We start from the raw sequence: 70,360 nt of genomic DNA, 5'->3' as shown, positions 1-70,360 counted from the left end.
CTCCCATAATCCTTCAGTTCCTCCTTCCAGCTTGAAACAATCACATACTTCCCATCAGCCCCTTTGCTGATAAGAGGCTACTTGTAGATGAGGAAAGTAAAGATCAGAGGGATGAAATGACTCATAAGATCATAGATTTAAAACTGGAAGGGAGCTTTGACGTCTTCTACTCATTTTATAAAAGTCCTAGAGAAGGTAAGCCATTTGCACAATATCCCATAGGTCATATGTCAGAAGTGGGATTTGAACCCATGTTTTACCGACTCCAGGGTCAGATAGGTGGCTCAGTGGATACAGCATCAAGCCTGCAGTCAAGAAGACTCATCTTCCTGAGTTCAAATCTGGCCTCTGACACTTCCTAGCTGTGTGACCCTGGGCAAGTCACTTCACCCTATGTACCTCAGTTTCCTCATCTGTAAAATGAACTGAAGAAGGAAATGGCAAAGCACTCTGGTATCTTTGCCAAGAAAACCCCAAATGGGGTCATGAAGAGTCAGACATAACTAAAAAAGTCAACAACAACAAAATTTACTGACTCCAGGTCTAGCACTCTAAATCACTAGACTGTAACTTAATTTTAATTACCACCTTTAGTGCTGAGCCCAAGGCATAGTAGGTACCTAATAAATGTGTGCTGAATTAAAGGCACATGTCCGTCCTATTCAACGGCAGGGCAGCTCAGGTTGCAACTCCTGGGTCCCCCTTCTCACCTCTGCCATAACTGTCTTCCTTTGATCTCAAACCTTCCCACCATTCTTGGACCCTGGATCTTCTCTGCTTTCGTAGGGTGTTATCACATCTGCCTCAGCAGGTGCCCGCTTTTCCTGAGTTAGATGTTCCCTTCCCACCCCACCAAGTCTTGAATGTTCAAAAAGAAACCCTGACCCTTCTTTGTGGCACATAGCACCGCATACTCAGGTCTCTGGAAGAATGTAGGGGGTGTCAAGGATCTTAAGATGGTTGGGGAGATCATTCCTTGCTTAGAGTGTGCATTTTCACCTGAGCTTGGGGAATACGTTCTATCCCATTCTTGACAAGTTGGATTTGGCTGATAGGATTCAAAGCGGGGCAGCTGGGTGGCACAGTGGTAGAGCATCAGGCCTGCAATCAAGAAGACTTTTATCTTCCTGAGTTCAAATCTAGCCTCAGAAACTTTCTGGTTGTGTGACTCTGGGCAAGTCACTTCACCCTGTTTGCCTTAGTTTCTTCCTCTGTGAAATGAACTGGAGAAGGAAATGGCAAACTGCTCCACTATCTTTGCCAAGAAAATACCAAAATGGGGTCACCAAGAGTCAGAGAGGACAGAAACAACAACACATTCAAAGAAGGGGGCAACACAGTTCGGTAGAAAGCATGCTAGCTCAGGAGTCGGAGGACCTGTTTCAAATCTTCCCTCTCTTCTTATCTGGGTAACCTTGGGCACATCACTTACTCTCTCTGGGTTGACAGCTTCCTCACCTGCAAAACTAAGGGATTGAGTTAGACAGCTCCTGAGGTCCTTTCCAGCCCTAGATCTACGAATCTGAGCTGAGAGGAGCTTATTGTTTTACAGACAGGGAAACTGAGGCAAGGAGGTTAAGGTCATGATGTGCTGGACAGAGAGCTCTATTGCTCTATTTGGAGTCAGAAGATCTGGGCTGGAGTCTGGCTGCCTAGATTTACAAGCTGCGTGACCTTTGCTGAGTCACTTTCTCTGGGCATCAGTTTCCTCATCTATAAAATAACAATAACACCCTCTTCACAAGGTCATTGGTAGGAACGTGGCGAAAGTAAGAGTTGTTATAATAAGTGGTCCTTCCAGGTAACAAGTAGCAGAGTCAGGATTTGATCCCAAGTCCCCCCCCCCCGCCACTGGCCACTACACCATCCATCATTCCCAATCTTCACCTTGTTTTGTAGAGTGTTTGATGCTCTCCCATGATCTCTGAATCCTAGTGGAAGGCGAGTTCTCCCCATGGCACATTTCTCCTGTAGTGACACCCCTCCCCAGAAGTAGCTGCATCAGTATCCCACTCCTGGGGTCCTTGGGTGGTTTCTGATGCCCTCCACCCATTCGACATGGATTCTTTGGTCCTCTGGACTCAGGGGAGGAAAAGGGAGCCCTTGGTACCACCTAGGAGATGACCTAGTCCTGGCTCCCATCACCTTTCATCCTAGACAGACTAATGAGTCCAGGCAGTCTCTCCCCTGAGAAACCCATCTTGCCCAATTCCATCTTCCTAAAGCGCAAGTCTAGCTAGGGTCCTTTCCTGCCCCAGAACTGTGAGAGGCATCCCAATTCCCCTTTGGGATAAAATACCAACCCTTTGTTGGGCATGTGAGGTCCTTCGCAAGATGGCTCTTTACCACTTTCCCACCCCTACATAGCTCACCGTCATTTCTGATCTCCCTGGCTCTATACAGGCTGGCCCGGTGCCTCTCACCTCCACCTCAACCAATCCTTAGCTTCCTTCAAGGCTCAGCTTGGGAGCCTCATCTTTTGTGAAGCCTTTCCTGATGCCTCCACTGCTGCCACAGCACACCCCCTCCCCACAAGCTCTCTTTACTTGGAATCTATTTGTATAAGCTTACTTGTGGACTTGTTAATTTTTCCTGATAGGATGGAAACTCCACAAGTGAAAGGAATGTCTCATTTTTGTATCCTCAGAGCCCAGCACAAATCCTGATGCATAAGCACATGATAAATGCTTTTGTTGAGTGATTTGAACAAATGAACGGGCTAGTGACGTCCCTAAGGCCAGGTCATAACTGGCATCTCCCCCTGAGCTCCACTAATATTCTAGTGATGCCAGATTAATAATAATAGCTAGCATTTACATAGTGCTTAAAGGTTAGCAAAATGCTTTACAAATAATCTCCTCTTATGCTATCATCCCCATTTTACAGAAGGGGGAACTGAGGCAGAGAAAGGATAAGTATATATCTATATCTATATCTATATCTATATCTATATCTATATCTATATCTATATCTATATCTATATCTATATCTATATCTATATCTATATCTCTCTTCTCCCCAGATAGAATGTAAACCTCTTGAGGGCAAGGGAGTGGCCTGGAACCATAGTCCAAAAAAGCTCCCAATCAGCTTGGCCTTGGGGCTGAACTAGACTGACCAATGAATGAACACAGACTCACTAAAAGGTCTATTACATTGATATCAAATTCATATAGAAACTGGGGCCACTAAATTGTACACAAGGGGGCGTATTGACTTAGAAAACCATACGTTAACATTATCTATGTTCTATTGTGTGTTTGTTTTTCTGTTAACTATTTCCTAATTACATTTTAATCTGGTTGGGGTCCACTCTGGAGTGTGTCCAGTCACATGTGTTTGACACCTCTGGTCTACACAACCTTTAACTGACCTTGTTTGATGTCCTTCCAGCCCAGGCATCTAGGGACCTCTCTCCATCTGTCCTACCCAACTCCCATCTCATTCAGAGAAGATGAGTCAAACAAATCAGCACTACCATTGCCTCTGGAAAAGGCAAGTGAAGCAAGAAAACAGACAGTTCTCACTTTATGGAAGTGGACCACTGTATCGTAAAGGGACTTCAACATAATGTGAATTTGCCCACCGACCTGGGGAATGGAGAAAGGGAGGCAGGGAGGGAGCCCTGGAGGGAGGGGTCCAACACAAGGTTCAAAGACATGTGGAAGCAGGAGGAAGAATACTGCAGGTGTGGGGGTGGCTGGAACTGGAAGAAAACCAGGCAGACCCATGGAGGCTGGACATGATCACAGAACAGGAGAGGATGGGTGACACACGTAGGATCTGGACAGACTCACAGAGGTCCAGACATTCGGGCAGGTGGACAGAGAGGTGCAAAGTCTCTTCTTTCCGAGCCCTGAGCCCCAGCTTCTGCTTTGAGTTAGAGAAATTTTTGTTTGTCTGTTTGTTTTGGTGGAGGTCGGTGGGAGGTGGGAGGAGGGGCAGGAGCAGAGAGAGAGAGAGCACAATACTGTACAGTAAAGTTAACATAGGTGCGGATTCCTTTTAGAATTCTTTACCTAAAGTCACAAAGTTGAATTTGCATAAAGTGATAACTGTCTGTATAATGATGAGGGCCCTGCACTTGGGGTCAGAAAGATCTACATTTGTATCTAGTCTCAGATACTTGCTGGCTGGGTAGTCCTGGGAAAATCACATAACTTCTCTGCCTCAGTTTCCTCAGCTGTCAAAAGAGGAGGGCTGGATTTGAGGACCTCAAATGTCCCTTCAGACTTGAAATCTATGATCTTATGACAAAAGACTGCCCTTCAGCTTCACTGGGCCTTCCAGTAATTTCTTCGTTCCCTGGACTCTACTTCCCTTTATGAGATGTCTGCCCCATTCAAGTGTAAGCTCTTAGAAGGCAAGGTCTGTCTCACTTTTGTCTTCCTACCTCCAGTGCCTAACATAGTATTTGGCACATCTTCGGAGTTTGGCAAATGCTTTTTCATCCATCCATCCATCCATCCATCCATCCATCCATCCATCCATCCATCCATCCATTCACCCATTCATCCATCCATTCATTCATTACCTTTTGAGATTTGGCCCTCAATTCTCTAGCTTTGGAGATTGTGTAGGAGGGAAGGAAGAAATCTTGGACCACACCATTCTTCAGAGCCTTTGGGGTGGGGGGGGAAGCAAGAGGTAATATTAGCATTTGACTAAGCCATTAAGGGGAGGGGTTGGGGGGGATTAATCACTTTCCAAACAGGCCTCCCTACGGCTTTGAAGACAGATTGTTCCCCATAGAGATGGCCTAGGGGCCAGGGAGGGAGAGTAGAGAGGACGGGGGTCGAGGAAAGCCTGCTGTGGGGGCAGGGCAGGGGCCTGATTGGCCCACAGAAAAGAGAACAATGGAACTTTTTTTCCAGAGGAAATGGGGGGGTGTTTTGGGGGTGGAAGATAATCTCTCCATCCAGCTGGAGCCCCTCCCCCACTCCCCTGGCCCAAAGGGAGTTTTCCTTCCTTTCTTTCTTTCCGCTCTGACAGACTTCACCGTCTCCCAATCCTTTGACACTTAGGGTGAGAGGACTTTACAGTTAGAAGCAAATTTAGGGCAAAGGATGTTGGGGCTGAAAGGGACAGCTAAATGACTTTAGAGATCGTAGATCAGTCAATCTATCAACAATTATTTATTAGGCATCTGCTATGTGACCGGCACTTGGGATATAAAAGCGAAAATTAATTGTTCTTACCCTCACCGAGCTTACATTCTTACATTCTAAATGCATTCTTAATGCACCTTGTGTCCTCTGGGGAGTGGCGGAGGGGAAGAAGAGACAACATTTACAACCCCTTATTTTATGGATGAGGGAAATAAGGCTTAGAGGAAGGGAAGTGACTTGTCTAAGATGACACAGCCAGCCCTTGCCTCCCTCCCTCATTATCAGTTCCCCAAAGCTTCCTGAGGCTTAATCACAGAATCTCAGAGATGGAGGAAACCTGGGAGGCCATTTAGGCCTGTACCTGACCGAGAATCTAGTCTCCAACATACCAGGGAGTTCTCATCTGGCCTTCGATCAAAGCCCTGCCAGAGCAGGGAGCCCTGTGTCCTCTGGCAGTGGACTCCACTTTAGGGCAGCTCTAATGGTTCAAACCCAAATCCTTCCCTTTACAGCTTCCTCCCACCATCCCCAGTTCTGCCAGCAATGTAATTCCTCTGCCGAGTGACAGACCTTCACATCTTTGAACAAAGCTATCATGTCCCTCTTGAGTCTTCCCTCTCCATCTTAAACCTGCCCAGGTCCTAATCAGCTCCCATGCCCCGCTCCTGATCCTCACGTGGCATGATCCCAGGACCCTCGCCGGCCCTCCCCTGAATGAGAACCGAACATAAGGTTGCAGAGAAGGTCTGACCAGGGCAAAGGACAATGGGACAGCCGAGGGGCCTTGTTCTGGGCATGTATCTTCTCCAAAAACAGCCTAAGGTCCCACTACAAAGTTGGCATTGGAACTCAAGGGTTCACACTGCAAATCCAACTCAACTCACATTGAGGAAACCCTTCCTATTAGCCAGGGACAGGAGGGACAGGGAAAAAACTGACTGTCAGAGGATCCGGCTCTGTGGCTAGAAGGTACCCTGAGGCCATCTAATCCAACCCCCCTCATTTTGCCAAGGAAACTGAACCAGAGGAGTTATGGGACGTACACAGGGTTATGTGGCTGGTAAGCAAGGGAGGCAGGATTTCAACCTGGGTCAAGAAGACCCAGGTTATAAGTCCAGGACACTATCCAATGTGACATACTGCTATGACTCCCATATGGATAGGGTGTGTGTGTGTGTGTGTGTGTGTGCAGGCACAGAGTGTGGAGATGGGGTGTCAAGTGTGAGCTTGGGAAAGGTAGGAAGGTTAGTAAGGTCTCTAAAAGCCAAACAGAGGGTTTTATATTTGATTTTGGAGGAAATAACCAACCACTGGAGTTTACTGAGTAGGGATGATGACATGATATCCGTGTGAAGGATGGCGTGGAGCAGGAGAGACTTGAGGAGGGCACACTGATTATAAGGCTATTGCAAAAGACAGAAAGGTAAAAAGGAAGCCAAGTGGTACAGTGGAGAGAGTGCCAGGCTTGGACTCTGGGAAGACCTGGGTTCAGATTCAGACATTTGCTAGCTGTGTGACCTTGGGCAAGTCACTTAACCTCAGTTTCCTCATCTATAAAATGGGCATAATAATAGCACCTCCCTCCCAGGGCTGTTGTGAGGATCAAATGAGATATCTTTTTTTTTTTAGGCAATTGGGGTTAAGTGACTTGCCTAGGGTCACACAGCTAGTAAGTGTCAAGTGTTTGGTCTGAGGCTGGATGTGAACTCAGGTCCTCCTGACTTCAGGGCCAGTGCTCTATACACTTTACCACCTAGCTGCACCAAGATAACATTTTTGAAGTGCTTAGCATGTTGTCCATCACATAGTAGGTACTCTATATAAATGCTGGCTATTATTATTATTAGGAGCAGCTAGGTGGTGCAGTGGATAGAGTACCAGGCCTGGAGTCAGGAAGAATCAACTTTGTTAGTTCAAATCTGGCCTCAGACTGTGTAATAGCAATGTGACCCTGGGCAAGTTATTTCACCCTGCTTGCCTCAGTTTCCACATCTGTAAAATGAACTGGAAAAGGAAATGGCAAACCACCCACAGTATCCTTGCCAAGAAAACCCCAAATGGGGTCATGAAGAATTGGACATAACTCAAAATGACTGAACAACAACAACAATTATTATTATTATTATTGTTGTTGTTGTCCAGAGTCAGGAAGACCTAAATTCAAATTCCCCAGAGATCATTATTCTCTGTGTAATCTTGGGAAGTCACTTTACCAATCTGGGCCTCAGCCTCTTCATATGTAAAATGAGGGGACTGGACTTCCCGGCCCCTAAATTCCTGTCCAGCTTTAAACAGATGATCCTATGAAGTAACCTTAGCACCTAGTTATCAAGAATAATTCATTCAAACAGGGAGCTACTGTAGCCTGCTCTCTCTGGGGAGTGGGTTGGAGAGGTGGGTGAGCAGCCTTCAGGGTCTCAGTCTCCCCCCAAGTGGTGGTATCCAGCCGTCCACCCTCATTAAAGGGTGCTTTTCCGGCCACTTGCCCTGGGGAGGTTTAGGATGTTTCCTAATGAGCATGAATTCCCATTTATGGCTCCAATCCCTAGAAAGTCAGCTCAGGAGCCAATAGGACTGCAGTCAATCTAAGGAAGCTAAGATATGGGGCATATGGTTCCACTATCCTCTACCCTTTTGACACCGCATTGGGAAGTGCTCTGTTCAGCTCCAGGCACCAGATTTTTTTCGGAAGGACATTGTCCAGACAGGGAAGACTGAGGTCATGAAGCTCCTTAAGGCCATGGTTGAAGGAACTGGGCAGGTTTAGACTTGGGAAGGGGGAGATATGGAAGCTGTCTTCCGATATTTGAAGGGCTGTCATGGGGAAGAGAGATTATTAGCCTTGATTGGCTCGGCCCCAGAGGATAACACCAAGAGTGATAGGAGGAAGTTGTAAATTAGGCATGATGTCAGAGAAAACTTCCTAACGATTAGAGCGCCCCACAGTGCAATGGGGCTGCCTCAAGATGCCATAGGATCAGAGATTTAGAAACTAGAAGGGATCTTCTACAGCTTACTGAGTCTTCAAATTCATTTTTTTAATTAAGTAGAACGGATTTTCTCTCCCTCTCACTGATCCCATTGGGGGGCAAAAAAAAGAAAAATCCAGTAACATATTCACATTTTGTTCTTCTTTGTTTCTGTCCTCTCCAACTCTTTGTAGCCCTATCTGAGATTTTCTTCACAGAGATACTGGAGTGGTTTCCTTTTCCAGCTCATTTTACAGATGAGGAAACTGAGGCCAACAGGATTTAGTGACTTGGCCAGAGTCACCAGCTAGTAAGTGTCTGAAGCTGGATTTGAACTCAGGTCTTCCTGATTCCAGACCCGGCACTTTGTCCACTGCCTCTGGGAAGGTAAAAAGCCTGCTAAGGTGAGAAGAAGTGGAGTATAGTGGGAAACATGCCTGACTTTGAACCACAAGACCTGGGTTTGAATCGACACTCTTATTAGCTGTATGACCTTGGGTAAGTCACAGTCTCTCAGACCTTCAATTTTCCTTATTGGCAACATGATTATTTTTAATGTGATTTTACCAGCATTTATTTTCAACAAGCAATTATTTAGTGCCTACTATTTAAGGTAGTAGATGCTAGGGATGCAAAGATGAAAAAACTAAGGCAGTCTTTACCCATGAAGAACCTACAGGAGAAAAAAATGGTAGAGCTCTGGACTTGGAGTCAGGAAGACCAAGTGTCTCAGACACTTAGTAGCTCTGTGACCTTGGACAAGCCACTTGACATCTGTTTGCCTCAGTTTCCTCATCTGTAAAATAAGAGGGTTTGACTAGATGTCTCTAAGGTTCCTTCTAGTTTTCAACTATGATCTCCCATGATTTATTATATACTACTGTCAATCAATTAATAAGCATTTATTAAACGCTTACAGTATGCCGGCACTCTGCTAAGTATGGACGAGAAAGAGGCAAAAGACAGTCTCTGTTCTCAAGGAGCTCAGAATCTAATGGCAGAGATGGGCAAGCAAATATATACAAACAAACTATATACAAGATAAAGATATACAATATATAAGAGTAATATTTAAGAGAGGAAAGGCACTAGAATTTAGAGGGGTTGGGAAGGCTTCTTGCAGAAGATGGAAGGGGCAGGAAACAACAGATAAATAGATTAATAAATATGAAATATATACCTTTGTGTATTTGTATACATATATATGTATGCATAAATGTGTATTATAAATGTATATAATACCATATAATATATAATATCTACATAAATACTTTTATATTTGCCAGGGTTAGGGACGGGAAATTGCCAACATTGAGAAGAATGGATTTAAGAGTGGAGAGAAGTCAAAAAACGGCATTGGAACCCAAGTCAGCAGGGCTGGCCCTTGCCCACAGCACCCAACGATGCCACGCTCTTGGGCTCTTTCCCTGAGCACTTGTGCCTAGAGAGCTTACTCTAGCTGTAAAGAGACAGAATTCTGCTGGAAAGTGCCAAGAAAACTTTTAACCCCTTGGCTCACCCACCACTCAGAGCTCTCCCAGTGGGTGACTCTGGGTGTTAGCCCTTGACGATGTCTGGGCATGAGGGGGTTCTGACCTGGTGGGGAGCCTCGCCTTCCTTGGGTGCTGGGGCTTGTAGCATCTGCTTAGGAGTGTATTGAAGGTGAATCTTCGGGGTCATCTAGGCTAGGCCTAACGTACCCCCTCAGATTTACAAAGGGGGATATTGAGGCTCAGAGAGATCGAATCATGAATTTAGAGCTGAAAGAGACCTAGAGATCACAGGCTAACCCTGACAGATGAAATCACTTGCCCAAGGTCACAAAGGTAGGAGGATTTGAACCCAGGTCCTCAGACTCTGAAGTCAATACTCTTTCCATTGTACTTGTAGTATCTCTGCCTTCCCTGTGGGTCCTCAAGGATTGCTTGACAGGCAGCTCCAGGCATGTAGGGAGTTATTATTATCAGGCTCAAATTGTCCTCCTGAAAAGAAATGCCCCTAGTCTAAAAGGCTTTCTGGGGCCAGGCCTGGGGATTAATAGTGGCAGGGCCGGTGTGGTAGGTCAAGAGACAGTCTCACTTGGAGCCTTTTCATCTAAACCTTACTTACTCCCCAGGCTTGCAATGTCACTTTAAATACATGTTGGGTAACATCAGCTGTTCCATTTTTCTTTTTAATTATACAAAGTGAGATCTGAGAACAGCTCTGCGCCTGGAAAGGGGGTGGCAGGAGCGGGAGGGGGAGGATACTGCCTGGCAGAGGTTTCTGGCAACAGGCTCGCAAGGCAATTAAGACCTACTCGCTGCTTCTGACGGGGCCCGAAAGGAGAGGATCCCCCTGGCCAGAAAGAATCGCCAGAACCTGGGAGTTTGGCGTTCGGAAGGGTTCTCCATCTGAGAGAGGGTCAGCCCTGACTCAGCACGACTAAAAGGGGGCAGGAGGAGTCACCAGCCCAGAATGGAGCACTTGGTCAAATGGTGATGGCAGGGGGATAAAAATATCCCCCATACCAGGGCAGCTACTCACACCTTGAATCCATCCCAGTATCTTCAGTCTGCTGCAACAAATGGCAATTCAAGACTTCAGCAGCTTTGGGGGAATGCAAAGATAATTACAGTATAGCACCTACTCCCAAAGAGTTTGCAGTCTGATCTTCTCCCACCAGGTCACGCCCCTACCCTGTGAGAATCTCTCAGGTCACCTCTATCACCTTGAATTCTGTGCTTCTTTAAAAGCTTGATATAGGGGGCAGCTAGGTGGTACAATGGATAGAGCATTGGCCCTGGAGTCAGGGGGACCTGAGTTCAAATCTGGCCTCAGACATATAACACTTACTAGCTGTGTGACCCTGGGCAAGTCACTTAACCCCATTGCCTAGCCAGAGAGAGAGAGAGAGAGAGAGAGAGAAGTCACCTGGTATGAAAGCTTGGTTTACGATCTATCTTGGGATCCTGTAGTGAAGAGAGTCCTGGGCCCAGGGTCAAGAAGTTATTGTTTTTCAGTCCTGTCCCACCCTTTGTGACCCCATTTGGGGTTTTCTTGGCAGAGATACTGGAGTGGTTTGCCATTTCCTTCTCCAGCTCATTTTACAGATGAGGAAACTGAGGCAAACAGTGTTGAGTCACTCAGCTAGTAAGCGTCTGAGGCTGGATTTGAACACAGTTCTTCCTGCCTGGTGCTCTGTCTGAATCGACACCTAGCTGACCCTGGAGTCAGGAAGACTTAACTTCAAATCCTGCTTACTGGCCATGTGACCCTGAGCAAGTCATGTAACCTTTTCAGACTCAGTTTCTGAATTTGTAAAAAGAAGTGGTTGGACATGGTGGCCTTCCAGGCTCTATCCCCTAGATTATTTTACATGTACTGTTCATTGACCTATCTGTGTTCATGTGGTTTCTGTCTAGTAGAATGTAAGCTCGTTGAGGGCAAGAACTATCTCCTTTTGTTCTGTCTTTCTTAGTACAGTGCCTGGTAGGTATATAATAGGTGCTTAATAAATGCCTGTTGAATGAATGAATCAGTAATCACTCACATTCAACCCTGTGAGGTAGCTAGTGACAATAGAATTATTTCCATTTTACAGATGAAGAAAGTAAGACTCAGTGAGTATAAAGTGACTCGCCCATGTTAATATTAAAGTTACATATAAATTACATATATTTATATGTGTGTATTTATATATGTGTGTATATATTTATACATATATATTTATATGCATATATTTATATATATGTGTGTGTGTATGTGTGCATATAGATACAGTTTCAATAAAACTCTCGCCCCCTTTTCCAGAGCAAGGCAGGCTACAGCTCCCCCTTAGTGATTGTCCCAGGGATACCATTATCTCTCTTCTCCACTGTCTGCAGCTCCTGCAACCTCTGGCTGCATTCCTCTACCTTTAAGGTGCCAATGACTAACACCTCAGTTCTGTTTAACCACTTAAAGTTGATTGTTAATTAGCTTTTACTGTGAGATAACTCTGTTTGCCTCAGTTTCCTCTTCTGTCAAATGAGCTGGAGAAGGAAATGTCAAACCGTTCCAGTATCTCTGACAAGAAAACCTCAAATGGGGCCGTGAAGACTTGAAGGTGACTGAAACAACAACAAAAATTTACTTTGAAAGAACAAAGCACAAATATTTTCCCCAAAATATTTCGGGGGCGTACTCCTGCCCATACCAGCTAGGTCTCAGTTTAGCTCGGTTCCTATACAGCAATTGGTCCTACCAAGTTCACATTCAGTAGGTCAGTCAATTAGCATTTTATTAAGTACTTACTGTATCCCAGGCGCTAGGCTAAGCACATATACTAAGCACATGGGGATTCAAAGAGAGGCAAAAGACAATCCCTGCTGAACTGGAGCTCACAGTCTAATGGAGACACGTACAAAAAACTTTGTACAAACAAGCTGAATACAGGATAAAAAAATTGTAATCAACAGACGGAAGGCACTAGGATTAAGAGGGACTGGGAACAGCTTCTTGTAGAAAGTGGGATTTTAGGTTCGACTTGAAGGGAGACACTGATCTTTTCCCCCTAAAATGGAAAAGAGCTAATGCAGAGGCCAGGGCCAAAGCCAATTCTTGGAGCTCTCCCCTTATGGAATTCTCTCTCCTGGGAGTGGAGTGAAACCGATGGAGCAGAAGAGCAGAAAGAATTGAGGCAAGAGAGATGGCAGAAGCTGGTGGAATGCATCCACATCCAATCAAAGAACGTCCCATTCACCACGTGGTCAGTGGACCAGAACCAGTTACAGAATGCCTGTACATGCCCCCTAAGGGTCCCTCCAAGAGACTTCCCTTGCACAGCATCATAACTGTCCTCCCAGAAGCTGCTTCTCCATATAGGGGAGACATCCCAGGTATCTGCTCATGTACCAGACCCCATTACAGTAACAACTGACATGTGTATAGTGATTTAAGGTTTGCAAAGTGCTTAAATGGAGAACTTCATTTAATACTCACGTAACCCTGTGAAGTAGGTATTATGGCCAAAATAATACCCATTTTACAGATGAGAAAACTGAGACTAGGAGAGTTAAGAGTGGCTGGCTTACCCAGGGCCACATAGCTAGTATGTATTCACTGTGAGATCCGAACCCAGGTCTAGTGTCTACTATACACATTATGTCTCAAGGCAAAAATACAAATCAGTATTATACATGACTGATGTGGAAATACATTTAACATGATTGTACATGCATAACCCCTATCAGATTGTTTGCTGTCTTGGGAAAAGGAGAGGGAGAGAGGGAAGGAGAAAAACTTGGAACTCAAAATCTTATAAAAATGAATGCTGAAAACTATCATTATATGTAATTGGAAAAAATAAAATACTATTAAGTGGGAAAACAATAAACCACCTGATGATAGGAAACTTTTTTTTTAAATCACTGTTACAAGGGGAGGGGATATAGCTAGGTGAAGCAATGGTTCAAATTTTAGATTTGGATCAGGAAGGCCTGAGTTAAAATTCAGCCTCAGATACTTACTAGCTGTGTGACCCTGGGCAAATTACTTAATCCCTATTTGCCTCATATGTAAAATGGGCAAAATAATAACATACCCTTCCCAGGGTTGTTGTAAGGAGAAAATGAGATAATATTTGTAAAGCACTTTGTAAACCTTAGAGGGATATATAAATGCTAGCTAGTATTATTAAATTCAAAGGAGAGATCCAGGCAAAGTACTAGGAGACATTTGAGCAGGGAGAGAAGCGGAAAACCCTTTGGAGGAGAGGCCACTGGACTTAAACCTTTAAGAAGGTATGGATTTCAGTTTCTGGAGGAAGTGGGAGAACCCATTTGAGACCTGAGGGACAGTTGGGAATAAAGGGGCTGGCAGAGGGGTGAGACCAAGATGGAGGGCAGAAAGCAGTCTAATCGGAACACACGAAAGGGAGGAAACAGGTCTGTGGAAGACCTTGAATGCCAGAGTCAGGAGCCTATGCTTTATTTAGTGGGCAAGTGGGAGCCTGTTTTTGAGTAAGAGAATGATGTGATCACAACTGTGGGCTTCAGGGATTACTTAAGCAGAGATGAAATGGAAGGATTAGAACTAGGACAGGCAGGGAGAATTTCTAACCAATTTTTTTGTGGGGGAAAGGGGAGAGAGGTAGTTGAGGGGTGGGGATAAGTGACTAGCCCAGGGTCACACAGCCAATAAGTGTCTGAGGCTGAATTTGAACTCAGGTCCTTCTGACTCCAGGCCTGGTGCTCTATCCATTGTGCCACCTAGCTGCCCCCAGCTCCCATTATTTTAAACATTTCTTGTTGCTGAGTTGTTTCAGTTCTTTGTGACCCTGTGGTTTTTTGTTTGTTTTGTTTTGTTTTGTTTGTTTTTGGCAAGGATACTGGAGTGGTTTGTCATTTCCTTCTCCAGCACATTTGACAGACAAGTAAACTGAAGTAAACAGGGTGAAGTGACTTGCCCATGGTCACACATCTAGGAAATGTCTGAGGCCACATTTGAACTCAGGAAGATGAGTCTTCCTGATTCCAGGCCTGGCACTCTCTCCACTATGACACCACCTAGCTACCTCTATTTGAAACTAAAGAGGAATAGGGAAGCTAGAAAATTATTCTTTGGAGGAAATGAAAAGTAGCCCAACAGGGCATATTTTCCTGCTTTTCAGAATAAGAACGCGAGTATGAGAATGCATCTCTTTTCACAGAAGTGGGGGACTATGGGAGTGAAACATTGCATATACTGTCCAAGTGTTAGTTTCTTTTAACTGTTTTTTTCTCTTTTTATTCTTTGTTACAAGGGATGACTCTCTGGGTTGGGAAGGGGTATACTGGGAAACAAAGGGGATGTAAAAACAGAAGACATCCATAAAAAACCTTGAAGTACAAGCTGGCCAGACTTGGAAAGAAGGCAGTGGAAAGAAGGGCCTCTGGCGTGCCATGGTCCCCGAGATCATGAAGAATCAGGCTCGACGAAACAACAAAAAGTTGTTTATTTTACAAAGTCTTTTCCTCACAACATCCATGTGAAATAGCTAGTGCAATTAACATCCTCATTTTAGAGATGAGAAAACTGAGTCTCTCAGGAAGAGGGGCCTGGCTGCCCGGCATAAACAAGGAGTTCAGTCAAACGCCAGCAGAGCGTGATTCTCATGGATTCCACAGGCTGGGCTCAACATGTCCCAACCTGAACGCCTCCCCCTCCTAGGAGAGCACCTTGTCCTGCAAACCTGCTTCTCCTCCTCCTAACTTCCCTGCTTCCACGGCTGGCATTGCCATCATCTGTTGCCCACATGCCAAGCTAGGGAGTGATCTCTCACTCCTCCCTTACTGTCACCCTCTCCCCATGAGTTACCAAGAAGCTTTGTTGATTACAGTGACCTCCAATATGGCTCTTACATCTGCTCTCCTAATTCAACCAAACAAACGAAGCATCTGGTATGTTTGGATGAAATACCAGGTGTAGACCCTCTCCCCCCCACAAACCCCCCCCCCACAAAATAAATTTAAAAAACTGGAGGGTATGTTGGGATGGTTAATACAAAAATGCTGCTGCTGATTTTATAGGATCATAAATGTAGAGACTGAAAGGACCTGAGGCCTTGGAGTCCAGCCTCCTCATTTTACACACTGGGAAACTGAGGCTCAGAGAAATGAAGTGTGATTGGATAGCGGATAGCATCATAGATGTAGTGCAGGAGGGGACCTCTAGGGCTACCGAGTCCAGCGCTCTCTGCTTTTCTCTTTGATGATGTGATAGAACAGATGGCTGTGCTCTGAAGTCTTCAAAAAGTGCTTTAGGACAATAGCTGCTGATTTGTTCCTCATACAATAACCCAGAGGAGAGTCAGCCTGACACAGCAGTTGGAGAGTTAGCCTTGGATTCAGGAAGATTCTGTTCAAATACTGCCAGTAAGACCTGCTGACTGTGTGATCCAGGGCAAATCACTCAATCTCTCTGTGCCCTTGGCAAGTCCAAAAGACTAGAAGTAATAGGGGCAGCTAGGTGGTGCAGTGGATAGGGCACTGGCCCTGGATTCAGGAGGACCTGAGTTCAAATCCAGCCCCAGACACATAACACTTACTAGCTGTGTGACCCTGGGCAAGTCAATTAACCCCATTGTCTAGCCAAAAAAAAAAAGACTAGAAGTAGGAGGTCCTTCCTCATTGGGAAGTTCTCTGTGTTAATGAAATCACAGGCCCAGTCCCTAGCCCTACCAAACCTGAGAGGTAACTTCCACAGGCATTATTATTCCCATTTTGCAGATGAGGAAGCTGAGGCTCAAGAGAGGTTAAGTGATTCTCCTATGGTCACCCAGCTAGTACAGTTTAGAGTTGGGATTTAAACTCGGTTCTTCTTGATTCCAAGTCAAGCCCTTCACTCCCTATATCACGCTTCCTAATTAAGACGCTAACCTTTAATTAAATTAATTTTTTTTTTGGCAAGGAAATGGGGTGAAGTGACTTGCCCAGGGTCACACAGCTAGCAAGTGTCAAGTGTCTGAGGCCAGATTTGAACTCAGGTCTCCCTGAATCCAGGGCTGGTCCTCTATCCACTGTGCTACCTACCTGCCCTGAAGACACTGACCTTTAAATGTAAAGTGTGGATTGGAATTATAACTCATTTACAAACCACAATATTTCAAATCAGAGTCATAGAATTTTAATGAGAAGATAACTCATATGTCATCTAATTCAACCAGTACTTAAACATGTGGTCATCTGGCCTCTTCCTGAAAGGCGTCTAGTAAGGGGAGACCTACTGCCCCTCCAGGCAGCTCATTTTACTGTGGGACCACCCCAATTTTTTTTTCTTTTTTTTTGGTGAGGCAATTGGGGGTTAGTGACTTGCCCACGGTCACACAGCTGGTGAGTGTTATGTGTCAGAGGCCAGATCTGAACTCAGGTCCTCCTGACTCCAGGACCAGTGCTCTATCCACTGCGCTACCTAGCTGCCCCTGACCGCCCTAATTTTTAGGAAAGGTTTTCTGATTTCAAACAAAAACTCAGTTGGCTTCGCTGAAATGCCCATCCGCTGTTCCTAGCTTGTCCTTTGGAGCCAAGCTTTGTTGTTCAGTCATATACTGGAGTGATTTGCCATTTCCTTCTCCAGCTCATTTTACAGATGGAGAAACTGAGGCAAAAAGGGGGAAGTGACTTGCCCAGGGTCACATAGCTACTGTCTGAGGCCCGATTTGAACTCAGGTCCTAGTGACTCTAGGGCTGGTGCTCTACCCACTGAGATGCCTACCTGTCCAGTTTTCCTCTTCCCCCACCCCCCAAGTCTTTTCAGAGCAAAATATTCCCAATTCCTCTAACTGGTCTGTGAAAGGCTGATTTACCAGTTAGCTCCCCAGTCTGGTCACTGGCTAGAACACAATTGGTTTTCAATATCCCTCTGAACCTGAGACTCGTAAACTTGAAAAAAATATTTTGAGAACTACATTTCAATAGGTATGGTTTCCTTTGTAATCCTATGTCTTGTGCAGCTAGGTGGCACGATGGATGGAGCTCCAGCCCTGGAATCAGGAGGACCTGAGTTCAGACACTTACTAGCTGTGTGGCCTTGAGCAAGTCATTTAACCTCAATGATTGCATTTAAAAACATGATCCTGAAACTGTCCATAGGCTTCATCAGACAGCCAAGGAGGTCCAGGATACAAAAAGGTTCTGAATCTCTGTGCTAAAATATGGTGCCCAGACCTGGTTTAATACTCCAGAGGTGGTTTGAGGAGGGCCTGTCACAGCAGGACTACCATTCTCTTTTTTCTAAACAATATGTGTCTAGTGTGGCCTCTGAAGTCAGAGGACTTGAGTTCAGATCTCATCTCTGATGCTCACTACCTTTCAGACTTGAGATGAATCACTTTATCACTGAGGGGGCAGGGTGGTGGGGAAGCGGATAGAGTATTGGGCCTGGAGTCAAGAAGACCTGAGTTCAACTCTGCCTGTAGACACTTACTGCTTGCACGCTCCAGGTAAATCACTTAATCTCTCTTTGCCTCAGTTTCCTTAACTGTATGCAACCCTATACCAAAGCTCATTGGTATGGGACTCTCTCTTTACTGGTGGAGATGAATGCCCGGTCCTTTTTGAGGGGGCGGGGCAGAATTTGAGTGTTTGGTTCATTCTCCTGGTGTCTCTGAGTTTTCTTCAAGCTCTGTAGTTGATACAGGCATTTCTGGCTTTCAGCTCCCAGAGAAGAGCTGGAAAAGGCCAACCCTGATTCAGGTTGGTGAAGGTAAAGACTCTGGGAAAAGGCTCTTTTATAAATATGTATAAGAGGAGCTACCAGTCTCTATCATTTCACTGTTCCCATCTTGTTTTGCTAGAGACTTCCCCCTTGGATGAGGAATCTCCCTCTCCTCCCCCCCCCTTCTCTCTTATTCTCTGTCTCTTATTCTCTGTCTCTATCTGTCTCTGCCTTTGTTTCTCTGTCTCTCTCCTCTCTCTCCTCTCTCTCTAAATGAATTCTCTCACTCCCAATGGGAGAGCGCTTTCACTCTGTATGGTCTGCCGTATGTCCTGTTATGTATGTATACCTTCTCGGTTTTCTGTTTTGCTGCTGATTTGGATAAATGGGTCTTTTCTTGGCTAGGTGCTATATATGTTCACTGTGCAAATGGTATTTGGTGGGAAAGGGATCAAGCCTTGGATATAAAATTTGGGGTCCTCCTTTCCCCCATTAATGAAAGAAGCCATCTTGAACCTGATCACATCCCCTAGGCTCACAATATTTAAGGGAGCAGATAGCTATACTTCTAGCCTGGTATCCCCTCTCTCTCTAAAGAGAGCAGAGAAGCCTCTGGCCTCAACTTCCTGCTTCCCCTCTTGGCAGGAAGTAAAGTCTACCTTGCCAGAAAAGCGGGGCGGGGGGGGGGAAGGTTTGGGGAGAAGCAGGATGGCTAGCCTGCCTTCTTTCTCGCCACACCATGACTCTCCCTGCTTCTTGTACCAGACAGGCCTCTCACATGTAAATGGGAGCAACTACCCCACGGGGTTATTATGAGGATAAAAATGAGATAATCTGTAAAATTTGTAAAAGTACTTGGCACAATGTCAAGCACGTAATAGGCACTTTATAAATATTATTCCCTTCCCACTGCTTTACATTTTTTGGGAGGAAGCAATCAGGGTTAAATGACTTGCGCAGGGTCACACAGCCAGTAAGTGTCTGAGGCTGGATTTGAACTGAGGTCCTCCTGACTCCAGGGCCAATGCTCTATCCACTGTGCCACCTAACTGCCACCTAGCTGCAGCCCCCCCACTTTACTTCCTTAGACCTCAGTTTCCTCATCTGTAAAATGAGGGGGGTTAGACCTAAGGTCTGATTAGGTTCTTCTGGCTGCAATACATGGTTGACTCGTATCCCTAAAAAAACCCAGGTCTTTTTTCACATCAGTTTCTGAAGGTTTGTTTTTTTTTTTCAGCTGAATTACTTCTTAATAATTAGCCACATCTCTTCCATCCTATACTTTCTGTGGACTTCTCAAACCACATTGGAGGACTTTCTGTTTCTTCCTCTTAGAGCATAAGTAAACATAAAAGCTCTGAACAAACATCTCCTCTTACCCACGCGCTCTCTATCTCTTCTTGAATGATTTTAGAAGCTGCTAAGTGCATTTCCTCCCTCTAGTCTCTCTCCTCCCTGATTCACTATATCTACACATGCTTGCCAGACTAGTAGTGTTCCTAGAGCACGCCTCTGATCATGTCATTCCCCAGCACCAAGGCAAATTTATTTATTCATTTTTAAACAGTATTTTATTTTTCCCAATTACATGTAGAGATAATTTTAAACATTCATTTTTAGAAAGTTTTGAGTTTCAAATTTTTTCCTTCCTTCCCTTTCCTCCCCCTCCCTGAAAAGGTAAGAATCTTAAATAGATTATATACATATGTAATCATGTAAAATGTATTTCTGTATTAGTCATGTTGTGAAAGAAGAAACAGACCAAAAGGAAAAAAACCCCTACAAAAAAGATAAAGAAAGTGAAAATAGTCTGCTTCCATCTGTATTCAGACTCCATCAGTTCTTTCTCTGGAGGTGGACAGCATTTTCCATCCTGAGTCCTGTGGAATTGTCTTAGATCGCTGTAATGCTGAGAAGGGATAAGTTGTTAATAGTTGATTATCATACAATGTTGCTGTTACTGTGTGTGATTGTTCTGGTTCTTCTCACTTCACTTTGTATCAGTTCATGTAAGTCAATTCCATGTAAGTTTTTCTGAAATCTACCTGCTCCTCATTTCTTACAGAACAATAATATTCCGTCACAATCATATAGCACAACTTGTTCAGCCATTCCCCGATGGATGGGCATCCTCTTAATTTCCAATTCTTTGCCACCACAAAAAGAGCTGCTATGAATATTTTTGTACATGTAGGTTCTTTTCCCTTTTCTATGATGTCTTTGGCATATGGATCTAATAGTGGTCTTGCTGGATCAAAGGGTATGCACATTTGATTGCAATTCGGGCATAGTTCCAAACCAAGACAAATTTATTAACTCTGTATCTATGCTGAATATATATTTTACATGTCCCTCCATTGAAATGCAACCTCTTTTCAAGCAGGGATTGTTTTATTCTTTGTATTTGTATGCCCTATGCCTAGCACAATGCTTGGCACATAGTAAGAAGTCAATGGATAATATGCTAATTTATTGATTCTATATTTCCAGGGCTTGGCAATGCCCAGATGCCTGAGGTGACACGTCTCTTCCACCAGAGGGAGCCATGAGGGCAGTCAATGGCTGTACCTTTGGGTGCTGAGGGTGGAGGTGGGGGACCTTGACAGCTCAGGTGTGTAAGTCAATCTACTAAGTTCCTATTATGTGTGAGGGAACAGAATGGTCCCTGCCCTCAAGAAGCGTTTGTTTTTCTGGGAAAGACAATACAACTTGTGAACAGCTTAGGAAATACAAATTAATTTGAGGAGAGAGTAAGTATTGATAAATAGGAGTGGAAGAAAAGGCTTCATGGAAGAAGTGACTGCTGACCTGGACCAACTGGCATTCTAGAAATGGGCAGAGCCTTATGCAAAGACTCAGAGGCAAGAAATGGTATGCTGAGTTTGCAGAACAGGAAGAAGGTCACTTTGACTGGAACCTAGAATGTGTGAAGGGGAGTGAGATGAAATGTCTGGAAGAAGGACCAAGATCATATATGGAAGGCTTAATGCGGAAGGTTAAGTAATTTGGAACACCTAATCATGGCAAGTCACTACCATCTTCCCAGCAAACTCCTACATTTGAAAAAGATCCGGGGGTCTAAGTGGTCACTGTGAGCCAAAAGTTCACAGAAATGAAATCTTGGGCTGCATTTAGAGAGTCCGGGTGTTGGAGAGTAAATTGTTTTAGGGAATGTTCCCTTCTTTACTTACCTGGGAGTCTGTACCCATTTTTAATATTTTTAATATGACAATGAATCTATTACTTGGTTTTCCCCTTTGCTACCGACCTTGTTTTTGTGTTACATAAAATGCTTTGCTATTGCATGTATGTAAAGAAGCAGACAGACAGAGACAGAGATAGAGACAGAGTATATAGGGCTATGTACTCTGCATTCTGTGTCTTCCTTCTGGGCATTGAAAGGCTAATCTTGGGTCTGATGATCTCTGGAGATGGGATTAATTTTTTTTCCATTTTAAAAATGTATTACATCAAAAACAAATAAATAGGGGCAGCTAGGTGGCGCAGTGGATAGAGTGCCAGCCCTGAAGTCAGGAGGACCTGAGTTCAAATCCAGCCTCAGACCAAACACTTGACACTTACTAGCTGTGTGACCCTGGGCAAGTCACTTAACCCCAATTGCCTAAAACCAAAAAACAAACAAATGAAAAAACAAATAAACAAATACAACCAAACCTAAAACCTAAACCAACCCAAAGATACAAGGAGATCATAATTGAGGCTTTCTTGTCTAACCCAGAAAAACAAAATCTGAAAACATTTAAAAAAACAAAAGAAATAGAAATGCCAACTTCAAAAATATTTATCCAAAAAGCACAACATCCACTCTACAGAAAAACTGACATACAAGTAGAGGAACAGGTTGAAGGGGATGAGAAAGAAGGGTCTCTGCACCTTGGATGCTTGCTCTTAACAAAACCTGAGCCTTGATTAATTACTCATATGAAGCAGTGGGGTAGAGATGGTAATCTAATACAGGCTAGAGGTTAAAGGTAGGGGGGAGGAGAAACAGGAGCTGTCTTTGGAATTCTAGTCCCTAGAATGAATTGAGGAGATTTGAAAAACGGTACCAGAAGGGATAGTGGGAGAAGGAAGATTCCTTAGCTCCAGATCTATGTGGGGATGAGTGGTAAGGGACAAAGTCTGGAGAGCAAGGAAGGAATGAACAGATCTCAGAAAGCTAAATGGGGATACAATTTCCATGGACCCACCATCTCTAACCCCACAGGTCAACCTGAAGAGGTTAAAAATTAGCCTTATAACAAAGGACCAATATCACATTTCTTCAAAACCCATGGAAAACCAATTAAGAGACATTCAGGTATCTGTCTCAAGACATAGTGAGGCACTTAATTTCCAACATCTTGGGTAGCCAGCCAAAGGGACTCCTTTCTTCCGCAGTGAGGGAGAAGAAACTAGATGCAGAGTTATTACACAGGCTTTTCAGACATATCTCTCTAAGCTAGCTTCCATCCTCCCTCAGAAAAGTCCTGTTTGTCTCTACATTAGTGTGGTATGTCTATCTTTGGAAATAAGTGATGGGATTAATTTTAATAACAACAAGTTTCCATAGAGCATAAAGCATTCTTTCCTCCCAAGAGCTTTACTTTGTGGGAACAGTCTTGTCCTCACCATTTAGAGGTTAAGTGACTCTTTTCAAGATGTCACTTTCTCTTGTCCCTCCAGAACCATCCACCCCTCTTCTTCCAGTAGCAGATGTGGAGTGGAGCAGCGAAGGACAGCTAGGCCATAATGCACAAAGCACTGGGCCCAGAGTCAGGAAGGCTCCTCTCTCTGAGTTCAAATCCAACCTCAGACACTTACTAGCTGTGTGACCCTGGGCAAGTCACTTAACCCTATTTGCCTCAGTTTCCTCATCTGTAAAAGAGGGAGGAGGTTTGGAGAATAGTTCTCTTCTAATTCTAATTAAGATCCCTAGATTCTATATACTTGTACTCTTGAGGGACTTTAGGGCAAATCCCTGCCTTGGGTCTCAACTTCCCCATTAGTAAAATAAGGAAATTGGATTAGATTATGTGTCTCTTAAGATCTCTTCCATCTTGGAGTCCTATTATTTCAATTTCATTACATTGTGGGTTCCCATCTGTACTTGCTGTCTGCTTGACTCAGGGTTGTTTTTCATGGGGGGGGTGACTTCCAGTGAGCAAACTCCCTCCACCCATGCAGACACGCACACGCTCAGCCATGTCTTCCACTCTGGGCTCTACCCCTTTCCCAAGAAGTGCTTCGATGAAAGACCCGTAAAAGCGTAGAAAAGACTGTTTGGAGAGGAGGGAGGAGGATAAGGACCCGACGTTGCCCTCTACCCAGAGAAAGCTCTGCTAAGAGTGCTGCCGAATAGAGTTCCAGGCTGCCCCGCCTTCAAGCATCCTCTGAGGGGCTGCAGCAGTTTTATTCCATTGTTTTTCCTAAGCCAGGTTGGGAAGGTAATCGCAGAGCCCCCAGCCTGCACATCCTTTTCTCTGACCTCCCCACGAGACTTCCTCTCGGCCCCAAACTCACTCCTATTTCGGCTCTGTCCTGCTAACCTTCGCCCCCTACTGGGGAGGGAGCTCTCTGCAGGCACTCGGTTTTCTCAAAGCTATCGATGCTCCATAAAGTATTTGGGACAGGAAGAGTGAATAGGACCATGAGATCTTTTTTTTAAAATTAAATTTAAAAAAACGATCAATTATTTTTTATATCTCCCAAGTCACTTCATCAAAAAAGAAAAACGCAACCGTTGTGAAAAATATGCATAGTCAAGCAAAAGAAATTCTATGGAGGGCTGGTCACACTCAGGAAACTCATAAAACTGTAAGAGCTCTTGTTAGTTGAGTCTGACTCTTCGACTCCGTGGACTATATAGCGCGCCAATACTCTCCGTGGGGTTTTCATGGCAAACAGACCGGAGTGGTTTGCCATTTCCTTCTCCAGCTCATTTGACAGATGAGGAAACTGAGGCAAACAGAGGTGAAGTGACTTGTCCAGGGTCCCACAGCTAGAAGTCGTCCTGACTCCAGACCCAGCCATCCATCCACAGCCGCATACATGCTATATGACCTCATTCCTATGACAGTTTCCTAAGCCTGGAGTCCACCACCCCAGGAGCCTGAGCGTGTGAGAAGCTGTCAAAAGAAGTGGCTGAGGGGGCGGGTTGGGGTGAGCAGTCAGCCGGAGGTGGGCGCACTGCTGGGAGCAGGGCAGCCCGGGCTGGTTGGAAACTGGGAGCGGGGGGGGGGGGGGGGGGGGGGGGGGGGGTGTTGGAGACAGAGGGGCAGAGCAGGAGGAGGTGGGTTGTGGGAGGAGCCGGGTCACACGTTCTCCAATCCCCGCCCACTCTCCCTCCGCCCCCGCCCCGGCGGGCCTCAGATGGGGTGCCCAGCGTGGGCGGAGCCCTGGGGGCTTATGTAAATGAAGCTGGCGGTCTGAGGCCAATAGGCGGGTGCGCCCGGGGTCCGGGCGGCGGGAGGCGGTGGCCTGGGCTCAGCTCGCCAGTGCGGTCCGTGCTCTTCGGCCGCTCGGACTGCTCGGGGCTAGCTGCGCGGCGGAGGCGAGGCCGAGGCGCGGGAGCGCCGAGCCGCGCGGGCCCCTCCCGTTCGCCAGCCGCCGCCCGGGCGGGCCTTCGCAGCGTGCTCCATGCATCCGGAGCCCGCCCCGCCCCCGCCCAGCAGCAGCAGCCCCGAGCTTCCCCTCGCCAGCGGCGGCCGCGGCAGCTCCCCCCCGACCAGCGGCAGCCGCCGGAGCCGCCGCCGTAGCGGGGACGCCGCCGAGCCGCCGGGGGCCGCCCCGCCGCCGCCCCCGCCGCCGCTGCCCGGGGCTGCCGTCTCGTACCCGGAGTGGGTGGGCCACAGCTACCAGGAGGTGATGAGCCTCAACGAGCACTCCATGCAGGCGCTGTCCTGGCGCAAGCTCTACCTGAGCCGGGCCAAGCTCAAAGCCTCCAGCCGGACGTCGGCGCTGCTCTCGGGCTTCGCCATGGTGAGCCCGCCTGGCCGGGCCCGAGGGGAAGGGGGGTCTGCAGGGGGCCAGCTGTGCCCTGCGGGGAGGAGACCAGGGGGCCACCAGCTGGGTCCTGGGGGGAGTCTGCAGGGGGCCACCAGCTGGGTCCTGGGGGGAGTCTGCAGGGGGCCACCAGCTGTGTCCTGGGGGGAGGAGACCAGGGGGCCACCAGCTGTGCCATCACGGGAGGGGGGGAGAGAACAGGGGGGCCAGCTGTGCCACCGCGGGAGGTGGAACAGGAGCCAGCTGTACGGGCTAGGGTTAGATGGGGGGAGGGGAGAGGCGGGGTTGCCGGTCCGGAATAGACAGGGTTTAGGGGCAAAGGGGGAATGGGCCAGATGTACGTGGCTGGTGTAGAGATAAACAAGCAATTAGTGTTTGTGCTGAAGTGGAGGGGGGAGTAGGATAGATGAGTGGTCTGTATATGTGTAGTTAGTGGGCTGTGGATTTTTTTGATAGGGGAGTAGGGGGAGACAGGTGGCTTGAACGTCTGTGGCTGGCTGGGCAGTAAGAGTCCACAAGTGGTCTGCCTGGATGTGTCCTGGGAGAGGTAATGGATCGGATATCTAGGGAGGGTTCCTGGCCTTCTTTTGTTTCCCCTTAAGCCCCAATGTATATATGCTAGCAGGTGGGAGCCGGTGAAATTGAGCAGCTTTTGCAGACCAGAGGAGAGACCCGTCTTCCTTCTCCCCCCCCTCCCCTTAAGAGTTAGTGTCCCCTCCATTTGTTATCACTGCCGGGAACTGAAGCCGGGAAGAGTTACAGCCCCCTGCTTAACCCCTTAGCTTTGAAAGTTACTCTCTCATCCCCACTATCTCTTCTTACCCTCATGCTAAAAGCTCAGCCCCAAGCCTGGGGCCAGCCAGCTGGAGAGTGGGAAGTGGGCCCAGCCTTGAATCTTGAACAAGTGAAATAGTCAGATGAAGAGCTGCCTGCTGGCAGGCGGAACACTCTCTGCTTGGTTAGGGTGGGGGGAGGGGAGGTAGAGTAAAGCAAAGTCCCGGGGCAGCCTCCCCAGGGGCAACAGAGGCCCGAACAGAAAACACTAAATTTGGAACCAGATGGTTGTTTCTCTTCAGCAGAGCTCTTTGGGCAGGTCACTTAATCTCTCCCTTGGAGCCTCAGTTTCCCCTAGTAGGGATAGGAATCTGTACCCTTCTACTTTATAGGGTAACAGTGAGAATGGGGTGAACTCGATTGGACCTTTCACAATTGCCTTACACAGTTAGGCCTTTAATAAATGGTTGTTGGACAAACCTGTGATTTCATTCTCCAGGAAACTTCTGGTATGGAAACTGCCTTCCACTGACGCAAATACATAACTTCATAATCTTAGAGAGCTGCCTTGACCACTAAGAGGCTGAGTGAGGAGCCCGGGGTTGTAGGGCTAGTTTGTGTCAGAGGAGGACTTGAATCCAGGGCTTCCTGACTATCACCTTCCAGCATCTTATCTCTTCTCTAATTATTCATTGAGTTGCATCGAAATCAAAGAATGGCTGGGCAAGCAGGTGAGACTTGGCAGAATTGTTGCTCCCTTGTCCCTGGCAGATAACCCAGAGGTAGGGGGCTTCCTATGGGCCTGTGTGTCTTCGGATCAGTGATTTTGCTGGAATGATGAGACATGGGAAATCTTTCCCCAGCTCTCAGCCCGGAAGCATCCCTGGTGCAGGGCAGAGATCTGGATGCCCGAGCACCAGCTCTGTGACTTACTAGCTATGTGACCTTGGCCAGGTCAGTCAGTCTCAGGAATTTACTTTGCTCATTAAATGAGATAAGGTTGCCATAGATGATTAAGGAGGCAGTGTGATGTACTAGAAAGTTTGGAGTCTAGAGACTCTGGGGCCGGAAGAATCCAAGAGTTCAAATTTGACCTCTGAAATAGACTACCTGTGACTTTTGCAAATCATTTAATCTCCATGGGCGACAGTTTCAGCTCTGAAATGGGTGTGGTTTGAGCTCAACTCTGCAGCCTGGGAGGTTCTGGGTCTCCCATCCAGTGACCTGTGTTCAGATGCTGACAGGGCTGCTTTCTAACGATACAGGCTTCATCTTTCCTTCTCTTGTAAAATGAGAGGGTTTGACCCAACAGCTTCTGAGTTCCCTCCAGCTCCTAACCTCCGCCTGTTCCACTGAGGAGAGGCTCTCAGGACTGAGCTGCCTGCCGCTTGGAGTTGGGGTAGGGTTGGTGTGAGGTAAGCCTTGGAGGAGCCCTGGAAAAGGAGGGCCCCTCCCCAGCCTTCCCTCCTTGGGGTGGGGGTGCACCCTCGGTGCATTTCAGCCTGGGTCTCTAGCCTTTTCCTTTGCAGCAAGTGAGAGGAGCGGTTTTGGTGGTGAGGAGGTTAAGCTTGCTCATTTCATCAGTCGGATTAAAAAAAAAACCACCCAACGCACAAAAACACTTTCCAGGCAGTGACTGAGCTGGAGGAATGAGAGATTAGGGGATGGGGTGGGGGGGTGGGGGGGAGAGAAGAGTTGGGAACTCAGGGCCCAGGGCGAGAGGGGACCTGAGCAGGGGTCAGTCTGGGGGCAACTGGAGCCTGTCTCCTTCCTGCTCCTTCTCTGGGGCTCCTGGTTCCTGCTTCAGGATGGGGGTGGGGGGCTCCCCACATCCTGTCCTTGTCGTGTTATTGAAACTGTTTCCCTTCATGCTTAGAGACCTATTTGCTTTGCTGCCAGGTTGTTAGGATGTGATTAAAAGGAAGAAAAGCTTATTCACCCTGTTTGGTATGAGCCAAGAGGTAGTTTTTTTTTGTTTTTTGGGCTTTTTTGGCCTCCTAAGCCAGCACAATTCATTGAAAATAATTTGTGAAACCCTTTCCCATCCTTCTTGTCATTTTCTTCTCTGCCCTATGGGACAGGCAGGACAGGAATGATTCCCATTTTACAGGTTAGGAGACCGAGGCCCAAGGAGATGTGGTGGACTGCCATAGGTCACTCGTTTAGAATCTGAGTCTCCTGGTCTCTTTCATCCATTCAGTTCAATTCCACAAGCATTGAAAATTTTAAAAATAAGTTTCTATTGGTACTTAAAAAAAATCACCTATTTAATATATCCTCATGCAGCTTTACTCGGTGGTTAAATGGAATTGCTTCCCTCTGGATAAGAACAACATTCACTTAACTTCACTGAGCCTCAGTTTACTCATGTGTAAAATGGAGATAAATCCCATAGTATTACCAGACCTGCCCCCCCCCATACACACTGCCCTGCTCGGCATTCTCCCTGTAGGACAGTCCATCTCCTGTATCCCAAGCCTCTGCTCAGGCCTTTTCCCATGCCTGGAAGGCTCTTCCTTCTCATCACCTTCTCTTGAAACCCCTAATTCACTTCAAGGCTCAACTGAAGAGCCATCTACTTCAGGAGGCCTCTCCTCATTCCCCCAGTTAGTGATGCTACTGCCCTATCACCTTTTTTTTTTTTTTGGCTAGGCAGTGGGGTTAAGTGACTTGCCCAGGGTCACACAGCTAGTAAGTGTCAAGTATCTGAGGCCGGTTTTGAACTCTGGTCTTCCTGACTCCAGGGGTGGTACTCTATCCACTGCACCACCTAACTGCCCCTCACCCTTCTTTCTTCCCTTTCTTCCTTCTTCCTTCTTTTCTCCTTCCCTCCCTCCCCCCTGTATTGTGTTGTTTCTCTTTAGTGGAATGGGAGCTGGGCCTTAGTTTCCTCATCTATAAGATGATCTGTCTGGTTGCTTCCAGCTCAAGACCTCTCCTTTGTGAGGTCCAAGACTGGCTCCCTTGCCTGTATTCTCAAGGGCCTCACCTAGAGCCTGACACCTGAGGGGTCAGGGGACCCAGTGCTCTGTCCAGTTTGGGTGATTGTGACCTCAGGGAAGTATATATGATATATTTTATCTCTAAAAAGTATCTATGATCTATTTTTTATTTGTAAGTAAATCGCTTTGCTAACTTTAAGGTCAGTCCAGTGGTTATCATTGTTAGCATCGAAAAGCATAAAGTGCCAGAGTACCTACTTAAAAACATGGATGTGTTATCTCCTCATTTGGAAGGAAGTACTTTGAAAGTTCATTGGAAGCAATGTTTTTTCTTTCGATCCTCAGCACAATGCCTGTCATATAGTAAGGGCTTCATAAATGCTTGCTGGCTTGATTATGATGAAGGGGGTCAAGGTCAGAGTTAGGCAATGAGTATTGCCCCATTCCGCTTCTCTGCCTGCACGTCCCAAGAGCAGGTCATGGTACGATACCGGCCAGCTTTTCTTTCTGCCCTGGTTACTCAGATCCCTAATTTCCACCAGTGGGATGCTGGGCCAGGGTTGGGGGGACATGGAGAAAGTCCTCTCCTTATCCTGCCTTACTGGATGGTTAAATGAATGTCACCTCCCCCTTCCTTTGGCTAAAAACAGCAGGCAGGGAGCAGGGGGCCCCGGAGAGTGACAGGCAGCTGTTCCGGCCTCTGCCGGCCCTAGTATGACAAACAGATGGTCTGTCACCAGGGGAAGTTGTCCCTTTTGGACTCTGCCCTGAGCTCAGAGTGGGGAAGGGTTCTTGGCTTCAGTAATATCGAGTATGTTGTAGAAAGGATTTTGGTTTAGGGACACAGTTCGAATTAGACGGGGCCAGACCAGCTAATGGGACTGGAAATGTTTTAGCTTGGATATGAGAAGATTCAGGCTGGGAGAGACAGGATAGCCATATTTAGCTTGTTAGCACCCACGTACCTTAGTGTCTCAAGAGGTGGATTTGGAGGTAGAAGAACTGAATTTGAACCCTGCCCAGAGTACTCCCTGTGTGACCCTGGGCAAATCTAACCTCTCAGCCTCCGGCTCCTCATCTGTAAACTGAGGGTGATGATAATATCCCAATAGTGCTGGGATGAGGATCAAAAGAGGTGATGTTTGTAAAGCGCTTTGTAGACCTTAAGGGGTTATAAAAATGTGAGTTATTATTTGAAGGACTGGAGAAGGACTAGCTTTGTTCTTCAGACCGAGGGGCAGGAAGGGAAGGTTTTGAAGAGACTTGACATCAGGAAAAACTTCCTAACCATTAGAGTAATCCCTAGATGCCTCAGGGGGCCTGGGCAGCTAAAGAGCTCCTTCTAACAGGAAGTCTTCAAGCAGAGGTCAGGGGACCACTTGTCACATGTGGAGAGAGGGTGCCTGATGAAGTATGTGCTTGGGTTAGACGGTCTCTGAGGGTCTTTCTGACTGAGGTTTTGTGATTCTGTCTCCTCTAGCTCTGAGATTCTGTGACTGTGTAATGGAATGAAACCCCTGGGTGGGGGGGGAAGGGGTGTGTGTGTCTGTGCGTGTCTGTGTCTGTGGTGATGATGATGGGGTAAGACTTTGCTGACTCCACGTGTCTAGGGAGTACAGTAATGAAAGGGTGTCTGAAGGGAGATGTTATGATGGGAGGAGGTGTGGTGCTGCTCCCCTTGTCTACCTTCAACCCGCCTTCCTTGTGGTTAAAATCCCTCTTAAGAACAAGGCTGTGGTGGGGGCCAGGGATGATTGTCCTTTGGCCCAGCTTGAGATAGCCATAGTAACAAGCACTAGCTAGTTAGTTTCCAGGGCCCATCTCCTCTTGCCCATCCATGAGTCAGCAGAGCTGACTTCCCTGAAGGGAGTTCTTCCTAATTCCTCACCCTTCCCAGGCCTTGAATCTGGGGGGAAGAGGGGAGGAAAGCAGGTCACATGAACAACCCCACCCTACCCCTAAAACCCATGCACTCCTGAGGCATAGGATTTGGAAAGAGCCTTTAGAGATCATTTAATCAAATGAGATAATAATTATAAGTGCTTCGCCTGGTGCCAGGCCCTATCTAAATGTTAGTTATTATTAATCCTGTCACTCCCCTGCTCAAGAAGTTACAATGGCTCCCCTTTGCCTCCAGGATAAAATCCAAACACTGTAGCCTGGTGTTTAGAACCCTTCCCAGTCCGGCTCAGGGCTGACTTTTCTACACTCCTTCCGTATTACTCTCCTTCCCAAGCTCAGTCTTGAGCCTACGTGGCCTGCTGGCCATTGCCCTCGTGCCTTTGCACAGGCGTGTACACCTCTCCTCACCTCTCTCTCCTTCCTGGAATCCTTACTTCCTTCGGGGAAGTAGTAAATGAGGCCTTTTCTAGTATCTTTGTCTGAGCCCTCCCTTCTCCAGTTAGCTTTACACGCTAATCTCCTTCTTCCCTTCCCCCCAGTAGACTATAAGCTGCAGGAGGGCAGGGACTATTCCTTTTTTGTCATGGTATCCCAGAGCCCAGCACAGTAAGTAGCTGACACAAAGTATTGCTGTTGTTTGTTTGTTTCAGTCGAGTCTGACTCTCCCTGACCCCATTTGGGGTTTTCTTGGCCGAGATACTGGAGCGGTTTGCCATTTCCTTCTCCAGTTCATTTGACAGATGGGGAAACTGAGGCAAACAGGGTGAGGTGACTTGCCCAGGGTCACCCAGCTAGCAGGTGTCTGAGGTCAAATTTGAACTTGTCTTCCTGACTCCGGGCCTGGCACTCTATGCACTTTGCCATTTAGCTTACCCTGGCACAAAGGAGGCACTTAATAAATGCATGTTAGGTGAATGAATGTTCAGAGTGACTTGTCCTAGGGCCCACCATGTGACTTTTCTCCTTTCTGCCTTTTGAAATCCTTCAAGTCCTTGATCAGATGCCCCCTCCTCTCTGAAGCCTTGCCCAGGCCCGACCACTAAAAAACGTCCACCCTGCAGAGCTGGAAGGGCTTTCGGTGATCGCCTAGTCTAGCTTGCTTCTTTGCCCCAAAGATGGGAAATGACTGGCCCAAAGTCACGCAGATAGTAATTAGCAGACCTGGGGTTCCAAACTAGATCCCTTGTCTAGACCAGGGGTGGGGAACCTGTAGCCTGAAGGCCACATGTGGCCCTCTAGGTCCTCAAGTGCAGCACTTTGACGGAAATTTGGATTGTGGTTTGGGTTCGGTTAAAGGGCCACACTTGAGGACCTAGAGGGCCACGTGTGGCCTGAAGGCCCTACGTTCCCCACCCCTGGGCTAAGACCATGTCTCATCCCATCCTCAGCTTCCCCTTCCATAGATAAAATGGTCTAGTACTTGTAAATTGCAAGTTTCTCTGTTTGCCAGGGTTGTAGGAGAGCTCCTTTCCTCCCTAGACTTGGGGGATGCTTGATGGGTTTGAAGGGTGTAGGGGTTTCAGTTGAGGAGGGAGAGAGTCAACCTACATGTGGGAAGGGCTAATGGCGTGGTGTTTCTCTGGCCTGCCATATGCCCTCTGGCTGCCCCGTCTTAGGTTTCTGCTTTCTGTCTAGGATGGGCTGGTCAGTAGACAAAATTCCTGTTCTGTGCAGGGCCTGGGGGAAGGAGCTGCTCAGGTCCTGCCTTTGGGAGTGAAGGGTCAGGATGTCCTGGCAAGGACTCTGGCATCCTGCCCTCGATGGAGGCCCTCAGAATCAGCACAAATGAAAACAGGCATCCTGGTGCTGACCTGGAAGGCAGCCAGGAACCAAACCCTTGCTCGGGCCCTGAGCTTTGGCTCTGCAAAGTGGCACACCATGGGTAGCTGGTGGAATGACATCCTTGACATGTGGGCATCCCTCACCCCCCTCTACCAGTATAGGTGGGCAACTACCCCTAGCCTTAGAGATAGGAGAAGGGGCTTACTCAGGGTCATAGCCAGAATGGGTCAGTCCCCTTATCTGACTGCCTCAGAGGTGGGCTGTCAGTCAATCAAAGCTATTGCTAAGGGCCTTACAAGAGGGTCAGACAGGATGGTGTAGTGGTTAGGGCACTGACCTTGGAATCACCAAAGTCTGGCTTCGAATCCTGCCCTTAGACTCCTCCTGGCTGCTTACTTCTGGGCAGGTCCCTTAATCACGCTTGACCTCAGTTTCTCATCCGTAAAATGAGGACTGAATGGCCTCTCGGGTCCCCTCTGAATCTATGAGCCTGTGAAAGGCCCCCCTCTGCCTGTGATCCTGAGGCAAGCCAGGACCTCTCTGTCTCATCCTTAAAATTAGGACAGTAAGACAGGTATTATCTCCCTCCCGAGCTTGTTGTGAGGATTAAATGAAATCATGTCTGTAAAATGCTTTGCAGACTTGGAAGAGGTTCAGATGATTCCAGCCTGTGTGAGCGTCATGTCTCTGGGCCTCGTTGCTGGTCAGTCTGCACCACCCTGGGCATTCTTGCCTCGGAAGGTACCAGAGATGCTGCTCAGGTGGTTTGTCTGGGATGGCAGAAAGAGCATCAACGTTGGGGTTAAAGGCCCTGTGTTCGAATCATAGGCCTTGGATGCTTGTCCTTCATAGGCCTTGGTTTTTGTCTGAAAAATGAGAGGGTTGAACTAGATCCCATCCGAGGCCCCTTGCAGCACTTAGTGTGCGAGCTTACGTTGCGATGATGGAAACAGTCCAGTAGTTGGCTGAGCCTGGAGAGTTAGCCCGGGTTGGGGGTTGAGTTTTTGTATCTCTGTGTTTTCTCCTTGCCTCTCACTCCCTTTGGAAGAAAACACTTGAGGAGTCCAGAACCCGTGGGTTACAGAGCAGCCTCTACTGACTCCAGCCTGTGGCAGCTCTTCACTCTGGGCCTCCATTTACCCAACTGTAGAAGGGGGAGAACAATGCCTCCTCCCCTGTCCCCACCTCTTGGTGAGGGCAGATTTGACTGACGGCCGCCCGGCAGTCAGTGGGTGAGGGCCAAGGCAGCGTAAAGGTAGTCTAAGCCGAACAAAATTAGGAAGCGATGTGTGCACATTCCAAACCCCAAACATAAATTACTTTTGGATTATTCCCTCCCTCCCCCCATGGACTCCTTTCATTCCCAGGGCCAGGTGGGGAGTTGCGTAGAATAGCTTTGAAAAAAGATTTGTAAGTAAATATAAGATGGGAGAGAATGGAAAGAATGCTGAACGTGGGAGGCCTGGGACCCTAGTTCAAATCCTATTTCCCTTGTGACCTTGATCAAGTCACTCATCTCAAGGCCTCTGTTTCTTCATCTGTGAAATGACAGAGGGGTTGGCTTAAGATCACAGATCTGATGACCAAAGATCCTTTTCTCGCTCTTAATCTATGGTCCTGTGATGGAAGGGGGAGAGGAAGCTAATTAGGTCACACGTGATGCTTTTTGCACGGGTGAGGTCAGGCCTGGGGAGTGTTTAAGAGTAATAATCCAAGGAACTTCAGAGATTAGGTAGTCTACTGCATGCCTGAACAAAAAGTCCCCTACAACACCCTCAGCAAATGGTCAGTCCTCCAAGCTGGGCTTCTGCAAAGAGGACCTGCCCATTCCACTAGGGGCCAGCCAGCAGTCAGGACCATGTTTCTTCTCACAAGGGGCAGAAAGCTGCCTCTTGGCATCTTCCATCTATCACTCCAAGTTCTGTTCTCTGGGGCCGAGCAGATGGGCCTCTGGCCACATGACCGCTTCTGAAATGGCTGAAGAGAGCTCTCCTTCCTTCCTCAGACTTCTCTGCCTTTAACATCCCCGGTTCCTTTAGCCGATCTCACAAGACATGGTTTTGAAACCTTCTGCCCTCCTGGTCACCCTCCTTTGGACATGTCAGCTTAAGTATCCTTCCTCAGCCTGGGTCCCCAGAACTGAACATGTCTCCCAGTGCAGCCTGAGGTCGAACTGTGCTTCTTGGCTTCCATATGACTCTGGTGACTCGTAGTGAGTTCATATTGTTGAATTCTTATTGACAGCTCACGTTTCTATAGTACGGTAGGGTTTAAAAAGCACTTCCCTCACCCTTTCGCCCTGTCCCCCATGAGATAGGCAGTGTAAATGTTGTTGTCCCCATCTGACAGATGAGGAAGCTGAGGCATCTGGTCAGAGGTTGGGTAGGTGTTTGAATCAGGCTAAGCTTGGAATGTCTAAGGTTAAAAGATCTTAGATCTGAGAGGCCCTCAAGGCTAACCCCTTGCATACCTAGCACAATGCCTGGCACATAGGTGCTAAATAAATACTTGTCAGCTGATTAAATTTCCTGAACAACAGACATTCCTAATAAGCACCGTCCCATCCAGTGTTTGGGGGGCAGAGGGTTCTGGAACAATTTCCTGAGTTGGGACAGAGTAGGTTCCCTCTTACTGGAGGTTCTTCAATCTGAGGATGAATGAGAACTGGTCAGGTATGTGGTAGAGGCCAAGGACAGCCAAGATGGCCTAGGTAACTTTTTAGGTTCCTTGATTCTTAGAAGAACATTCTAGTCTGTTAATAACTTGAGACCTCTGAGGTCAGTCTGTACTCTGTCAGGAACCTGGCGGAGTACACCCAGGTTTTGATTTGATCATTGGGAATATAGTCCTTGTCCCACCACCAAGCATTTATAAAGCACCTATCGTGTGCCAGGCAGTATACCAGACCATGAGGAAACAGTCCCTGCCCTCCAGAAGCTTTTACCTTTATATTGAAGAGAGCTCTCAGAGTAAAGCATTTAACATTACCTTCGTATACTTTTTATAGCAATTTAAAGTCTGCAGAACTCTTGACATGACCTCATTGGACCCTCACAACAACTCCATTTATTATCTCCATTTTACAGGTGAGCAGACAGTCTCAGAGCTCAGTGAGTTGGTCAGTGTCACACAGCTAGTAAGTGTTGGAGGTCATGTCTGCACCCAGGTCTCCCTGACTCCCAAGTCCAGTGCTCTCTGCACAAAGGCAGGCTGCCTCTCCGTAAAGTCAGTCATTTCGGGAGACAGAGCTGGTATACTAGCTAATTGGAAAACTTGGACTGAGGCTTGGTCCCCACCTTTCCCTCAAGTTAAATCTTATTTCACCCACTGTTCCTGTTTTGGTCAGGATTGTAATATCTAGCAACAAGCCAACAGTCCTTGTCTGGATTGGACTGTAGGAGAAGGAGCTGGGTTCTAGTGCTGCTTTGCCACCTGCTGGTTATGTGATCCTGGTCAAATCCCCTTACCTCTCTGAGCTTTGGTTTCCCCATCTGTAAAGTGAGAAGAATATTAGCCCTCCCTACCAAGGCATCGTGGTGGGAAAAACACATTTGAATGATTGGATATATGGCATTTTCACTCCCTAAAGATCCTTGGCATCCCAGATTTAGAGTTGGAAGGGACCTCGGAGATTGTGTAATCACTGAATAATAAGATCTAGAACTGGCAGGGACCTTAGAGGCTGTCCCCTCATTTTACAGGTGAAGAAATTGAGGTCCAGAGAGGTTGACTTGCCCAAGGTGGGATTTGAGCCCGGGTCTTCCAGACCCGAAGTTTAACTCTCTATCCATTATACCATGCTGCCTCCCAAAAGAGACTTCAGTTCCCTGACCAGCAATTGAACCTAGGCCACAGTGGAGAAAGTGCCAGATTCTAACCACTATGCTAAGCAGTTAGCCCACAGTCACTGGGTAGTGGAGTCAAGATTTGAACCTAGCCTGTTTGACTTCAAGTATGACGCTCTTTCTCCTGCTTCTTATGAAGGGGGTGGACTCGATGTCCACCAAAGTGCCTTCCAGCTCTGACCTTCCCTGAGCAGTCATTTCTCAGAGCCTTGGTTTCCTGTTCTGAAAAACGAGGAGCTGGCAGTAGCCAACCTCTGAGGACCCTTCCAGCTCTAAGTCTGTGATTTGATGCTGGGCGACGGTACTGAGGGATCTGTGGGGAAGACAGGCTGGACAGGGAAGTAGGGTGAGGGGTTGGTGGATGAAGGGAATGGCGTCCAGGGACAGCCTTGCCCTTTACTGCTTGAAGCATTTGTCTGGTGGGCATCTCTGACCAGCTCCCGCCCAGCTGGGGCAGAAAGTGAAGAACACCTTGCTTGGGGGGGGCACCTGTGGGCCTTTTCCATATCCGAGTGAAGCTAGCAGGGCTCTCAGTAGGCCTTGGCTCACTTGGTGGTGTGGGGCTGTTTATTTTGAGTTAATATGCCCTGTGCTCTGGCTATATTTACTTTGTGGAGCAACTCAAGGTAACCTGATCTCTTGGGGACAGGCTGAGGTGGGGGGTGGGGAGGCTGGGAGCTCTGGCAGTAGGGGCTTTGAAGGTCCTTGATCCTCAAACTTTGCCCTGGGCACCATGGAGATCTATGGGAACTTGCCAGGACCCAGGGGCATTGGCCTTGAGACTTTGTTTGAGGACTGCCTCCAGCCCTTTCCCCTTTACCTCCAAGGCCCGTTCTCTTCTTGACTCTCTAGAGGAGAGCTTGTCCCCAGGGCCACCCCCGGCCCCATCCAAAGGCAGAGAATTTACCTTAAATGTGCTTGGAAACTTTCTGATGGCTGGATGTTTGCTTCTGAGCTTTGTCCCCTTCTCACGAAGCACAGTGGGGGACAGGTGGGAGCGGTTGTGGTGACAACCCCTCTCCCAAGGCCTGTTCTCAGGGTCCCTGACCAACGAATGGACACGTGGGGACTGACCCTGGGCAAGTCCTCCTGGTCTGCTGTTTCCTCTAGAATGCGAGAGCACTAGACTAGATGATATTTGACGTGGCCCTTCTATCTCTGACATTCCTTGTTCTAAGGCCCCTCCCAGTCCTGACATCTCCTGTTCTAAAACCCTTCCTAGCTCTGAATTCTGTTCTAAGGCTCCTCCAAGCCCTGACATCCCCTGTTCTGAGGCCCCTCCCAGCCCTGACATCCCCTGTGCTGAGGCTCCTCCAAGCCCTGACATCCTCTGCCCTAAGGGCTCAGGCTGTGCTAATATTGCTTGTAGAGAAGTACTTCTAGGCCGGAGGGGTTAGAGTCAGTCCCATGGGCCAGGGTTACTTCACCCTCTGGGTCTCAATTTCTCCATCAGTAAAATGGAGATAACAGCTGCTGGGCCTTTGTGAGGCATAATCTTGAAAGGAAGGGGCTTTGCAAACCTTGAAGCGTCCTATGAATGCACAATCCTGTCCTTGTCCTTCCTGCTCTAAGGACCCTTGCTAGGCTCGGTGGACATGTTTGGGGCTCCCACCTGCTGCCTCTCAGTCAGGGTGTGAGCAGGTGCCTCTGGACTCTGGGTATGTGAAATTGAGGCCTTGCCACTCCCTTCCTGGCATCGGCTTGTCTGGAGGATCCCTCTCTCTCCTGGTGTCCCCCGGTACCCTAGGGGAGGCTGCTGAGACAGGCCCTCACTTGGGAGGGTCAAGCTTTGGGTCTTCTCCTCCTCCTCGTTGCCCAAAGAGCACACAGCCACTGCTGGAGGTCTGAGTGGGCCCCTTCCTGGCTCTGTGGGGGAGGTGAGGTTTGCTGCTGCCTCTGCAAAGAGGAAGTGCCTGGGGGAGGAGATGACAGAAGTGGGGGGTTTGTGGGGACAGGAGTTAGGCTGGTCCCGGTCCATGGTTTTCCCCAGCTTCCTCCTGTTTCCTAAGCACCGGGAGCAAGGCTGGAGACTTGTCACCCTCCCACAATTGTTGCTAGCTTTCTTTTAGAGGCTTATTCTATCCTTTTCAGTCCTGACCCCATCTAGAGTTTCCTTGGCCAAAGACACCAGAGCGGTTTGCCATTTCCTCCTCCGGCTCATTTTACAGATGAGGAAACCAGCAAGTGACTTGCCCAGGATCTCACAGCTAGGAAGTGTCTGAGGCCAGATTTGAAGTCAGGGAGATGAGTCTTCTTGATTCCTGGCCCCGCACTCTATCCACTGCCCCACCCTACAAACATATGTATGTTTCTGGGAGCGCTGTCAGGGAAGAAAAGAGGTCCATCTGCTGTTTTGGCTGGGCTATGCTCAGCCCCAGTAGCCAGGAGAGTTCATAATAACCGCAGTATGCTGAGGGATGGGTTTGAAGAAGCATGTTTGTACCTGCACATATAGAATAGTGGTCTTAAGAGTTGGGAAGGCTTGAGTTCAAATCCAGCTTCAGACATGTACTGGCTGTGTGACTGGGCAAGCCACTTAGCCGTTCCTGGCCTCAGTTTCCTCATCTGTAAAATGGGGATAACAATAGCCTCTCTCTCCCAGGGTTGTTGGGAGGGTCAAACCAGAAAATGCTCTTCACATGCCAGCCATGATTATTTTCCTCCTCTCCCTTCCAGTGAGTGTTGGGGCAGTTTCTGCTTCTGCTCACCAGGTGGGGTTGGTGGTATGGGTGGCCTTGACAGACTAGACTGCCCCCCCTTGGGGCCCCTGTGGCCAGCTCCTTCATTTGGCATGGGATGGGGCAGGGAGCTTGCAGTCAGCTGCCCTCAGCCACCATCTTTTAGCTTTGTGACCTTGAGCCCTCCTCAGTAACATGAGGGAGGGGTTTAGATGAGGTCATCTGTAAGGTCCCTTCTACTCTAGCTGTATATGTATATGTGAACCCCAGCTCTATCTGGGATGGTGATGCCCCCCCCCACTCCCCCAGGCTCTGAGGTTCCCTTTCCATGGGAGGCAGGACCTTAACCAGGGCTGAGATATCCCCTTCACACCATTATTTTTAGAATATTGCCCACCTTTTCACCAATGCCTTACTGACCTGGAAAATGCCTGTGAAAGACTGCTGAGTCTGCTCTGGGGGCCACGGTGGACCCTTGTGGAAAGCCTATCTTCCTCCCAGGGCTGACTCAGAGTGGTGCCCTGGGCATTCTTAATGTCCTTGTCAGTTTGTGGGCCCAGGGCAGCCGGCCCAGCCCCCCTGCCCCAGGGGACAGGAAGAGGAAGCAAAGGGAGAAGTAGGAGGGAGGTTTTAGGCACCTCCGTGTGTGACCCACTTCTCCCACAGACCAGGCAGGTGCAGGAGGGTCAGGGCCAGATGCCCTGCCAAGCTAGGAGAGCTCAGAATGGATCCCCTGGCTCAGGACGGCCCTGTCTGGTCTCCCATTGGTGTGGCCTCCCCGGGCTGGGCTGCTCCTTTCCACTCCCTCAGTCCTGGCCCCCAGAGCAGGCCAGGAAGCCTCTGGCTTGTAGCTGCTGATTTTAGGAATAAACATGACATTTGTCTTACGCCAGACGGTTTACAAAGCACAGGACACGGGCCGGAGCTCACTGGATCTTAAAACGCCCGATTTGGAGTTCTTGGATTCCAGCCCAGTTCTGCCCCTCACTACCTATATGACCCCTAGGGTATCCGCAGTTTCCACATAGTTTCCTCCCATAGAACATAAGTTCTCTGAGGACAGCGACCGGTTCATTTTATTTTTTCTTCTCTCCAGCCCCTCGTTGGGGGACTGGCACACAGACAGCTGATAAACATTTGAGGGTTGATCTTTAAAATGATGGAATTGTCCCTGATGGTCTTTGAGGTCCCTTTTGCCTTTGGGTTCCATGATGTTCAGAGGGGTGCAATGCTAGATGGCAGTTTGCCTGAGAAAGATCCAGGGGATAGAAGCGTGCCCGTTAGGAGGCCGCAGTACGAGGAGGTGCAGTCTTCCAGAAAGGCAAGGGCGATTGCTTCTGCAGACCTGCTCTGGTCAAGCCCTCCCTAGAGTCTTGTGTTTAGGAAGGACATGGATAATCGGAGAGGGGCCAGAGGAGGACAAGCCAAGATGGTGGAGGGCCCTGAGCTCATCTCATGGAAGGATCGGTACAAAGAGCTGGGAAGATGGGCCTGCAGAAGACAAGGCTCAGGGAGCCGTGAGAGGGCTCTTCAGCGGTCAGAGGGGCTGACACGTGGAGGAGAGTCCTTCGCCTCAGAGAGTAGAACCAGGGCCAGTGCAGGACAAGGTGCCCCACAGACTGGGAACCCTGGAGGCCACCGAGGGCCCTTCCAACTGGTAATTCTGTGCCTGGCTGGCAGGGGCCCTCTGTGGTTGGAACCCTTCATCTCAAGGCCCCTGACCCGCATCCCACTCTTGCTTTTCTCCCTTCCCTCCCCCAACAGCAACTCAGCCTGAGATGGTTGCCTGGGACTGTGCCTAGATCCAGCCCCAAGATAATACCCCAGATCTGCTGAGATGGCTGCTTTGGATAGGGGTGTTTTAAAAAGCCCCAGAGAAAGGAAAAGGCAGGGGAGGAGTGGGGTGGGGTGGGGTGGGGCATGGCATGTACCTGGTGACCTGTGCCTGCCTCACTCCAAGAATCTGGAAGTAAGACAATTTGTCTCAGTCTTGGGGAACTGTAGCCCTACTAGAGATCTGGTGGAAAAACCCCCGGGGCTGTGTTTGCTGCTGGTCCAGTGACTTCCTTTGCTGGCCTGTGCTGCTGGCAGCAAGTGAGGGTAGGTGTTCTCAGAAGCCTCTCTCTTCTCTTCCTGGTTATGGAGGACAAAGAGGGTCCTGGAACCAGCTGGGGGGCCATTGCCAGGAGCCCACTGGGGTTCACACCCAGGGCACCATGCCAGGGTGTGCTTCTCCAGAGCCAGGCCAGTAGAATGGAAGGTTCTTGAGGGGAGGGCTGATCTTGTCCTCTGTATCTCTAGGGCTGGACACTGGCCATGCCTGTCATGTTATAGACACTAACGTGCTCATTGACCTGTGGTCAGTCGTTGATAAGCGTTATGGGCCTAGAAGTGCTGAGGGACACGAGGACCAAGGATGAAACAGTCCCCACTCGGCAGAGCCACGTGCCTCAGTACCTTGCTGCTGATCGGGACATTATCATACTTTTAAATTAGCAAATATCTATGGTCCCTCTCTCCCACCTTCCCCTCCCCTGGGAAAAAGGAAGAGAAACAAACGCTTGTAATGAATATGCAGAGTCAAGCAAAGCCAATTCCCACGCTGGCTGTGTCCACAGCTCTGCCACGTTCTGGGCCCAGTCTGTGCCTGCTCTGGCCGGGATGGAGAAGGTCCTCCGTTATCCGTTCTTGGGAATCAGAATTTCAGTGTTGTTTCTGTTACAGTATGGCATGCCTCACTTCCCTTTGCATCAGTTCATATAAGTCTTCCCAGCAAAGTGGGCAGAGGGAAAAACCCAAACTCAGGAAGACCTGAGTTCAGATCAAGTTGTTGTCTAGCTGTGTGACCCTGGGCAAGTCACTTCACCCTGTTAGCCTCAGTTTCCTCATCTGGAAAATGAGCCGAAGGAGGAAATCGCAAACCACTCCAGTATCTTTGCCAAGAAGACCCCAAATGGGGTCAGTGGAGCGTTGGATAGGACTGACTAACAACAACAAAATGATAATTAATAACATCTACCTTCCAGGTTGTTGTGAAGATCAAATGATAATATTTGTAAAGTGCTTTATGAAGCTTAGTGTGCTATATTTAAAAATGCTAGTGATTGTTATATTTGTCAGTATAATTTATATTGATATTGCATTGAATTTATAGGATATATTTTCATTTATATTCTATATTTTATGTATGTTATATAACATAGTAATTATTATTATTATCATTATTATTCTCAGGCTTCTCTGAAACATCGCCATCACTGGTGTTTCTTATGACAGTATTCCTTTATATTCACATGCCATAATTTGTACAGCCATTCCCACGGAGGGGCATCCCTTTAGTTTCCAGTTCTTTACCTCTACGAAAAGAGCTATCAATATTTTTGTACCTATGAGACTACCGATTATTTGTTAGTGGTTGTTGGAGAGTGAATTTCAGTGACACCAGGCATGCCTTGGGGTGTTGTCCCTAATCAATAGAATTTTTGTCAATGGCTGCTGAGGGGGAAAATTCTTTTATATCGAATGGTGGACATTTATATAGCACTGTCAGGTTTGTGAAGCACTTTACTATAGGTGTGTTATCCCTATATAACAGATGAGGAGACTGAGGCTCAGAGGGTAAGTTACTCATCTGTGAGTGGGACGGAATCTCCAAAGTCCTTCTGTGAGGGGCAGCCCAGTCCCTCTTGGGGCAAGCCCATTCCTCTTTCTTTCTTTCTTCTTTCTTTGTTAGTGAGGCAGTTGGGGTTAAGTGACTTGCCCAGAGTCACACAGCTAGTGTTATGTGTCTGAGGACACATTTGAACTCAGGTTCTCCTGACTCTAGGGCCCATGCTCTATCCACTGCGCCACCGAGCTGTGCCCCCATTCCACTTTTGGGACCACTCTGATAGAAACTTCCTCCCAGCAAGCCTTAATCTGCTGGGAAGCTCCTTCCCATTTCTTCTGTCTAGTTCAATCCTCTAGGCCAAGGAGCACAGAGCCCGTCATCCCCCTTCCCTGTGAGGGACCTTCCAGTCCTTGAACAGTTCTCAGATGCCCTACAAGGCTTTTCAGTCAGAACAGCCCAGAACGGTTCGTTTCTCTAGCACTTGACGCTGTAGTTAATGGGATGTTATTGACCCTGCTTCGCAGGTGAGAAGCTCTGAAAGGGAAGGGCGCCTGGGCCAGGGCCACACAGGTAGTGAATGTCAACAGGAAGAGCCAAGATTCAAACCCTGTGTCCTTTTTTTTCCCATTACATCATCAGCCCTTTCCCAAAAAGAAAAAAACCAGAACTTTCCAAGAAGTCCGTTACCTTTAAATAAGATTGCGCCAAAGATATCAGCACCAGACGTAAGGGGAAGAAGCTGTGGGTCTGGAGTCAGAAGACTTGGGTTCCAATTTGCTCTACTCTATGTCCCAGTGGAAAGAGCCCTGGATCGGGGCTGTCAGCCGACACAGGTCCAAACTGGCCGTGCCAGTTACCATCTTCTGACTTCAGGCAAATCAGCCTCAGTTTCCTCAGGAAAAGAAAACCAAACTAGATTTTTAGGGCTCCTTCCAGCTGTAGACGCCCTAGCTCCCTTGAAGGCACCTCCTACAAGAAACTTTCCTGGATTTCCCCCAGTTCTTCAGGCTTCTCCCTAGCCCGACTGGGATGGTTTTGCATTGTCCCAGCGCCCCCACCCCACCCCAGTAAACTCCCTGAGGGTAGGAATTGTTTTATGGCTAGAGCCTAGGACTGGGAGTTGAGGCCTTTCCTTCCCTGATACCAGCTACTAGTCAGTAAATCCTGTCATTTCTCCCAGCCTCAATTTGTCTCGTTACGGTTAAATGAAGGGCCCTCCAGCAGAGCCTCCCCCGGGACCCCCTTCCCCGGCCCACCTCCCTGACCCCCTCCGTCCCCGCAGGTGGCCATGGTGGAGGTGCAGCTGGACGCCAGCCACGACTACCCGCCGGGGCTGCTCATCGCCTTCAGCGCGTGCACCACGGTGCTGGTGGCCGTGCACCTGTTCGCGCTCATGATCAGCACCTGCATCCTGCCCAACATCGAGGCGGTCAGCAACGTGCACAACCTCAACTCGGTCAAAGAGTCGCCCCACGAGCGCATGCACCGGCACATCGAGCTGGCCTGGGCCTTCTCCACGGTCATCGGCACCCTGCTGTTCCTGGCCGAGGTGGTCCTGCTCTGCTGGGTCAAGTTCCTGCCCCTCAAGAAGCAGCCCGAGCAGCCCCAGTCCAGCAGGGCCCCTCCTCCGGCCGCGTCCTCCAACGCCAGCTTCACCCCTGGCCAGGAGGCAGCCATCGCCTCCACCACCATCATGGTGCCCTTCGGCCTGGTCTTCATCGTCTTCGCGGTCCACTTTTACCGGTCGCTGGTCAGCCACAAGACCGACAGGCAGTTCCAGGAGCTGAACGAGCTGGCCGAGTTTGCCCGGCTGCAGGACCAGCTGGACCATAGAGGGGATCACCCGCTGACCCCTGGCAGCCATTTTGCATAATGCCCCTCCTCCACCCCCCTGTCCCGGAGCTCGGGGGCGGGGAGGGAGGACAGTTTGGGCTCCGGAAGGAAACCTGTCCTGCCTTAATATTCTAATTTGACCCCTCTCTCTGATGCATGAGCCTGGAGGACAGTGGGACCTGGGACTTGGTGGGGGAGAAGAGGAGTTTTTGTTTTTAAAGCCTTGACTTAGGAACTTTTGCCTCCTTTTCTCAGCCCTGCATTTCCCTGTCTGATGGGGTAAGCGCTGCAGGGCTAAATCGGGGACAATTCTCCCTCAGCCCCTTTTTTCTCCCCTTTTTTTTCCTGACCACCATTCACAAAGTGCCATCCGGATTCCGTGCCCCTAGACCCTCCTTGTTGAGCAGTGAGAGAGTGTGTGTGTGTGTGTGTGCGCGTATGTGTGTGTGTATGTGTGTGTATACACACAAAATATACACTTGAGGGAACTTGGCTCTGCGTGTCCATGTTTGTTGGGCTGGGGCAGGCCAGTTTTCTCCAGATATTCTTCCCCCTTTCCATTCTCTCTATCTCTGCTTACTCACCTGCTTCCACCAGTGCCCAGCCCTAGGAGAAGTTTGCCTTTCTCTCAGACCGTCCCTTGGTTTTCCCAGGCACAGGGCAGAGTCCTGCAAGCTGGGATGGTGGGACTAGTTCTCGGGCAATGGGGGAAACTTCTTAGTTAAGGAGGAAGGGTTCTGAAAGCCTGGTACGGGGGCAGCAGAGCTGGATTTTGAATAGAGGAGACCAGGGTTCTCATCCCAGCTGCGCTAACTCAGGAGTAATCTTGTGCTGCCTTTCTTGGCCTCACTTTCCCCATCTGTAAAATATGAAGGGCTTGGACTAAAGTCCTTTCCAGTGCTAATATTTGATATCCTCTGTCTCATCTCTCTGAGCAGTGGCCAGCTTCCCAGAGCCTTCCAAAGTGTTGGTGATTTTATACCTTTTTCTATGGAATGCACATATTTTACAAAGAGTCTTTATTTTGAAATAAACCCCAGTCTACAAAGTCAAAGCAGTGTGTGTATCATGGTGGAACTGAGTGACTCCCTAGAGAAAGGCAATTATCCTCCCTTCATGTGATCATATGCCAGCCTGCTCTATCCTTTCGTCATGGAGGAGGACGAACCTCTTCCAATATTATTTCAAGCAGGAAGGCAGGAAGGAACAAACATTTATCCAGTGCCCACAACGTGCCAGGCACTGTGCTGAGGGCACTACAAACATCTTATTTGATTCTGAGCTGGGGTTGATGGTATCTGGCCGATCCTAGAGCTGGGCACGATTCTGGATGACGGATGGCTCATGTGAAAACGATCTTGGAATCTCAGTGGACTTCCAGCAGCTGTCTGATTTATTCAGATAACATGGCAGACCAAAAAAGCTCATGAGGGCTTAGGCTAAGTTAGTAAGGGGCATAGGGTCCAGAATGTGGGAATGAGAGTCCCCCTGCTTAGCCCATAGCTAGAGGACTGTTTCTAGTTTTGGCTTTTAGGAAGGATGCGGGCTTACCCATTCCCAGAGCAAGCCCACAGGAAGTGACCTGTGTTTTGAGGGGCCTGGAGTCCTTGTACAGGAATCATTTGAAGGAACTGGGAGTGTTTAGCCCGGAGGAGAGAAGACTTGGGGGGAAGGAGTAGAGCTGGCTTCAGTGCTGGCCTAAAGCTTGGAGATTCTCACAGGTATTTTGGGTTCTGGTCGGCCTGAGGGGACTGGTCATTCTTTGACTGGTGCTGGGGCAGGGGAGAGCATTGGCCCTGCCTTGTAGGAGCCCAGGCCCCCAGCCAGGTACCATCATTGATGGCAGGATCCCAGAAGAAGGGGTCGGTGGGGATAGATCTGCCGGCCAGGGCAAATCAGAGGCAGCTTGAAGGGCAGGGGGCACTCATTCCAGCCTGGGGCCAGGCTGGGGAGTATTTGTGAGATTGTGAGGATTAAACGTTTACTTCAAAACTCTGAACTGACCTTCCGGCCTGAACAAGCCTAGCATTCTCTGACAACTGAATTTCCAAGCCCAGGATGTGTTGGGAAATTCTGATGACCATATTTTTACTCGGATTAAAGAAAAATCCCACAAAACACTTTTGGATGAAAAGGGGTACAGGGAGTAGACATCTTGATGGTCAGTGACCAGAGCCCCCAGATTGGGGAGCCAGGAGCCTGGAGCTCCCGTCCTGCCCTCTGCTGCTTACACTCTGTGACCTTGGCAAAGTAGGTGCCCTCTCTGAGCCAGTTTCCTCATCTGTAAAAGAAGAGCTAAGACTGGATGTTCTCCAAGATTTCTCCAAGCTCTGACATTCTCTGTCCTAAAGCCTTCCTGTCTGAAAGTTATTGTTCTAAGCTGCCTCCCAGCTCTGATTTGTGTTCTAAGCCCCTTCCCAGCCCTAACCTATGTTCTGAGCCCCCTCCCCAACCCTGATCTGTTTTCTAAGTCTCCTCCCAGCCACGATCTATGCTCTAGGCCCCCTCCCAGCCCTGATCTGTTATGGGCCCCCTCCCAGCTCTGATTTGTGTTCTAAGCCCCTTTCCAGCCCTAACCTGTGTTCTAAGCCTCCTCCCAGCCCTGATCTGTGTTCTAGGCCCCCTCTCAGCCCTAACCTATGTTCTGAGCCCCCTCCCCAACCCTGATCTATTTTCTAAGCCTCCTCCCAGCCCTGATCTGTATTCTAGGTCCCTCCCCAACCCTGATCTATTTTCTGAGCCTCCTCCCAGCCATGATCTGTGTTCTGGGCCCCCTCTCAGCCCTGATCTGTGTTCTAGGCCCTCTCTCAGCCCTGATCTGTGTTCTAAGCCTCCTCCCAGCCCTGATCTGTGTTCTAGGCCCCTTCCCAGCCCTGATCTATGTTCTGAGCCCCCTCCCCAACTGTCTGTGTTCTGGGCCCCCTCTCAGCCCTGATCTGTTTTCTAGGCCCTCTCTTGGCCCCAACCTTCTATGTTCTAAGTCTCTTTCAGCCTTAGCCCTGGAAGAAGAAAGGTATCAGTGGGGAATGGTAGAGCTGGGCAGATGTTCCCAAAAGCCATGCGTGGGACAGGCAAGTCTCGGATGAGGTGATTTACCAGAGTCACCCAGTGAGTTGTTAAGCAGCGCATAGAGGAGGCCCAGGTTATCTCATTTCCTATGCTTTTTCCTCTGAGACTGGAGAGCTGTGGGGGTAAAAGAGTTTCAGGCCCAGGGCTCTGCCTTAGGTGAAGCAGAGGGCCCTGAGAAGCTGTGCCGAGAGGGAGAAAGGGCCGACCACCCTCTCTGGTCCAGCTGCCCATTCCTTTGGCGGAATGGTTGGCTGGAGGGGGAGCGATTTGCCAGCGTGTGTTCTAGGCCATTAAGAGAAGGAGTAGCCCCATCCTCAGCAGAGAGCTGCTTTCAGTCTGCACAGCCCATCCCAGATCTGCCCCCTCCTCTCCCTGCTCCCCAAAGCCCTTCACAGGGAATGAGGTGAGGGTAGACACAGGGCCCCTAGATACATCTTCCCTTTATCAGCTTGACCCACCCTGAGCGGCCTCCCCCCCAAGGGCCCTGATGACTTGGCCTTGGGGAAGGGGGGGCTCCTGACCAGCCCCCCAGTTGCTTCCACTGATCCAGCCTCTCATTACTTCTGCTGATGGTTTCAGTCTTCCTTCTGGAGGAACATGGCTACAGCTTCCTCCAGCACCTTATCGGGATCCAGCAGTTCAATCTAGAGGGAAGTGGTGAGCCTTAGGGTCAGTATGAACTCGGGCCAGAGGAAGGGGCTGACCCTAGTGCTTTCTTGGAGCTGAGCTGCCCTCTCTGCCAGCCCCCTGTTAACCCCACCTGTCTGGAGGAAGGCTGGCCGGCCCTGTCTGAGTCCTCTAACAAAAGGCTTTTGTTTCTGCAGCCTGGCCCAGATCGGGGTGTGTCCTGTCTCCCTCCCTGTGGGAGGAGGGATGGCGCTGGGCAAGAAGAGAGGCAGGTGACTTCTAGCTTTTGGCAGCCCCTGCCAAGGGCTTGCAAGGTGAGCAGCCGCTGACTTAGCAGCCTGGGTTCTGAGCCCCAGTGTCTGGGCCAAGTGGAAGCACCTTGAGGGTTCATTAAGCATAGTATCACTTGATCCTCACAGCAGCCCATGAAGCTGTGATGTGCCCAGGATCATCAATCTGTCCTTCTAGGCAGGATTCGAACCTAGGTCTTCCTCATTTCCAAGTCCAGTGCTCTAAGCTACTCCCCATGCTGCTTTCCCCGCTTAGATCATCACAGAATCATTGACCTAGGGCTGGAAAGGGCATCAGAGGCTGTCTAGACCATCTCAACTTGCAGATGGGGAAATTGAGGCCCAGTGGGGACAAACGACTTGCCCAGTGTCCCGCAGGCAATGAGAATCAGAATCTGGGTTAGAACCAGGCCCTCTGGATCAGTGTCTATCCATCCCACTGTACCCCGCGGTGAGGCAGCTAGTATGAATATTTCAAGTCCCTCTTTTGTGGGATAGGGCTAGAGAAACGAAAGAGACTTCTCTGGGTCTAGGAATGGAAGCCGGGTTTTCTGGGAGGTTTTGTTTGTTTACTTTCCCCCTGTAGCATCCTGATTGTCCTGTGTCCTGGGAGGGTTGCTACGACCTCCAAAGAGGTATGGATGCTCAGGCGGAAAGGGGGCGCCAGAGAGGACTCCTTAGCCTCTATCACAGCACAGCTCGGGTGCCATTTCTTAAACAAGGCCTTTCCCCAACACTGGCACTGTATCTTCTTGAAACAACTTTGTCAGATTTGGCAGACTTTGTATTGGTGCCTGTGTGTATAAATGCTGAGGGCTAGACATGTTTCTTTCTTTGTTTTTGAACTCCCACCATCAAGAGCATGCCTGGCACATTTTTATGGTGGGGGAGGCCCAGATCTGTGATTTTTATCCCTCTCTAAGGAGCTTCCTTTGAGAAAACTCCACCAATGCAGTCTGGCATCCACTCTGTAACACAATCTTAGAGATTTGTCTGGGACAAGTTTAAGGGGACTGGGAGAGGGACTCAAACATAATCAGGATGTGCCTGACGTAGGACTTGAACCCAGGTCCTTCTAATCTCTATATGACATGCCAGGGTTGTAGGGGCTTAATAAAATGTTGGATTGATGCTTTTTGAAAAAAGGGGGAAGGGCAGCTAGGTGGCACAGTGGATAGAGCTCCGGCCTTGGAATCAGAAGGACCCGAGTTCAGATGTGACCTCAGACACTTTACACTTACTAGCTATGTGAACCTGGGCAAGTTACTTAACCTCAATTGCCTCACCACCACCCCCAAAAAAAAGAAAGAAAGAAAAGGGGGAAGGAGAGAGAGTACGTATGAGCCAACTGACCTCTGGGATGGGATATTTGGTGGGCTTAGGGGCTTCGTCCCGACCAAAGTCGATCATGATTCCACATTTGGGCACGTCATCTACCCATAAGCCCTCAAAGAGCTGCCCATGGTCCAAGTAGAAGAAGCGGCCAGTCCCATTCTTCATCCCATATTGCCAACAACCTTCATAGCGGTTTCCATTGCCTTTGGAGAAGTAAAGGGGAGGGGGGGATGAGGCTGGAACCTTGGCCCTGAGCATCCAGCCTTTCTAGAAGAGATGAGAAACTGAGAGCATCTGAACAACAGAAATCAGTCAACCAGTAGTTGAGGGCTGGCCCAGCCCTGTGCCAGGTCCCAGGAGGCCCACTTAAAAGCTTACAGTCTAGCTGAAGAGAAACAACTCCCTCATGGTAAGTGAGAAGGTAAGTGAATGTTGTAGAGAAGAAAATACCAGCTGAGTTCCCAGAAGGAAGCCTTGATCACTCTGGACTGAGGTGATGAGGGATGGAGGGAGGAGGTGCCAGACAGAAAGGGGAGGGTCCTGACTGCCAGTCTAGGCAACTAAGACCTTCAACAGCTCACTTCTCTCTCTCCTCCGGCCTACAGCTTCTTATGTAAAAATGAGTGGTGGGCTTTTGTTGTAATAAAGAATAGCGGAGCAAGTGGTGATATGTGAATGTAACTGTACCGTGAGCAAAGATGTGCATGAGGAATTCAGAGAAACCTAGGGAGACTTGGGTGAACAGAGGCAGAGCCACCCAAACAGAACCAAGAGAATAACTGACTTGATGACTACAGTAATGTAAAGAAAAGTAATGGGCCTTGGAGTTAGGAGGACCTGAATTCAAATCCAGCCTCACACTTGACACTTACTAGCTGTGTGACCCTGGGCAAGTCACTTAACCCCAACTGCCTCGCCAAAAAGCAAAAAAAAAAAAAAAGCAACGGGGAAAGACTAGAACTCATTTATTTCCAGACGCTGCAATATGTTGATTTGTTTTTGCTTGAGCGTACGTATCTGTTACAAGGGTGAATGGGGAGATGGTGGGGTTCACTGAGAAATGAAAGTGAGATTTTTATTTTTTTTAATTTAATTTTTATTTATTTATTGGTTAGGCAATGGGGTTATTAAGTGACTAGCCCAGGTCACACAGTTAGTAAGTGAAAAGTGAGATTTTTAAACAGCATCAATAAAAATAATTTTTAAAATTGGTGTTGTGCAAAAGCAAATGCTGGACTTCAGAGTCAGAAGAAACTTGAGTTTCATTTGTCTTGTGGATATGGGCAAGTCACCTAAACTACAGAACCTTGCTTTTCTCATCTGTAAAATGGGGATAATTATACATGTCATATCTACCCTGGGTTCAGGGTGGACTCAAACACCATGGATATCGAGCACTTTGCAAGACTTAAAAGCACCGCGTAAAAGCTCCTAGGATCATAGAATCAGAGGTCGTGGTGTTGGGGTGTGTGTGTGTGTGTGTGTGTGTGTGTGTGTGTGTGTGTGTGTGTGTGTGTGATGGACCCCGTTGGCAGTCTAGTGAAGCCTATGCATCCCTCCTCAGATTGTTTTTAGGTGCATAAAATAAAATACATAGGATTACAAAGGAAACTAATTAGATGTCACCAATTTTTTTAAGTCCACGGAGCTCCCCCAGTTAAGAACTCCTGCTCTATTGGTAGAAAGGACCAAAATGGCCATCTGGGTCAACTTCCTCATTTTATAGATGAGGAAACTGAGGCCCAGAGAGGTTCAGTAACTAAAGCCTTTATCTAAGTGGTATACAGGGTGTTTTCCAAGAAATATAGGTATGATTCAAAAAAGGCTGAGCAGCTGGTTCACCTAGCAAGAGCAAGAGATGACCAGTGGAGAGCATGAGCGCTCGCTCCATGGGTAGGCTCAAGAAATCAGGAGGACTGAAGGAAGCCCTCCAGCACACTGGGGCTGCGGTGACTGGTGGGAGACGGTATGGACAAGAGTCACCCAGGATGGGCGGGCATGGATAGGCTAGGATCGGCATCTTTGGAGGGAATATTACTCACATGGATGAGATCACATATCCATCAGTATGTAGGAGTACACAATCCCTTACCATCCTAAATCCTGTGCCTGAATGGCCTCTAAAGCCAACTTCTAGCTTGAATGTTCTATGTTGTCAGGACATGTCGAGCTGCCCGAGGGCAAGACCCACATGTTTGTGTGACTTCTGTTGGGCAATCAGGCAAATGCACAATTTCCTGAGAGCAAACTCACTCCCACTGGATAGGGGCAGAGCCCCAGTGAGACTTACTTAGACGGAGCATGCCCTCCCCATCTCTCTGGCCCTCACTCCACTGGCCCTCGTAGATGTCTCCATTGGCATAGTACATGCGGCCCCATCCGCTTCGAAGGCCGTCCTTCCACTTTCCTTCGTAGTATTCCTTGGGCCCGTAGTACCGGATGCCATAGCCCTGCAGGAGGCAGAGGGGCCAACCTGCCTCAACACCCCACCCATCAGTCAACAAGGAAGAGTCCTCTAAAGCCCATGAGCTAATGAAAGGATACTCACCCCCATTCAAGAGATGAGGAACATTAAGGCTAAGAAAACATTAAATGGCTTGCCCATTCAATGCCACACAGCTAGTAAGGGTCAGAACCAGGATTTGAACCTGGTATTACGGACACCCAACTGAACACCATTCCCACAACACAGCCCTGCCTAAGGAAGGCAGAGTAGACTGTATTCCCAGCCCAACTGGGCTAGAATTTAGGGAAGGTTCCTTCCTCTTCCAGGCCTCTTCCCAACTTCAGAAGAGGAAGCTATGAATTTTACTTTTGCTTTGGTTGGCCCTGGGCCCTCCCCTGCATTTATTTCTTCCAACCCTCCACCACCTTTATCACCACCCATCCTAGCAGAGGAAGGTACCCGAGACCTACAACAAAGACCCTTCAGCCTAGAAAATAAAACCAGGAAATGATAAAAACCTAGGGTGTGGGTGGCACTGGGGCTAGGCCCTTTTGTGGGGGGAAGGGGCGGGGGAAGGAAAGGAGAGGTTTCCTAGCCCCTCCCCAGTTCCAGGGCAGGAGGAAGCCCAAGCCCCATGGCCTATTTGCCTCCCTGTCTGTCCAGGTTGGCACCTAGTTTTGGCTCCCACCCCCACGTCTTTCCTTTCTCCTGCTTTCTGTTTGCTAATGATTTGATTCCTGTGATACTGAGGGGAGCTGACCCTGAGGCACCCTCTGTCACCCTCTCTCAGACCTCTTCTCCTGTTCCGTGGTTTCTGAGTCCCTCCTCCCTCTTTCTCCTTAAGTCTTGGAGTTTGTTTTCCCTTAAACTCCCCAGGTAATCAGCAGCCTCTGGGTTCCCCCCAGATCCAGTCTGGCAGCCCTGGCCCTCCTTCCCTCCAACCCTTAGCCCAGAGATCCCCTCTTCTCCTCTTGCTGAGGAACAGCCCAAACTCACAGCTTTTTTGTCGTTTGCCCACCAGCCAGAGTAGACCTTCTTATACTTATTCACAGGGTCAGGAAGGCTGAGGGTCCCATAACCATCTCTCTTCCCAAACTTCCATTCTCCGTGGTAGATAGCGCCACTTTTTTTCCACCTCTGGATTCCTCTTCCTGATGGCAAGAGACAATACCGGACGTGGCTCGGATCACCTTATTGGAAGAACAGCTTGTCTTCTCCCTGCTGGGGCTCTCAGGCTCCAGGAAGTTCTTCCTGCTTGGGCTCCCACTGCGATTTCCTTGCCCAGCACTTTTCTGAACCCCTTTTCCAACTTCTGAGACAAAGTTTAACAGCACACTCCTGGGTCAGCATTCCCATCCCTTGTCGTTGGGCTTCTCCTCAGATGCCAAACTGGTTTATCCTCTTGGAGTTGGAGTCTAGGGAAGAGTGACTAGGGAGTCGATATGTCTGGAGTTGGTCAGACCTGACATGTTACTCCCATACTCACAGAACTCCAGGGCTCTCTTTGAAGCCCTTCACACCCTAGCTTTCTGACCTCATTATACATTATTCTCCCCCTTCCTGTACGTAACAGTCCAACCAAAGCGGCCTGCTTGCAATTCTTCACCCACTACACTCCATATCTCCCATCTCAAATCCGTGTCCTGGCACGGGCTAATCTCTGTTCCTGAGATGCTCTCCTTTCTTACCTCAGTCTCCTAGAATCCCCAGCTTCCTTCAAGACCCAGCTTCTCCTTCTACAGTAAGGCTTTTGTGACTCCCTCCCCACCTCCAGGCACTGCTAGTGCCTTTTCTCCCCAAACTACCTTATAAGGTATAGCTGACATTTATTTAGTGATTTAAGGTTCACAAAGCACTTTTAAAATATCTCATTTTATCATTGCAACCACCCTGAGAGGTAGGTGCTATCATGATCTCCATTTCTTATCCCTATTGCCTTCTACTTAACTGAGAAGTTAAGTGACTTATCCAAGGTAACATGGCTAGGAGTATCTGAGGCTAGATTTGAACTCAGGTCTTCCTACACTCCAGGTCCAGCACCACCAACTGCCCCTTATTCTGTATACTGTATATTCTTGATCCTTTTTTTTTTTTTGATGTGAGGCAATTGGGGTTAAGTGACTTGCCCAGGGTCACACAGCTAGTAAGTGTGAAGTGTTTGGTCTGAGGCTGGATTTGAACTCAGGTCCTCCAGTGCCAGTGCTCTATCCGCTGTGCCACCTAGCTGCCCTATACTGTATATTCTTTATCGGCTTACCTAAGTACTTATTATCTCCCTTGACAGAATGTCAGCTCCTAGAGGGCGGCTTCTGTTTCATTGATGCCTTTGCATCCTGAGCACCTAGTACAGTGCAGGGCATGTAGTGGGTGCTGAAGAAATGTTTGTTGATGGATAGTTATGGCTTAGTTCCTAAGTCTGGGTAGCCTTGCTCAAAGATCCTTAAGTTTCCCACTTGCCCAGCCTGGGAGGGGACGTGCTTCTTCCTAGGCTCATTTATAGGACCATCAATCTAGAGCCGAAAGGGAACTCAGAGGCCTATCTGGTTCAACTCCCGCATTTTACAGATGAGGAAACTGAGGCCCAGGGAATAACTTCCCTGACTTACCCAAGGTCACACAGCTACTAAGCTTCCTCCTTTTCCTGCTGGAAATCCCTAGGAAGCATAAAAGCTAGACGATTGACCTGGCAAGGAATCAAGACTGGCAGGTTGGGGGCCCATGCTCTAGCTGATACATGGGTGTAAGGGACTTTGTATGCCAGGAAGAATAAAATTAATCGACAGGCATTTATTAATGCCCACTGTGTACAAGGCACTGCTGTTTGGTGCTGAGGATACAAAGACTCCCTTCCCTTGAAGAGTTTACTTTCTGTTGGGCTGAGGTTAGACATCACACAAACGTGTAAGTCCAAGGTCATTTGGGAAGGAGCACCGGTGGCTGGGGAGCAGATCAGGAAAGGGAGGTGAGAGATGGTGTTTGGCTCGAGCTGAGGTTCGAAGGAAGTCAGGATTCTAAGAGGTAGAAGTGAAGGATCGAGGGAATTGGAAAGTCACGAGGGATGAAAGCTCATTCTGCTTGGCCCCAGAGAGCAGAACTGGAGCAACAGTTGGACAGGAAAGCTGTAGAAATGCAGATTGCTGGCTCATTGGAAGGCAGATATGACAAGGCAGAGGGGTGGGGTTCAGGAGTCCAAGGTCTTGGGTTCAAATCTGCCTCTGGGGCAGCTAGGTGGTACAGTGAATAGAGCTCTGGCCTTGGAGTCAGGAGGACCTGAGTTCAAATCCAGCCTCAGACACTTAATACTTACTAGCTGTGTGACCCTGGGCAAATCACTTAACCCTGATTGCCTAAGCAAACACACACACACACACACACACACACACACACACACACACACACACACACAAGACAAAAAACAAAAACAAAAGTCCAATCTGCCTCTGAAACTTACTACCTGGTGTGATCCTGGCAAAGTCACAACCTACCTGGACCTCAGTTTTCTCATCTGTAAAAATGAGGGGGTTGGAGACTTAGTGTTTTGGGAGATTACTTCCAGCTTTTTAGGTATAAACTACCTATCAGCTGGAGGGTGGATACGTCTGTGCGGTAGAGATTGTGTGGAAAAGAACCTCAGTCAGGTGTCAGTTTGACTTTGTGGTCACTGAGATCCCTTCTGATTCTGTGAATCTGGTAATGAGAGGTTCTGTATGTTGTGGGTGTGCAACTAATAGCTAAATAATTGAACAAATGAATGAATGAATCGGGAAGCCATCACAGGAGGATAGATTGAGACCTGCACAGGACCTCAGAGACCATTCTAGTTCAATCCCCTTTCTTCACAGATAAGGTAACTGAGGCCCTGAAAGGTAAGTGACTGCTACAGGTAGTAATTAAATGGCGGTAGGATTCAAACTCAGGTCCTGTGATCCAAATCTAGTACTCTTTCTACCGTAGCATGAAGGAAGGAGGAAGATCACTCATTGACTCCTCACCTCTTCAGCACTTAAGGACAGTTTCTTCCTTTGTAAATGGTCAGGAATTGGACTAGATGACCTCAGGGTTCCCTGGCTACTCCTCATTCCTCTAACATACCTTGACATGCATCCGTTCTGAGTTTCTTTGTCCTTTTGCAGATCTTTAGCACAGTGCCTGATCTACAGTAGGCACTTAATAAATGCTTATTAATTGCTCTTTTCCCTCTGTGTGACTTGTGTTTCCTTAAAGACCCCTTGTGGATAACTGTCCCAGTGGGGCTCAATATAGTGCTTTCATTCCCAAGGGAGGCTGAACCTGTTGTCTGTTCACTGACCCACCACCATGACATGTAACTGACCGTTGTGTACCTTTCAGGGGAAATATGTTGTCATTGAGTCAGCTATGCTTTCCCCTAGTTCTCCTGGTGCCTACCAGTCATTAGACAAGTGACCTATGGCCTTGAGGTAAGTTCTCCCCATGCAAACAGACCAAGATAAAATCCAAGTTTTGGTCACATGTGTCCAAAAATGGTCATAGAATTTAGCCCTGAAATGAATTTTAGAAATGATCTAAATGACCAAAGGCTCATAGGAATAGGAGCTGGAAAGGGCCTTAGAGGTCATTGTCTAACCCCTCATTTTACAGATGAGGAAACTGAGGCCCAGAAAAGATCATAGTATAATCATAGACCTGGAAGCAACCATAGAAGGTCCAAACTCTTCTTTTTTTGTTTGTTTTTGTTTTTAGGTAATTGGGGTTAAGTGACTTGCCCAGGGTCACACAGCTAGTAAGTGTCAAGTGTTTGGTCTGAGGCCAGATTTGAACTCAGGTCCTCCTGACTTGAGGGCCGGTGCTCTATCCCCTGCGCCACCTAGCTGCCCCTAAACTCTTCACTTTACCTGTGAGGAAACTGAGATCTAATATAGTTAACTAATTTGCCCATGGTCACACAGGTAGCAAGGGGTGAGAAATGAAAAGCTAAAGGCCAGGCTTTCTGACTAATTGCCCAGAATATTCCCATTTTCCCAACCATGAAGAGCAAGGCATTCGGGTCCTCTGAATAAAATGGCTCTGGCGTCTCTCCTTCCAAATTGTTTTTTTCTTCTCTGTTTTTCTGGATGAAGAGAACACTACTCTCTCTCCCTTGACTCCTTTCCATACTCAGGGATGAGCTGGAAAATGGTAGATTCTGTAACTATCTAGCTGGGTCTTAGTTTCTCTCATCAGTGGAATGGGAAGAGTGAATTCTTTTTTTTTTTTTAAGGCAGTTGGGGTTAAGTGACTTGCCCAGGTCACACAGCTAGTAAGGATCAAGTGTTTGGTCTGAGGCAGGATTTGAACTCAGGTCCTCCTTACTCCAGGACTGGTGCTTTATCCACTGTGCCACCTAGCTGCCCCTAGAAGAGTGAATTCTTAACACCACAGGCCAGAGGGACCTTGGACACCATTCAAGCATAGCACTCTGGAAAGGGAGCTGGATTTGTGGCCAGAGAATCTGGGTTCAAATATCATTTTTTCCACTTCTTAGCTGTGGGACCTCGGGTTAGTTAACTTTTCTGGGCCTTCATTTCCTGACTGGAAAAATGAAGGAGCTGGACCAGGTAAACTGAGGTTGGGGTTGGATTAGATAACATTGAAGGTTTGATTCTGAAGGTCATAGAGCCCTCAGGGGCTCTTAAAGGTCAGCTAATCCAAACTGTTCATTATACAGAAGTGGAAACTGAGGCACTCTAAAGAAAGGCTGAGCCCCTTGAGCCATGTCTAGAAAATAATACCACCTCCCATTTCTTTAATACCTTAAAGCTTATAAAGGAGGCAGTGTGATACGGTGGAAACATTACTGCCTTTAGAGTCAGAAGATCTGGGTTCAAAGCTTATCTCGGATGCTTACTATCCTGTTTGACCTTGTATAAAAGTTGCTGGACCTTTCTGGGCTTCAGTTTCCTCCTCTGTCAAATGAGGGTTGAAGTAGATGACCTCTGAGCAAAAGTCCCCGAGCTCTAAATCCATTTCCATGCTGAACTCACCCTTTTGACCCCAACTTAATGCCAGAAAACAAGGGACAAACATATGGAGTCTCCTCTCCCACTGCAGCTATGATCTCTAAACAGCCCCATGAACACGGCTGTGTACTGGGCAAATCAGTTTAACTGTGCCTCGGTTTCCTTATTTGTAAAATGAGGGGATTAATCCTATGAACCTAATTAGAGCTGGGGTGGGGGGCAGGGATTGAGGGCATAGGAGTTAGTTACTGTGTGCCAGGCAGTGTAATATATATATATATATATATATATATATATGTATATATGTAATATATATATATGTATATATGTAATATATATACTATATATACTAACATATACTAAGTATATAATATATATAATAATATATAATATATAATATATTATATATATATACACTAAGTATACTAAGCAAAATACTAAATGTTATCTCATTTGATCCTCACTACAACCCTGAGAAGTAGGCACTACTATGATGCCCGTTTTACAGTTGAGGAACCTGAGGCAGAAATAGAGTAAGTGACTCGTCCAGGGTCACACAGCTGGAAGAGTGTGAGGCTGGATTTGAACTTGGGTCTTCCTGATTCCAGACCCACTGTGCAACCCAAGCCCACAGGGGTTACTCTTCGTCATAGGAGTCTGAGAGTCTGAAAAGCCTTTGTGGTGGAAGGGACAGAGCACCCAGACTTCACCTGAGCCTCTGGCCCAAGAGGAAATGGGCGTGTTCTAAGTCTCGATCTAACCTTTTTGGGGGTGCCTCCAGAGTCATGCTGACCCCACTGCCCTGTTGGTGGTCCTCAGAAGGTCCTTACCGTGTTTCTTGTTGTCCTTCCATTCCCCAACGTAACAGTCACCATTGACGGCATAAACCTCGTGTCTCAGGCCGCTCTTCTGGGCCTTCCGATCCCACTCAACCCACAAGGGTGGGGTGGTCTTAGGAGTCTTAGTGATGGGCATGGTGTTCTCAGCCTCAGTGGAGGACCTGAGAGAAGGAATGGGAGTATTAGAGAAGGAGGGACCTCTTCTGATGCCGGAGTCAGTGTTTGCTTGGGTTCAGGGTCCTTTGGGTCCGGGGACTTTTCCTAGATGTCAATTTTTTAGACAACTCCAAGGTGTCATTTCAAGATGGTTTCAGTCCCCAGGGGCGATGTGCTGCCCACTGGTACCTTCTTCTGCTTTGACTTTGGGCTCACCCTGACTCCCCCAATCCCTTTCCAGGGAGCCATGATGACACAATGGGTAAGCCAGAGTGGGTGGCCCCACAGTGGGGGATGTCACAGCATCGGAGCCTTGTGACACTGGTCCTTATTTGGTATCTTGCAGCAAACCTTTGGTCCCTGGGAGTCACCAATGGGGCTGTAAGAGGTTAGCTGTAGGGGAGGGGCACAGAAAGGGAAGAAGAACTAAGTTAGGGGTAGACATGGTGTGGGAAAGCAGGGCTGGAGACGTATTCTGTGGCATCCCTTTTATGCAGGTCACCTGGATTCCCCAGCCAATCCCCTGAAGCCCCAGAGAGACCCAGAGAGGAAGAATCTAGAAGATCCTGGTCTGGGATCCCTGGATCTAACAGGGCCCTAACAGCAGGCACTCCATGGGATCTGGGGACCATGGGCCTGTCTTACTTACAGAAGGGGGTCCTGGGTAGAATGCTGGGGTGTCTGCAAACAGATACAGGGGAGATGATGTAATACTGAGGTGAAACATACTGCATTCATATTACCTTCTGTCCAGATTGGGTGTAGGGACAGCAATGGAATCACCACATGGTGCAAGGACTCTTACATGGGAGGATGTCAGAGCTTGGAAGGACCATAGAACATAGAAGGTCAAGGTTAGGAGAGGGCCCAGAACACAACAGCAGTGCCGGAGGAAGCAGAGTTGAGAGGCCTCTTAGAATACAGAATGTCAGAGCTATGAAGTTCTAAGCTTAGAACGTCAGATATGAGAGGGCCCTTAGAACACAGAATGTCAGAGCTTGGTGGGGGAACCCTTAGAACACCAAATATCAAAGCTGGCTGGGCCCTCAGAACACAGAATGTCAGAGTTGGGAGGGGTCTTTGAGATCATCTAGTGCAACTCCCTCATTTTACAGAAGAGGAAACTGAGGCCTAAAAAGAGAAAACCTACTTACTAGCTGTGTGACCTTGGGCAAGTCATTTAACCCTGATTGTTTCCCAAATTTTTTTTAAAGAGATAGGAAATGATACCTTTCCAAGGTCACACAAGAGGTCAATGGTAGGACAGACACTAGAACCCAGACTTTCTTACTCCCAGTCCAAAGTCTTTTCCTCTCCTGCCCCTCCTCCTTCCCCACCTCCACAGACCATAGTAAGCATAATTTTGCCTCTTCTATTGGCCTTGAGGGGGAGATGAAGCAAGGCAAATCTCTAGGTGGAGGTTGGAGGCAAGATTTCTGAGTCAGAGATTTATGAATCTGTCACTTTCTGGGATTTTTTTTTAAGCTCTAGGATACTAAGACATTCGATGGACAGCCAGGAGGTGGAGGAAGGAGGTGCCCTTTGGGGGTGGGGTCAGTAAAGCCTGGAAGCTGCCAGCTCAGATAACCCTCATCCCCCAGTTATTTGTTCATTTCTCCTTCCTGTCCTGTTAAATTTTCAATTCTTTGAAAGCAGTCTTTTTTAAAAAATATATCTTTGTATCCGAAATGCCTAGCCCAGAAGCCTTGCACCTAACAGAAGCTTAATAAACGTTTCTTGTATTCAACAGAATTAATTTAGGGAAAATATTGGGATGGGGAGAGTTTTCCATCAAGAATGCTTCTCAGTATGAAACTCTCTGGGTCTTCATACAATAACAACTCAGTAAAAACAAAGCACTTTGAAAAACTCTGATCAACAGAAAAGACCAGCTAGGCAGGATTCCAGAGGAACCCCCACCTGCCCCTCCCCTCCATCTGTTGAGGGACTCATGGTATGGAAGGAGACATACATTTTCAGCCCATGTAGAAATTTGCTTACTTTGACTATGCTTTTTTGTTGCAAAGGTTTTGTTTGTCTTCTCAATGTTGGGGAGGGGGAGGGTGGGAAGAAAAAGTGCTTGCTAATTGAAAAAAAAATTTAAACAAATTTAAAAAATTTCTTGGGGTCCTGACTGCATCAGGAAATCCTCAGGACTCGGAGGGACAGGGAGGAAATGGGGATTGCTTAGTAATAATAGCTGATACTTCTAGAGCTAAAAAGTTGCAAACCAGGACATTCATCGTCTCTTTCGCTGCCCACACTAGCTCTGAGAGTAACAAACACAGCAGGTGTTATCCCCATTTAACAGAAGAAAAAACTGAGGCAGCGAAGTGAAGAGATTTGCCTTCACGTCACCCAACTCTGGGTTCACTCTGGGTCCTGGGCTTAGGACTCCCCAGACTCCGTCTCTAGCTACGCATTGAAGCTGGTTGCTAACTGAAGGTAACTTACCAAGCATTTACTAGGCACCTACTATGTGCCAGCGGCAGCTAGGTGGCCCCGTGGATAGATTACTGAGCCTAGAATCAGGAAGACCCATCTTCTAAAGTTCAAATTCAGCCTCAGACACTTACTAGCTGTGCGACCCTGGGCAAGTCCCTTCACCCTGTTTGCCTCAGTTTCCTCATCTGTAAAATGAGCTGGAGAAGGAAATGGCAAACCACTCCAGAGGCTTTGCCAACAAAACCTCAGATGGGGTCACGGAGAGTCGGAAATGACTGAAAAACGACTGAACAACAATAGATGCAGGTGTGTTAGGTATTGCGGGCTTGCAAAGACAGAAGGAAAATCACTGTCTCTGGCCATATGGAGGTTATAGTCTTCTAGACAACGTTGGCGCGGATAAGTGAAAAACGAGGTTTTAGAGGTAGGGGACCAGCCAAGGAAGGCTTCCGTCTAGAAGAAGTGCCACCCAAGACGAGCCTTGACAAAGAAAAGAAAGAATTGGAAAAGGCTGAGGTGAGGAAGGAAGCAGCCCATCTCCGGTGTACCCGGGTTTTGTTAGTGTTCTAGAAAGGAAAGACTCCGTGACCATCTTGGTCCCAAATCCCCTTATTACAAAGTAGGAAATTCAGGCTCAGAGAGGTTAACTCATCTACGCAGTAAGGAAAGGCGGCAGGACTGGAACCCCGGTGTCCTGAGTCCGAGGTTCTCTGGAAACTCCTGCCCAAGGAGGCATTCATCCTTGGGGGTCGGGTCCCCCACCCTTTCCTCTCTGGAAGCCCCTCAATGCCCCGATAGCAAAGTAAGAGGATGAGAGATAGGGCTCGGGGGAAAGCAGGGGACACCTCACGGATCGCTCCACGTGGTGGTGGGGAGAGTGGGAGGTCAGAGGAGGGATGGGGTTCCCTGGCAGGTGCTCCTGGCGTCTCTCTGGCTTGCACAGCCTGGGTCGGGTGCCGGGACGCAGGGTCAGACGATTCATGCACGTCCTTCCATCGCAGCCTTCTGGAGACCTGCACTCACCTCGAGGTGCCCTGGTTCCGCCCCTGACCCCCAGGAGCCAAGGAACTGTCGGTCCAAAGCCTTGGCCCAGCCTTCGCCTGGCCGCAGAGCAGCGCGTGCACTCGAGCCTAGGACCCAGCTGGGGTCACCCTGGCAACGCTGGGACAACTCAAGAGCAGCCTCGCGTGCGCCTCCTGGACCGGCTTGGAGCGGAGCCCAGATGGGTGGCGATGGTGGGGAGCCCTGGGGATCTCTAAGCCCAAGGAGCAAGCCTCTCTCCCTTGCCCCTCGCTCTCTACAGAGGAGGAGGGGAGGGATGGAGTGGGGAGTGGGGGCGGGACTTTGAAAAGGGCCTATGTTTCCCCTGGAGACAGTAGCTTGGCCTGGCTTGGTGCCCACAGGGCTGCCAGGGGTGAGAGAATGAGCTTTGGACTGTGAAGGAGGGAGGAAAAATGGTTACCAGGGAGTCGTAGCTGAAAAAAAGGAGTCAGGAGGTGGTCAGCAGGCATCTAACAATACTTTACAGAGCTCTCAAGTTGGCAAAGCACTTTACCCAAATGAAGGAGGCAGGCTGGTGTATTGAGAAGACTTTGGCTTAGGAGCCAGAGGCCCTGGCAGGAAATTCTCACTCTGCCACTTAAGCTGTAGGACCCAGGGCAAATCACTGACCTTTTGGGGTCCCAATCTGTAAAACTTAATGACTTCTCAAGTCACTTCCATCCCTACCTCTATGAATGCTTTAACTGGGTAACCTCTAAAGTCTAGCTACAATCCTAGGATCCTATTTGTACCTTACCCCATCTATTGGTTCAATCATCACCACAAGTTTCTCTGATAAAAGCCTAATTTCTCAGCTATCTAGGGAACTGAGTCAATTTGTAAAAGTAAGAGCCATCCCAATTGATAAATGGCCAAAGGATATGAATGGGCAATTTTCAGAGAAGAAATCAAAACTATCTATGGTCACATTAAAAAAATGCTCTAAATCACTATTGATGAGAGAAACAAAAATTAAATTAACTGTGAGGTGCCACCTCACATCCATCAGATTGGCTAACTTGACAGAAAAGGAAAATGACAAACGATGGAAAGGATGTGGAAAAATAGGTTCACCACTTCGTTGTTGATCAAGTTGTGAACTGGTCTGACCATTCTGGAGAACAGTTTTCCAGAGGGAAAACTGATGAACTCTGAGTGCGAATTAAAGTGTAATTTGTTCACTTTATTGCTTTTTTTTTTTCTGGTAACAGATAATATGGAAATATGTTTTGCATGGTTTCACCTGTATAATTGATATCATATTGCCTGCTTTCTCAACAAATGGGGAAAAGGCTGGAAGGAGGAAGAGAATTTGGAACTCAAAATTAAAAAAAAAAGAATGTTAAACATTAAATAATACAATTTTTAAAACAAAATGATACAGTTGGACAAGAAGACCTCATTGGCTCTTTCCAGATTTATATCTACGATAGTGTGATTTGAATTAAATTTATCTTTTTATGTGTCATACCTCCTACTAGATTTTATTTGTGTTTGTTTCTCTACTAATATTTAGTATAGAATTGTATACCATAGGCATTTGATAAATGCTTTCTGAATGAATGGATTAATAGCCTATAAGTCTACCCTCCTTGCAGCCATCAAAGCCCAGGTCTGACCATATCACTCCAGAGTTAAACTCCTACAGTGATTCCCTATTGTTTCTAGAGCCAAATCCAAAGTCCTTGTTTGGTATTTAAAGCCCTTCAGCAACATCTCTAGGCTTACAGCACCTCACTGTCTTTTCCTTCAAGCATACTAAGTTTCAGTCAAATTGGCTTAGTTGCGTTCCTTGTAGAAGACACTCCATGTCTTCTCTGATAGAATGTAAGCCCCCTGAGGGCAGGAGCTGTTTCCTTTTAGTCTTTGAGCCCAGAAAAATGAATCTTCTTGACTCCAGGCCCAGTGCTGTATAGCAAAGGTTATTTAGTAAGGCTATAATAGCAAGAACAGTTGGTATAAAACATTTCTCCCTCAAATCCTGGGCCACACACTCGCGGCGTTCCTTGAACCTTGATGGGGATGTAGCCAACCTGGCTCTGGGAGAGAGAGCCAGAACACACACCTTTCTTGAGTTCATGGTTGGTATTCCTCTCTGGTGTGTACTTTTAGAAGCTGCCTCCTTCTTCTGGCGACCATGTGCATCCCTTCACCATTAGTATTTCATTCTGCTCTTGGCCAGATGCATTGTCTTCTACTGATCCAGTCTCCCTGGTGCCATGGTCAGTAGAGGGAGAGGGGAGTAAAAGAGGTGAGAGAAAGCTCTCCTCCCTCTTCCCCCGAAGGCAATTCCCATTCAGGGACCTGGCTCTAACTCTCAGATTGTATCCTTGGAGCCGAAATCTCCTCCACTGGGACAATCCAACCATTGGACTGAGCAACTGCTGAAATTCCTCCAGCTATTTAATGTCCCCTGAGGCACCGTTAGCTTGTTTGGTTAGCCAACGGGCTATTCACTTCTTGACCCAATCAAAGTGGTTCACACCTTGTAAAGAGCACTGGGGAGAAACCCTGCTGAGTATCAACATTTAACACCATACTCTGTGATTACATTAGCTGAGCTGAGAGGCAATCATATTCCCCCTTCCTTACATATATATTTAAAATATACTTTTCTGTGTATGGTTGTCCACACTATTACAATGTACGTTTTTTGAGGGCAGAGATGCACTGTCTCTCTCTCTCTCTCTCTCTCTCTCTCTCTCTCTCTCTCTCTCTCTCTCCTCTCTCCTCTCTGCTCTCTCTGTCTCTGTCTCTCTCTGTCTCTGTCTCTCTCTGTCTCTGTCTCTCTCTCTCTCTCTCTCTCTCTCTCTCTCATTTGGCTTTAGAAATCTATCTTACCCAATAGGGAACTAGGAGGGAAAGGGGATAAGAGGAATGGTAATAAGAAGGAGGGCAGCTTAAGGGAGGCGGTGGTCAGAAGCAAAACATTGAGAAGGCAAGCAACATGATATCAGTTATACACGTAAAATCATGCAAAACATATTTCCATTATTAGCCATGTCGCAAAAAAAGTAAGAAAAATAAAGTACAACAGCTATACTTTAATTTGCACTCAGATTTCATCAGTTCTCTGTCTGGAAGTAGATAGCATTTTTCATCACGAGTCCTTCAGAACTGTGCTAGGTCTCAGCACAGTGCCTGGCATATAATAGGTGCTTAATAAATGTTTATTGACTGACTGACTAACCATGTCACTGAGCCCTGCTCAATAAATCCAGTGGCTCTCTGTTATGTCCAGGACCAAATATAGAGTCCTCTGTCTGGTTTTCAAAGCCCTTTTTAACCTGACCCTACTCCTACCTCTGAGGTCTTCTGACACTTTACTCCCTGCCCTCCCGCTCAGAACTTATTCTCTATGATGCAGTGACAGTGGCATCCTGGTGTTCCTCTCCGTACAAGTCCAGCCAGAGTGAAGCTGCTTGCTTCTCCTCACACTGAACACTCCATCTCCTATGCACACCTTTGTGATTACTGCTCTTCATGCCTGAAATGCTCTCCTTCCTCACCTTTCCTATTTTATTGACCTCTTTGAGGGTATGAGAGTAGTGGTATCACCAGGGCAAAGGGTGTGAACAGTTAGTAACATTCAGAGTATAGCTCCAAATTGCTTTCCAGAATGGCAATTCCAATTCACAGTGTGCCAGACAGCACATCCATGTGCCTGTTTTCCCACATCCCCTCCAACAATTGTCATTTTCCTTTTGGTCAGCTTTGCCATTCTGATAGGTACAAGGTAGACCAATGGAGTTGTTTTAATTTGCAATTTTATTAATCCTGGATTCCCTTTAGACATAACCCAAAGGACACCTTCTGCAGAAGTCCTTTCCTCTGTTTCCTTCTGAGGTTTTTTTCTGTCTATTCTGCAGCTTAAATGTGAGGCGTGTGTGGGGAGGACTAGCACCTCTGGTGTGAGGATGGCCAAGCCTGTTTCAGGGCTGCTCACCTACCCTTGGGGTCCAGCTGGCACTCAACTCTAGCATGTGCAGTGGCCATACCCCAGTAAACTGTCTCGGCAGATGGGCTAAACCAAGTACAGGATAACCTAAGGGCCTCCAACCCACTGATGAGTTAGGGGGGATGTCTACTTCAAACATGTGAAGACTTCTCCCAGTGGAATGGATTGTTCCAATGGCCATAAAGGCAGATGAAGCAGATGCTGTGGGATGCTTAGAGCTTGGTCAGACATCAAAGAGGCCAAGGGCAGCCACTGCATCTGAGGCCATTACCGGTCATCCTGACTTTTGTCCCGCAGCTGGACCTCAGTGACTCTGGAAGAGAGAGTGAGGCTGAGTGAGGACTTTGTACAATGCTGTCTCACTTAAGTCTAATTCACAAGCAAGTCAAGCTATCACCCATGATGTCACTGGTCCTCTTCAAAAAACCGAAGGACGAACATCTTAGATGTACCTATTTACTGTATTTACATGTTATCTCCTCCTTTAGAATGTAAGCTGCATGAGGACAGGGACTCCTTTTCCTTTTTCTTTGTGTTCCCAACCTTTAGCACAGTTCTTGGTATGGAATAATTACTTAATAAATGATTACTGTGGGGCAGCTAGGTGGCGCAGTGGATAGAGCACTGGCCCTGAAGTCAGGAGGACCTGAGATCAAATCTGGCCTCAGACCAAACACTTGACACTTACTAATTGTATGACCCTTGGCAAGTCACTTAACCCCAATTGCCTAAAAAATAAATGATTACTGATTGACTGATATTACCCATATTATCTTAGTATCTGCTTCACGGGGTCATTGTGAGGGTCAAATGAGCCAAGATATGTAAATGAAACTTTGAAGCTTTGTATGTGATCATTATTATTTCTCTCAAACAGATTCTTGCTGAATAACCAGTCTGGTCTCTCCTCACTGAGAAGAGTCAAGGTCCCAAATATTTCATTGCCCCTGGGGATTTCAGCCACCTTAACTACCAAGCTTCCTGTAAGATGCTAACATTGAGGTGTTCATTGCACAAGGGAGACCAGCCATTCTGGCCAGCCACCCACGCCTCTTAGGACAAATGGTTCCTCAGGTTGTAGCTGTGGTCATCAATTGTGCCTTACCAGGGACTTCGGCAAGGTTAGGAGAGGAAATCAAAACTCCTGTATATCCACTCAGTAACACCCCTGGGTCCTGTCCCTCCTGCTGGCTCCACCTCTATGAGAAATGCTCTAGCCAGGACCTAACTGGCTTACTGAGCAGGCCCCAGGGCCAGAGGAGGCTGGCAATGCCCGAGGACTAGGAAGATCTGGGGCAGATGGCTGCCTTATCTGCAGGTTGACCAGCCTCATTACAGATCTGTGGCCTTGTTCTCCCTGCAGGTCGAGACACCTGCTACATTATTCACAGGCCCAGTCTGTGCTTTGCACAGGGGCCCAATACCCCTTGCCAGGGTGACTGCTCGGGTGCCAGGTATATCAGATAATTTCCATCCACTGGCTGTCTCCCACTGCTGAAAGGGCTCCTTCTCACTCGCTTGCCAGCTTTGAATGAATTGTCCCACTCATCCTTCAAGACTAGGCTCAAATATCACAACCGTTCTGTTCCTGAGTCAGTAAATCTGCCCTTCCCCTGTAATGTCAACTTGAAAAACCTAAGATGCTATTGTTCACAACCCCTTGGGGGGGTATGGGTTAGTGCAAGCATTATGATCCCCATTTTACAGATGAGGAAACTGAGTGAGATTCAGAAAAGTTACATGACTTGTCCATGGTCACACAGTGAATGTTGAAGCAAGGTTGGAGCCCTGGTTCTCCTGATTCTAGGTCCAACATGCTCCACAATGTATGGTAGAAGCTTTTGATAGACAGGGAATGATTTGAAGATTTGGTTTCTAGCTTTGACTATATCACAAAGCTGTTGGGTTTTGGATAACTCTCTTAACTTGGGCCTCAGCTCACTTAGATGTCAAAGGAGAGGGTTGGATTGACTTCTTCAGGGTGCCTGGCACATAGGAAACCCTAAATAGATAGTCTAATCTTTGTCTATTTCTCTCCTTTCCCTCCCTCCCTCAGTCTCTTTTCTTCCCTCCCTCCCTTTCTCTCCACGTTTCTTTCCCTCTCTTTCATTTTCTTCTCTCCCTGCTCCTTTCTCTCCTCCTTCCCTTCTCCCTCTCTCTGCCCCCCTTATTTCCCTCCCTCTCTCTCTCTTTCCCTTCTTCTTTTTCCTTTCTTTCCCATCCCTCCCTCTGGCTGTCTTGCTTCCCTCCTTCCCCCTCTCCTCTCTTCCCTCTTTCCCTCCTTCTCTCTTTCCTTTTCCCCTCCTTCCCCCTCCTTTCCATCTCTTTCTCTCCTCCCTCCCTTCTGCCCCTCTTTCCCCTCCTTTCTCTCCTTCCCTCTTTCCTTCCCTCCCTTCCTCTTCGCTCTTTTTTCTCTCCTTCCCTCTTTCCTTCCCTCCCTTCCTCTTCGCTCTTTTTTCTCTCGCTCTCTCTTTCCCTTTCTTTTCCCCTCTCCCCATCACCCCTTCTTTCTTTCTCTCTCTCTCTCTAAGACTCCTCCCAGTTCTGACAATTCTTTGACTCTGTCATTCCGACCCATTAAAAATTACAAAGAAAGGCTAAAAAGTCTGTCCTTTAAGAATCTGAAGGAAAGAGTTCTTGTCTCTTTAAAAGAATAGCAGGGAGGGGAGAGGGACAGGGAAGGAAAGGGGGAAGGGGGAGCACGTAACGGAAGTAATGGACGCCGGGAACCAAACAGCTCGTCCCTCTTCAATGGAGCATGCGTGGAGACATGAAACCCAATCCCGGCAGAAGGATACCCTGCCCTTTCCTCTGCGCATGCGGGCCTCTGGGAGCTAACAACAAGGCTTTCGGAGGTGGGCGGAGACAGCCACGGGAGCTCTTCCGTCCCACATTCTCCTGCGCGCTCAGAGGCAACTCCGCCTTCCACTCCCTCCGCCCCCCTCCCGTGCGCCTGCGCACAAATCCACCCTGGCTTGGGATCTACGCTTGGCTCTTCGGGGCTGTCGAGGACCCCTTCTCCAAAAGCTTTAAAAAGTTCCAGTCTCTGGGAGTTGGGGGTGGGGTCAGGAAGTGAAAACGAGACCCTCCAATCTTACAATCTAATAAGAGGCAAAGAATGAATTTTCATGGTTTATTTTGCTCAATAACGTCTCCCCCCCAAAAAAAAACCAAACAAAAAACCAGCAATAAGAAAAATACTCAGGAATAAAACATTTTCTCCTCAAAAACTAAACAAAACAAAACAAAACCCCGAAGGAAATTTGCATTCCCACCCCTAGACGTCTTTCTTCCAGGGGCTAGCTCCAGGGAATCAGGAGACGAGGCAGAGAGGGGCTAGCTTTGGGGCCAGACGTTGTCCAGGGTCCTGGCTTTGCTCGGGTCCTCTGCTGGCTTGGGTCCCTCTCTCCCCCTTTGGGGATCTCAGGGTCGGACCAGAAGCAGGGGCTCTTAACCCAGAGTCTGTGAACTTGAATTTTAGGACATACTCGGCTGGCTGTATTTCCGTAAACCGGTTCCCTTCATCATCTCATACTTTATGTCTTTAAAAAGGTGATTCTGAGCAGGAGTTCC

The 70,360-nt window shown here is 48.1% G+C and overlaps 2 protein-coding genes across 4 annotated transcripts; one reads left to right on the top strand and one right to left on the bottom strand.

Moving 5' to 3' along the window:
• Nucleotides 1–24,648: 24,648 nt before the first annotated feature.
• LOC110196793 (calcium release-activated calcium channel protein 1) lies at nt 24,649–45,657 on the top strand. The gene is made up of 2 exons (XM_020970168.2): nt 24,649–25,213; nt 44,053–45,657. The coding sequence occupies exons 1-2, from the start codon at nt 24,872–24,874 to the stop codon at nt 44,641–44,643; spliced, it is 933 nt and encodes a 310-aa protein (XP_020825827.1). The 5' UTR covers nt 24,649–24,871; the 3' UTR covers nt 44,644–45,657.
• On the bottom strand, nt 45,606–59,559 carry MORN3 (MORN repeat containing 3). Of its 3 annotated transcripts, XM_078154284.1 has the most exons (7): nt 59,179–59,559; nt 53,367–53,521; nt 52,215–52,374; nt 49,943–50,127; nt 48,234–48,316; nt 47,700–47,786; nt 45,606–46,884 (listed from the first exon to the last, which is right to left on the bottom strand). In XM_078154284.1, exons 1-5 carry the CDS (start codon nt 59,321–59,323, stop codon nt 48,248–48,250), a joined length of 714 nt encoding a protein of 237 aa, XP_078010410.1. In that variant the 5' UTR covers nt 59,324–59,559; the 3' UTR covers nt 45,606–46,884; nt 47,700–47,786; nt 48,234–48,247. The 3 variants fall into 3 exon arrangements, with proteins under 3 accessions (XP_078010410.1, XP_078010409.1, XP_078010411.1); XM_078154283.1 differs by having other exon boundaries at nt 47,700–48,316; XM_078154285.1 differs by having other exon boundaries at nt 45,606–45,991; nt 47,700–48,316.
• Between the last annotated feature and the right edge of the window lie 10,801 nt (nt 59,560–70,360).

The sequence above is a fragment of the Phascolarctos cinereus genome, unplaced genomic scaffold, assembly GCF_003287225.1.
Source record: "Phascolarctos cinereus isolate Bilbo 61053 unplaced genomic scaffold, phaCin_HiC Scaffold_4;HRSCAF=312, whole genome shotgun sequence".
NCBI lineage: Eukaryota > Metazoa > Chordata > Mammalia > Diprotodontia > Phascolarctidae > Phascolarctos > Phascolarctos cinereus.
The sequence above is the reverse complement of the archived record's forward strand: the minus strand, read 5'-3'. Positions and strand labels throughout refer to the sequence as shown.

Coding starts and splice junctions, on each gene's coding strand:
- LOC110196793 (XM_020970168.2), top strand. CDS start 24,872: ATGCATCCGGAGCCCGCCCCGCCCCCGCCCAGCAGCAGCAGCCCCGAG. Junction 25,214..44,052: donor TGCTCTCGGGCTTCGCCATG/GTGAGCCCGCCT, acceptor CCGTCCCCGCAG/GTGGCCATGGTGGAGGTGCA.
- MORN3 (XM_078154283.1), bottom strand. CDS start 59,323: ATGCCCATCACTAAGACTCCTAAGACCACCCCACCCTTGTGGGTTGAG. Junction 50,128..52,214: donor GGAGGGCATGCTCCGTCTAA/GTAAGTCTCACT, acceptor ACTTCTCCAAAG/GCAATGGAAACCGCTATGAA. Junction 48,317..49,942: donor CCAAATATCCCATCCCAGAG/GTCAGTTGGCTC, acceptor ACTTCCCTCTAG/ATTGAACTGCTGGATCCCGA.